Source organism: Xyrauchen texanus, chromosome 5 (assembly GCF_025860055.1).
Source record: "Xyrauchen texanus isolate HMW12.3.18 chromosome 5, RBS_HiC_50CHRs, whole genome shotgun sequence".
Taxonomy (NCBI): Eukaryota; Metazoa; Chordata; class Actinopteri; order Cypriniformes; family Catostomidae; genus Xyrauchen; species Xyrauchen texanus.
The window spans coordinates 15,309,668-15,381,756 of record NC_068280.1 but is presented as its reverse complement, the minus strand read 5'-3'; positions in this window follow the sequence as shown (position 1 = coordinate 15,381,756).

Below are 72,089 nucleotides of genomic sequence, written 5' to 3'. Positions count from 1 at the left end.
ATGACAGCAGCAGCAGGCAGAGCCACCCACCTACCACAACACTACCCAACAGAGAACTGAGGAGAAAGGACAATATACTGTCATCCTCTGTGACTCCAACACCAACCACCTTGACCAGAGACAGCTGTTCTCAGGGAGGACTGTGAGGAAATGGTGGTGTTCCACAACCAGCTCTGCTCTGAAACTGCTGAGAGAGGATGTATTGCCCTCTTACATCATACTGCACAACGGGACAAACAACCTCAGCACCAGAAGGGTGGATGTTGCTAAAGTGTTGACCAACATGGTGAAATCAACTTCCAGGATCTATCTACCTCAGTGCTTACCTCATCATCTCTACCCTTCTCCCTCGCAGAGACATTCCACAAAAAAACATAATTCAAGCAATTAATACAGAGATAACTAGTGCTTGTGCACCGATGTCAAATGTTTGTCACATTGCAAACCTTGCACATCACCCATGAACATCTATATGACTACCTGCACATTCATCGAGATGGTATGAGACTGCAAAATCTGTAAAGGACACGGCTCTCAGGAGCCACCAGAGAACACGTCCTGTCAATGGGTCACACGGCATCCCAGCAGACAGTCAGACAGCTACACTGCTCTTGTGACTGGTAGTGGTAGTTCAGACATTAGTGCCCTCAGCCAGATAAAAAAACATGCTGCATATTATGTGACAATCTATTAATTACCTACAATGGGAGATTAGTCAAGCATATTCTTTATTCATTTATTATTATTTTATAATTTATTTGTTCACTACATTTCAAAACGTCTTGGTTACTATTGCAACCTCTGTTCCCCGAGGGAGGGAACAAGACGTTGTGTTGAAGGAAGTGGCCCAAAGGGTCTTCTCGGATGCCGAATCGTACCTCTGAACCTGAGAAAAGGCCAATGTCAAGTTGGCAGATGGGGGGCAGCGAATGCCAGTCAGGATTTTGCACTGAGGAGCCGAAAGGATGAAGCACGGCCATTAACAGTGCTAGGTCTAGTGCCGTGGCAGCAGGGACACAACATCTCGTTCCCTCCCTCGGGGAACGGAGGTTACAATAGTAACCAAGACATTCCCCTTCTGTCACTCTCTTGATGTTGTGTCGAAGGAAGTGACACAAGGGGTCCATATAAAAACGGCATGCACAGACCATGTTACGTGACTGTCGGGACAGGGGCAAAGCAAGCTATTGCGTGTTAGAGGCACCTGTACCGAATCAAATGAGCCCTCCCCAACGCCCCCTCAAACAAGTTTAGCATACCTACCTTAGGTTTTCCCGCACCCCTGAGGGGGAAAAAAGGTGTTACGCCTAGCATGGGAGCAAGCCCAGCAGCTGTGGCCTTCTCTCTCACTATGTCTCTCACATAGGATGTAAAGCAGCTGGGGCCCAACATAAGTCGGGGAAGGCTGTCTTCCCCCGGAGGGAGCAGGAGAGCCTGTCAGGAGTGACAGGAGCCCTGAGGCTAGGGTGCTGAGAGAAGACTCAAAGCACTTGTCCTGCTCCACGCACCCAGCAGGGGGTGGCTTAGAGACTGAAGAAGAGGCCTAAGGAGGCGTCTTCAGAACTCGTCTGCGCCGGCGTGCCGGGCACTGAAGCAAGACCGGAGGTAAGGTAACTGTCCGGTCTGCAAATATCCTATTCTTTCAGGAGGGGAAGACCCTGCAGATTCCAAACCCTGCCCAGTCCAGGGTGAGGAGATGTGTGGCAAATACACCACAAGGGTTGTGAAGCCGGACGAGACAGGTGGCTATACGGCAAGTCGTGCTCATCCCGAGCCCGGACGGAAGCACACGAGCGTGTTGGGGGGCGGGTGGTTAGTGGGGATATATACCCAGCGAAACTGAGCCCGTCGTCATCCCCATATCGCCTTCATCGCCAGCCGGGTCGTCCTCAATCCCGTGGGAAGAAGGAGCAACGTGGCCATGGTCATGTCCTAGCAATAAGAACATGAGCCATCCACAAACGCTGCCTGAGTGTGATCGCTGCCCAGGAACACGAGGCAGCATCTGTGACCGTCGTTCATGGAGAGATATCGCCCGCATCCAGGAACAACACCGGTGCGGAAAGGCATCCTGAAAATACGCGTCCTGAAAAAGACGTTCAATGCCCCTGTGACTCTTTTAGTGAGTGGAAAAAGCTCTTTTATTGGAAATATATGCTCCTTTACACAGAAAGAAGCACTGTCGAAGCGCCCAGGGGCGTGAAATCTACAGCGTGCAAGGAGAGAACGCCAGCTGGAAATGCGGCGTGCGGATCCAACAGCCACGCTTCTTGCTGATAGAGGTAAGAGAACAGGAGTGATCAGCTGTTTGTAGTACAACCATTCGGCTCAGAAGAAAAATTCTGACTGGCATTCGCTGCCCCGTTTCCCTTTATACACAGTGGAGTGGTGGTGTTGTAGTGGGCTAAAGCACCTAACTGTCAATCAGCACATAACTGTTAATCAGAAGGTTGCTGGTTCGATCCCCACGGCCACCACCATTGTGTCCTTGAGCAAGGCACTTAACTCCAGGTTGCTCCGGGGGGATTGTCCCTGTAATAAGTGCACTGTAAGTCACTTTGGATAAAAGTGTCTGCCAAATGCATAAATGTAAATGTAAATGTGAATGTTATACCCGTATGTCCGGGCCATGCAAATTCTGTCTGCCAACTTGACATTGGCCTTTTCTCAGGTTCAGAGGTACGATTCGGCATCCGAGAAGACCCTTGTGTCACTTCCTTCGACACAACGTCGAGAGAGTGACAGAAGGGGAACAATATTGGGTCGTAAAATCATATATTATTATTTCTGGTAAATAGAAAATTTCTCAAATGCCTTAATTTAAAATAACATGCTACAACATTTAGGGGATGTTCCCTTGATCTTTTGGAGAGAAAAGCACTAACCCTGATTTTTAAAATATTGTATTTTGTTTGGATATAATTATATTACAGGTACCGGACTAGACAACAAAAATACCAATTTGGCAGCAGAACAGTTAACTAAAATATTTTATACAGTAACAAGCAAGGTCCTGAGAAAAAGATTAATGTACAGAAGCAAAAAATAAATTGTTCAAGCCGAATGGTTTAAAAAAGACTGTCAAGCATCAAGAAAGGAATTACGGGGGCCTGGGTAGCTCAGCGAGGACGCTGACTACCACCCATGGAGTTGCGAGTTCAAGAGTGCCGAGTGACTCCAGACAGGTCTCCTAAGCAACCAAAATGGCCCGATTGCTAGGGAGGGTAGAGACACATGTGTGTAACCTCCTTATGGTCTCAATTAATGGTTCTCCCTCTAAATGGGCAAGTTGTGCATGTATCGCAGAGAGTAGCATTAGCCTTCACATGCTGGGAGTCTCTGCAGTGTCATGCACAAGCCATTTGATAAGATGTGCGTATAGACTGTCTCAGAAGCAGAGGCAGCTGAGACTTGTCCTCCGCCACCCGGATTAAGGTGAGTAACTGCGCCACAACGAGGACCTACTAAGTAGTGTGAATTTGGCATTCCAAATTGGAGAGAAAAATGATTTTTTTTTTTAAAAGAAAAAAAAGAATTACGCTCATTATCAAATGAAAACACAGAGACCCTGCAAACCAGCACACATGAACCACATATCAACAGACCCTTAAAATGTACAAGTCACTACTAAGAAAAAAAGAGCTGAACATATTCCCAACTGTAACCCAAAACTCTGGACAGAACATTTTGGAAACCTCCATTCCACAAACCACAGCCAAAAACATTTGACCTGCCAACTTAATCTGGAACACACAATAAAAGTAGAATTAAACCATTTGGACACCCCCATAATCACTAAAAGTGATCTGACTGAAAAGATTAAATCCCTCAAAAATAAAAAAATCTAGTGGCTTGGATGGAATATAAATTAATGAAATGCTGAAACATAGCAGTCCTAAACTGAAAGAAGCTATTCTTAAATACTTTCCTGAGAGTTGGAAGGAAAATCAAAATCACTGTAATGAGATCCTTGTTCGTGGGCAATGGAGGAGTCAGGAGACAACGAAGCAGGTTCAAGTTCAGTACTTTAATTTGCACTTATATTTGTACACACGACGGTAACAGTCTTTATAATGTAAAGAAAATCATCACATAGCACACTCTGGCTGTCTTTTGGTCTCCCTCCGCATCACTATAACAAGAGACAGGTGTTAGGGATTATTGTGAACCAGGTGTTGAGGCTTACTGCTCTCTTTCTCTCCCTCTCTCTCGCAGACCGACACATGACCATGCCCCACATGCCACATGCCCCCACTGTTGACTCAGGCCAGGGCAACATCCAGCGTCACAAATTGGTGTAATCTGAACAGAGTGGAAAAAGCCATCTTTTCTCGGGACATTGGCATTAAAGGGATCTGCCAATAACCCTTTGTTAAGTCCAGCATTGAGTAAAATTGAGCCGCGCCCAACCGATCGAGTAACTCATCAAATCGCGTAATTTCGCAAACACGTTCACTTGCCTATAGTCAACACAGAAAGGGACTAGGTGAATTAATCTGAATTGGGGAATACCTCCGGCCCGAGCTCCACCCTCTCAGTTACTACCATCACCAGGGCTACAGGTACCGCCTCCCTCCATAATTTGAGGAGATTGAGGTGGTAGGTTTGACGTGCCCTTCCCCTCTCTGTTCGCCTAACCTCATAATCGAGATCTCCGACTTGTCGTGTGCAAGGGTCCTTGCCACTTGGCGAGTAATTTGGTGCTCGAATGTGGGCAGTAACACAAGCACTTTATCTCCCTGTACAAATTCGCAAATAGTCGAGTGCCCCTGTCGTACAGTCGGCGTTGACATTCTTGCACTTGGAGCAAATTCTCCTGTTACCTGACCCAAAGTGTGGAGCTTTGCTCTAAGGTTAAGAACGTATTGAATTTGATTTTTAGTATTCGAAGCTCCTTACTCCCAAGCTTCCCATATGATGTCAAGCGCGCTGCCGACCCCCATACAGCAGCTGAAACAGAGAAAACCTGGTGGAGGCTTCTGGGACTTCTTGTACTGCAAATAGCAGGGTTTCGAGCCACTTATCCCAGGGTTTAGCATCTTTGTGTACGAACTTGCAAATCATGTTTTTAAGGTCTTATTAAATCGTACGACCAACCCGTCGGTTTGCGGGTGGTAAAAACTCGTGCGAATCGACTAAATGCCTAATAATTCATATTGTTCGCAAAATGTATGTGACATGAATGTTGTGCCTTGATCAGTGAGGATTTCATTCAGAATTTCCACTCGGGAGATAATTTTGAAGAGTGTCTCCTCAACACTACATGCTGAGATTTTGCACAAAGGCACTGCTTCCAGATATCGCGGTGCATAATCCACCAGAACTAATACAAAGCGATGCCTGCGTGCAGTCTTTTCTAATGGCCTGACGAGATCCATGTGAATTATCTGGAAGGGGTTCTCGATCAACGGCAGCAGGCGCAATGGACCTTTGGGGTGGCCGGGGGATTCACCAACCGACATTCACGGCACGCTGCACACCAATTGTGAACGTCCCTGTGAATGCCTGGCCAGAAGAAATGGGCCAGTATATGGTTCAAAGACTTTGTGACCTAAGTGGCCAGCCATTGGATTATAGTGAGCCGTCTAGAAGAGTGTTTCCCGATGGCTCTTCTGTACTAACAATTGAGTTGTAGTCTCTTTGGTTTGAGTGTCCTGCGTCACTCGATACAACCACTCTTTAATAATAGAAAAGTACGGGTATGTGAGTGCAACACCGGGCTGGAGCTGTTGACCATCAATTAGTATCACTTGATCAAAGGGGTGCTTGAGGGACTCGTCACATGACTGCTCCAGAGAGAAATACCCCTCGGGGAAGCCCCTGAGAAAGGGAACCCCCCAGTCTGCATCATCCTGACACGGAGCTGCCGTTGACGGCCCTGGCACTGCCTCACTAGCCATTGTATAGCACATCACACTCCACTCCACTACTTTACAGAACCCATCTACACACATTACACTCAATAGATTTTTAAAACTGGGCCAATTGGTTCCCAGAATTAGTGGATGGTTGAGGTGGAAATTAACCGCAGCCTCGACTCTCTGCCTTTTTCCCCTGAATTGTATCTCATTGGTAACCACTGGATACTTGTGAATGTCACCATGCACACACCTCACCAGTTTAATTTTACCCATTACCCCGCCTTGCTCCAAGCATTGGTGGATCGAGGTTTGAGAACAACCTGTATTGTCTTGTACTTGAGAGACTCTCTCAGCACTGCTCTTCAAACTAAGTCATCATGGATTTGATCAACTGGTCTCTCAACGCAATTGACACCATCTTCTCGACGAGAAGCTTGGGTTCGGGGGAACCTGTCTGCCCTGACGGAACGTTCGCAGCTGGCTACACGATGGATGCGTGGGAGAGGTGGCGGGTCGTGTGTCTGGCGGCTCTTTCCGTGGAGGACGTTGAAGATATCTACCTATTCGGTACCATGATAACAGGTCTTCTGCTGATTGGATTAGGCATTGCCCTGGTTTATCGAGGAGTTAAGAAGACGGTGACAGCTGTCCAAAGCCTCACAAGGCTGCCCGTCATGATTGAAACAGTGGGCAGAGCTGTCTGCACTCAGACTGGGTCTATGAACCAAAATACGGATAACATCATGGAGAAGCTCACAGCTTTGCAAAGGCAAATGGATCGTTTCAGAGACCAAAATGGACCAGGAGAATAGCCGTGTAAATTAGAATGCGGCTACTCTCCTTAAGACCAAACAATCCCAATCTTATCTGTTTCGGCCACCCTCAACCAGCACTGGCCTTGGCCAAGGCCGCTGTTGGAACAACAACTCCCCCGGAAGAGCACTGCAGTGAGCCACTCTCGTGTTCCTTCCCCGACTCCCCAGACACCTGGTGATTGTTGACTATGTCTGGGACCTGATCAAGGTTGTCTCCATGGCAACTTGCTGTGTATCGCTATGACAACCCTGCGGACTGAGGCACCTAGATTAGATGCTGGCATAGCGACTCTCCAGGCCTACACACACATGAACTCTTACACATATATACAGATATGCAATCATCCGCCCGATACCCTATCCCTCGCCTTCGCCGCTTTGTACCCCCAGTCTGACAGGCGGGTCTGTGACCAGCGCCGAACATGGCTGCAGGTCCGGATGGCTGCTTGCCTGTGCTGGGCCACCTCCACCCCCCAATCCCTCCCCTGTTGCAAGTCTTGTTCATGTTGTAGAGTGTACTGATTATGTGCTAATGTTGCTGAGGTGTTTTTTCCCTGTTCCCACACTGTACTTCTTAAGGAGCATAGTCTGGGGGCTGCCTTTTTTTTCTCCTCTCCTCTCCTCATGTCATGCTGTATTTCTTCTAATTCCCTGTCTTCCTGTCCTGTCTATCCCCTTGTCATATGTATGTTTGTATGGACAGGTCGATGGCCAATTTCACTGGTTTACTATGTGACAATAAAGGACTACTACTACTACTACTACTACTACTATCCACCAAAGCTTGATGTGTATCCCCCCTTAATCTTACCGATATATGATGCGCCCCTGCCCAATCGGGGGCAGCCTGTTGAGCATCGGGGATCCGGACCAGTGTCCCCACCTCTCCTGGTGGTGTCCGGTCCTCACTGCTCCTGGCGGTGTCCGGTATCCTCGCAGCTCCAGCAAACTGGCCCTGGTCTTCCCTCCACACTTGTGGGGGCGGCCAACCTGGGGGGATAGAGTATAGAGACGGGGAGGGGGGGGAGACAGAGAAGGGGAAGGGTCCTCTGGGGCGGGGTCTGGTCGGGCCTCCCCACCTCCAAGGAGCCAAAACCAAAACTAGTGAGGGGAACAAGGGGAAGGGGATGGAACATACATGCTGGAGCTACATAGGGGGTGGAGAGAGAGAGAGAGAGAGAGAGAAGAGACTGCTTCACTGCCTCCTGGGAACGCCAGCATGCAGTCCTCTGCCAGCTGGATGGCTCTGTCCAACGATGCCTGGCAGTGGCACTGGACCCACTCAGACATGCCTTGGGGAAGTTGGTAGACAAACTGCTCCAGTACCACCAGACCACTTCCATGATGTCGCGGGTTCCCCCCTCCAGCAGCCATTTCCGGAAGGCATCACGGAGCTGCTGCGTAAAAGCGAACGGGTGGCCGTCCTTCCCGAAGCTTAACGAGCGGAAGAGGTGCTGACTCTGCTCTGGGTATGACCGACCCATTGCTGGATGGCCTTCTTCAGGTGATTGTAATCCAGGAGGCTGGGTGTTGTTGGGCTGCCAGCTGAGCCTCCCCGGAGAGCAGGGGCATCAGGCGGGCTGCCCACTGATCGGGAGGCCACCACCAAACCTCTGTGGTTTTCTAAAAGAGGTCAAGAATGTCCTCCGGATGGTCGTTTGGCCCCATTTTTGAGGGCCACCAGTGGGATGGGCTCCGTGGAGGTCGCAGCACCAGCCCCCTCCCTGGCGATCAGGCTCCGGAGCACCTGTCGGTCCTCCAGTTGAACCTGGAACAGGACTTGGAAGTGTTGTTCCTGCTCCAGGCATACCTCCATGAGAGCATGTTGTTGTAAATGCTGGATGCTGGTGAGGGTCTTGAAGACTTTGCCCAGCGGTGAAGAATTCATAGCAGCATTCTCCTCCAAAGCCGAGATCTCGGCACCACTGTAATGAGATCTTAGTTCATGGGCAATGGAGGAGTCAGGAGACAATGAAGCAGGTTCAAGGTCAGTACTTTTAATCGTACACATGGTAACTATCATTATAACATAAAGAAAATCAACATGTAGCACACTCTGGCTATCGTGCTTTCTGGAAACTCTCTCTCTGCCCACTGAAGCTCTGGCGTGCCTTCTGGTCTTCCTATGCATCACTATAATGAGAGACAGGTGTTAGGGATAATTGTGAACCAGGTGACAAGGCTTACCGCTCTCTCTCTCCCGCATACCGACACATGACCACTCCCCCATGCCACGATCACCTAAATATTAAACGGGGACAAGTACAACACAAATAATTACAGTGGCATTACAGTAAGCAGCAACCTTGGGAAACTATTATTGCATTATAAGTAAAAGATTAGTGAATTTCATTAAAGAACACAAGACACTAAATAAATAAACAAAACAAGGCAAAATATTTGGCTGATTCATTGACTTTAAATAGGCCTTCGATTCTGTTTGGCATTATAGACTCGTCCTTTAACTCATCCAGAGTGTAATAGGAGGAAAGACATTGAGTATCATAAAAGACATGTACAAAGACTAATGCTGTGTTAAGATAAATGACAAAAGAACCAATTATTTCAATCAGACCAAGGGAGTTTGCAGCCTCAGCCCAACTCTTTATATTTATATAAACGAATTGGCCACAACCCTTCAAAAGTCACCTTACCCCAGACTGATCTTAGATGGCAGAGAAATCAAATGCCGCATTTACACTAACAACCTCCTGCTGCTGTCAACTAATGAAGAGGGACTACATGAAAGCCTCTCGATTTTAGAAATATATAGCTGTTGTTGGGCTTTACCAATAAACATGGAGAAGTCCAAAGTCATGATTTTTCAGGAAAAAAAATATATATATATATTATTAGCAATAAATATATTTTTACAATTGGGGGATCAATCCTTCATCATGCCAACTGCTATAATTATTTGAGTCTTACAATCTCTGCTTCAGGACAATTTGATTTGGCAATGAAAGATCTGACTGACAACGCCCGTAGGACATATTATAGTATAAGCAAATCATTATTTAAATTAAATCCTCCTATTAAAATGTGGCTGAACATCTTAAACAGCATCATCAAACCTATACTTCTATATGGCTGTGAAATCTGGGGCCCCAAATATAAATTAAATTATGAATCCTGGGATAAAAGCCCAGTTGAAATTTTCAACCTAGAATTCTGCAAAAACATCCTGGGAATTGGAAAACTGGGCCGGTTCACTCTCCTTGCTGAAATCCAGAAGAGAGCAGCTAAGTTCTGGTTCCATTTGTCAGACACAGCTCCAGATAACTACCATCAATGTGCCTTTACACACAGGGCAGGACACCCAGAGTGTGTCCCTCTATGCTATTTAGTAGACAAATATAAACTAAATTCATCCATCCAGTTCAGACTGGCAAAACTGAAACAGACAGAAAGAACAACCCAGGAAGAATACATTCATGACTGGCAGCACAAAGTCACATTAACATAAATTATGCTACATCCACAGAATCAAGACTGATTATAAATTGACTCCATATTTGATCAATATTAAAGAATATCAACAAAGAAACATATACAGATAAGATAGACAGAAGTATTGTCTGAGTGAGCACAGTCGGTCTATAAAGATGGGTCAACACAGACAGAACTGGAGACCCAGAGAGGACAGACTGTGTTCACACTGCACTGAAGGAGTTGTGGAGGATGAGCTGTACTTCCTCACTCACTGCAGTAAATATGAGACCATTAAAAACACTTTACACAAATAGCTAATATTCTACCTGAATTCCAGGACATAAATAATTTAGACAAACTCTCATATCTTATGGTAGATAAAGTGGAGTGTGTTCAGCTGACAGCACAGTATGTATCCTACTGTCATCATATGAGGAGAGAGAGAGAGAGGCTGACCCCTCATGATATTACAGCTCTATTTAAACTGCTATTTTAACTTCCTTATTTTCCCTCACTTTCTCATTGCTCTCTGTATTTTACTTTGTCATTTGTGTGTATTTTATCATCATCATTATTTATTGTATACATTAGGGCTGGGATAAACGATTATTTTTTAAACAATTAATCTAGCGATTTATTTTTCCGATGCATCGATTAATCTAACGATTCATTTTTTTCAGTCCGATTCGATTTCGATTCGATTAATCGACTTGTGACAACACCGGTAATACCGGTTTCATCGTGGGTGGGGGTGTATAAAATGTAAAAAAAAAAAATTTTGATTGAAAGTTTGATTGACTGGCGATCTGATCAATCAATCATAATACGCCATTTTTGTCTGACAAAGTAGTCAGGAGAGAGAAGATTAACGTCGGTGGATTTGAATTTGAATAATGGATTGTAAGCTACTGTACTGACATCTTTCCGCGGTTAAATCAACAGTCCTTCTGATGTAGGCTACATTCATGTTATATTTGATGCTATAAATTAACCAAGGAAAAGATGATCGGTTCACGAGCAGCTTTAACTGAGGCAATCTGTCACGACACATTAAAGAGCCACAAATTAGTAGGCCTATTTATGGTTTAATTTTCTTTGAATGACCAAATCTGAAAGTTGAGACTTTATTAAATGTTACCTGCTTGGTCCTGTCTGTCAGCGCGTTGTTAGTGTCCTCTATGTATTTTTCACGACATTCATAGCTATAAGCGCATTATTAATAGCTATATGCGAAAACTTTAGGTGTCGACAACGTATTATAGCCTACTCCAACATCGAGTGCAAAGTGGGGATTTGAAAAAAACTTACGGTGCTCTGTCATCTGCAGCTGCTGGTGCATTGCCGTGGTGCTAGAATGGAAGGCCATCTCCATTTTGCAAAGACGACATATCACGGAATTGTTTACTTTTAAATTAAAGAATTCCCATACTTTAGAGGAACGAGTGCATGCCGCCTTGCACTTCTGATAGTCTGAGGAGCCACTCGTGTTACTACTACTCGCCGGCGCCGCCATCTTTGTTTTGGGTCCAACGAATCCGACGAGTTTTTTACTCAATGCTTTGGTAACATTGTTTACATTCATGACAATAAAGCCAGAGAGAGAGAGAGAGATGTAGAGACCGGTGAGCTACCAGGTAACTTTAACAGACCACAGGTTAGAACTGGTAATTAAATACATGAAATATAAAAATCATATGCAAAATGTAAGCGAATCAGGCAGATACTTACAACCTTGATAGGACATCTGCTAACACATTATTGTTTCCACTAATTTGACAAAACTTGGGAACATTATGATCAGTGTACACAGTAAGTTGAACACTGAATCATTTTGATGTGTATGTCTCATCCAGAGCAAGAATAAGGGCTTGAGCTTCCTTTTCAATTGTAGAATATTGAACATGCGCAAGATACAATATGTCAGACTGATAATCCACTCGAACCACCACCTGGAACATACTACTCCAATCATTCTAACTTGATATTTTTGGATCTGTCCACTTTCTCAAGACATCATCACTGAAAAAATAGCCAGATGCTGCATCTAAGAGTGCTTCATCTGAATCTACTTCTTCAAACAGAGTTGTAAAAATTGGGGTCTTGTTTTTACTAAAGTATTAAATGCTCACGAGATGGAAACATAAAGTACTTGCAATACCTGTCAAATCAATATCACTTTTAGCCATGAAAGGATCAAAAAATAAAACCTCAGATTGGTTATTAGAACTTTTGCATTCAACATGCCTCTTAGCAGACATGACCTGAGTATTTACATAAATAGGAAATGTTTCTAGATATGCCAGTTCAAGATCATCTGGGCCTTCTGACTTGTGAGGAGTTGAGGTTACTTCAGGGACAGCTAGCATTCTACCACCAGCTAAATCATTCCCCAGAATGAAGGACACGCAATCTATGGGAATATGGGAACAATAGGTAACTACAACATCCACAGTGACTAAATCTGATTGGAGATGAATGCTATGGAAAGGCATAGACAAGAATCCTCCATCAAAGCCTTTGACTATTACCTCAGAACCCTGGACTGACTTCTCAGTAAATGGCAAGATATCATGCAGGATAACAGATTGAAAAGCTCCTGTATCTCTCCAGATCTTGATGGGTTGCCCAATTTCAGAATCAGAAGATAATAAAGACAAATTAAACCATCCATCAAAAAAGATGAACCAGCGAACTCACCTTTCTTGGATGGGACATCCACAACCAACGTTGCGGATGCCTCAAATTTGAAGTCAAAATTAATTCATTCAAAAATGTTCCCTTTCCACCCCCTCACAAAATGGGTATACATGAAATACATGAGAAACTCCCGGATGCCTGCCTAACCTTTTCTAATACATAAAGTCCTGGTACACCTCAGAAGATAGATTAAAAGCAAAAACTCAACAACTGTAGGCCATATAAATCAATGGTCACACCGTTGGGAACTGCTTAGAGAAACAAATTTCCACCCAGAATAACCTCGAAAACAAAATAACAAAAGAGTGAACCATTGGAAGGACTGAATATTCAACCCAGATGGAATAGTCACCCTATCCAACCAGTGGGAACTCATGCACAAGTTCAAAATTAATCAAACAACCATACTCACCAGGTAGAGGTAAATCAAAAGGAAATCAAAGACATGTCACACCACTAAACATAGTATCAAACAAAAAATGTTTATTTAATTACAAAGATTAATAATAAAAGATAGTGTTTCGCAGATTACTATCTTTATAATATGTGTGTGGTGGTGGCGCAGTGGACTAAAGCACATAACTGGTAATCAGAAGGTTGCTGGTTCCCACAGCCACCACCATTGTGTCCTTAAGCAAGGCACTTAACTCCAGGTTGCTCTGGGGGGATTGTCCATGTAATAAGTGCACTGTAAGTCGCTTTGGTTAAAAGCGTCTGCCAAATGCGTCACTGGTAGCCTCATTCTATGAATGTCACGCTGCACCTCTTCATAGTACAGTTGTGGTCAGTTTAATGTGTATACATGCTGGATAAAGCCTAGCTACAATCGCATTATCTAGGTCTGTACTTTTTTTTTTTTTAGCATAAACTGGACTGATTTACTATGATTTCAGACTAAAGCGTTTACTTGACTGTGGCAGCGGGGGTGTGGTCAAGTGCCCGTCTGGAGAGAGGGAAGCAGTAAGGTCACTTACACCTGAGCCAAATTATGTCTAACACCTGTCTCTAATTTCAGTGAGCACGGGGAGAGTGGATAAAACACCCACGCCACAGGCAGTGGGGGAGAGAGAACGACACGTCAGTCCAGTGTTGGCGTGTTCCCCGAAATCAGAGAACTTTTGTGTTTACTGAGTTTGTGGTTACTGAGAGTTTATTATTTGTGAAGCTGTGAGCTCTGCTGCATGCCCATTAAAATCCCTACCTGAGAGGAGCAACTCGTCTTCATGTCCTCCTTATCCTTCATAACTCTTTACACTGGTCCTGAAACCCGGGACCCAAGTACACCCCATGGAGTCCTCCCAGTTGGCCGGGATCCTCCAGTCCCTTGCTGGGATGCATTAGACACACCAACAATCCCTGATTGAGCTGTGCCAAGACCAGGACTGTTCTTCGAAATCGGAAGATGATGCTGAGGCCTTCATTTACCTCTTTGAAAGAACGGCGGAGATCTGGGTCTGGCCACGTGAACAATGGGCGGCCAGACTCCTTCCATTACTGTCCGGGGAAGCCCAACTTGCAGCCCAACAGTTGTCAGCGGCTAATTTCCTGGCCTATGCGGACCTAAAGAAGGCTATCCTGCAGCAGGTGGGTCACAGTGCGGAACAGTATCGCCATCTGTTCCTGTCTTTGAAGCTGGGGAAAAATTACCGCCCGTTTGCTTTCTCCCAGCAGCTCCGAGACGCGTGCCGGAAATGGCTGCTGGCAGGGAACCCTGACATCGGGGAGTGATCGACCGGGTGGTACTGGAGCAGCTGATTCATGGACTGCCGAAGGGAACAGCGGAATGGTCCAGTGCCACCACCCGGCATTGCTGGAGGAAGCTGTCCAGCTTGCAGAGGACCATTTGGTGGCATACCCGAGGATGGAAGAGCCCTGTTCTCTCTCTCTCTCTCTCTCTCTTCCCCCTCCCCCTGTGTGTTCCCCCCCTCACTCTGCTCTCTCCCCAGAGCCCATTCCTGCCCCGTGGTGGCGAGGAGCTCCGCCAACGCGTCCAGTTCCCAGCGCAAGGTGGTGGACGTCCCCCGCCTCTACAGCACCCCGCCGCCCTCCCCCTCATGTAGAAGTGTCCGCAGACACAGGTGCGGGCATGGCGTCTGGGCGTGGCATCTGGGATCAATGCCCTGTGATGGAGCTGGGGACTGTGGTCCGGGTCCCCGATACCCCACAGGCTGCCCCCGACCAAGCTGGAGCGTACCGGATACCGGTAAGAGCCAAGGGGGGTACTCACCAAGCATTGGTGGACACAGGTTGCAATCAAACCACGATCCACCAACGCTTCGTTCAATCCGAGGGATTGGGCACAGCTAAAATGGTGAGTGTGAGGTGTGTGCATGGGGACATTCACAAATACCCTGTAGTGACCTTGGTGAATAAATTTAAGGGGACAAAGCATAGAGTGGAGGCTGCAGTTAGTTCCCACCTCACCCATCCGCTGATTTTGGGGACTAATTTGCCGACGAGTCAGGGAACTCGATTATGAGGTAAAACGAACCGATAGAGGGGGTGCACGTCAAATATATCACCTCAACCTCCTGAAATTATGGAGGGAGGCGGTCCCTGTGATGTTGGCTATGGTAGTTCCAGAGAGGGCGGAGTTCGGGCCGGAGGTAAACACAAAACCTATTCATAACACTCCTGTCCCTTGTGGAGACCGCATCTCACCGTTTCAGCTCGCAGGGGTTGCCAAGTTGCAACAAGAATTTGCGGACGTGTTCTCCCCTCTACCGGGTTGTGCGAACCTCATCCAGCACCACATCGAGACCGAACCGGGAGTGGTGGGACGTAGCCATCCCTATCGTTCGAGAGGAATTAGATGCGATGCTTGATATGGGGGTAATAGAGGAATCCCACAGCGATTGGTCCAGCGGTTGTTCTAGTGCCTAAGTGCGATGGGTCTGTGCAGTTCTGTGTGGATTATAGAAAAGTCAACGCAGTGTCTAAATTTGATGCGTACCCGATGCCCCGGGTTGATGAGTTGCTCGATCGGTTAGGTATTGCTCGTTTTTATTCGACATTGGATTTGACAAAGGGTTATTAGCAGATGCCCTTGACACCAATTTCCCGTGAAAAAACAGCCTTCTCCACGCCACCAATTCGGATTGCACCAATTCGTGACGCTTCCGTTCGGCTTGTTTGGAGTCCCGGCTACGTTTCAGCGTCTCATGGACCAAATCCTCAGACCGTATACAGCTTATGCCACTGCTTATTTAGATGACATCATCATTTATAGTAATGATTGGCAGCAGCACATGCAACATCTGAGGGCGGTTCGGAGATCGCTGCGGTAGGCGAGGCTCACAGCAAACCCCAAGAAGTGTGCGATTGGGCGTGTGGCGGTTCGGTATCTGGGGTTCCACTTGGGCCACGTCCAGGTGCATCCCCAGATTGACAAGACTGTAGTGATTGCGACCTGCCCGAGACCAAAGACCAAAAGGGGGTGAGGCAGTTCCTGGGGCTGGCTGGCTATTACAGGAGGTTTGAACCTAATTATTCGGACGTCACTAGCCCGCTGACTGATCTCACTAAAAAGGGGGCTCCAGACCTGGTGCAATGGTCGGAGCAGTGCCAACAGGCGTCCACGCAGGTTAAAGCTGCACTTTGTGGGGGGCTGCTTTTACATGCACCTATTTTCTCTCTCCCTTTCCTATTACAGACGGACGCTTCAGACAAAGGGCTGGGGGCCATACTCTCGCAGGTGGTGGAGAGGGAGGAGCGCCCGGTGCTGTGCATAAGCCGTAAGCTCTCCTTGAGGTAGACCAATTATAGCACCGTGGAAAAGGGGTTTTACGAAGACAATTTATTACTTTAGTCCAACTGGAGTTGAAAACTGAAACTTACAAAAATATATATATATATTATTTTTTTCGGGCCATTAGAGCGGGCGTCCGCGGACATAAGCTTTGTGTTAGTCCTGGTGGATTGCACAGCGGTATCCGGAAGCAGTGCCTCTGAGCAACATCTCAGCACGCGGTGTTGCAGGGGCACTCTTCAAGATAATCTCCGGGTGGGGGTTCGAAGGAAATCCTCACCGACCAAGGCACTACTTTTATGTCACGAACACTTCGCGAACTTCTACGAGTGTTGGGCATTAAATCGATTACGCACTAGCGTGTACCACCCTCAGGCCGGATGGACTGGTGGAGCGATTTAATAAAACACTCAAAAATATGATTAAGTAAATTAGTGCTGCGAAGGCGCTAGGAATTGGGATAAGTGGCTGGACCCCTGTTGTTAGCAGTGCGAGAGGTTCCATAAGCCTCCACAGGGTTTTCCCCATTTGAGCTACTGTGCTGGACGGCCCGCGCGGGTCCTCGGCGTCATCCGTGAAACTTGGGAGGAGGGACCTTCTAGTGCCAAAAATGAAATTCAATACGTTCTTGATCTTGAGCAAAACTCCACACGCTGGGGCAATTAACACAGGAGAATTTGCTCCAGGCTCAAGAGCATAGCGCTGGCTGTATGACAGGGGTGCTCAGCTACGGGAATTTGCACGGGAGATAAAGTGCTTGTATTACTCCCAACATCAAGCTCAAAATTACTCAGCCAAGTGGCAAGGACCGTTTGAGGTCACCACGACAGTAGGGGACCTCGATTATGAAGTCAAGCGTGCCGATAGAGGCGGCGTCAAATATATCACCTCAACCTCCTGAAATTGTGGAGGAAGAAGCGGCCTCTGTGGCGTTAGCAGCGGTAGTTCGAGAGGCGGAGCTTCGGACGGAGGTAAACAAAGCCTGCGATCCTAACACCCGGTTCTGTGTGGAGACCACCTCTCACCACGCCAACTTCGCAGAGGTTTCGAACTACAAAAGGAGTTTCTGGGCGTGTTCTCTCCTCTACCGGGCCGTACAGACCTCATACAACACCACATCGAGACCGAACCGAGCGTGAGTGATGCGTTGCGCCCTTATAAGCTTGCCGAACATAAAAAAAATAGTTAGGGAAGAATTGGGCCGATGCTGGACATGGGAGTAATAGAAGAATCTCACAGCGATTGGTCCAGTCCGGTCGATCCTTGTTCCCAAAAGCGGCGGGTCTGTCCGTTTCTGTGTGGATTATAGAAAAGTCAATCGCGGTGTCTAAATTTGGCGCGTACCCAATGCCCGTGTTGATGAACTGCTTTCGATCGGTTAGGTTCTGCTTCGGTTTTATTCGACCTTGGATCTAACGAAGGGTTATTGGCAGATCCCTTGACACCAATATCCCGTGAAAAAGCGGCCTTCACCACGCCGTTCGGATTACACCAATTAGTGGCGCTTCCTTTCGGTTTGTTGGGGCACCAGCCGCGTTTCAGCGCCTCATGGATAGGATCCTCAGACCGCATACTGCTTACGCCGCTGCGTATCTAGATGATATCATCATTTATAGCAATGATTGGCAGCGGCACTTGCAACATCTGAGGGCCGTCCTGAGATCGCTGAGGCGAGGCGAGGCTCACGGCAAACCGAAAAAATCTTGTGATTGAGCGTGTGGAGATCGCGGTATCTGGGGTTCCACTTGGGTCATGGCCAGGTGCGACCCCAAATTGACAAGACATGGCGATTGCGACTTGCCCTAGACCCAAGACCAAAAAGGGGGTGAGGCAGTTCCTGGGGCTGGCTGGCTATTATAGGCGGTTTGTTCCTAATTATTCGGATGTCACCAGCCCGCTGACTGACCTTACTAAAAGGGAGCTCGGATCCGGTCCAGTGGTGGAGCAGTGCCAACAGGCGTTTACAGACATTAAAGCTGCACTTTGTGGGGGCGCTTTTACATGCACCTGACTTCTCTCTCCCTTTTGTTTTGCAGGCGGGCGCTTCAGACAGAGGGCTGGGGGCGTACTCTACGCAGGTGGTGGAGGAGAGGCGCCCGGTGCTGTACATTAGCGGAAGCTCTCCTTGAGGGAGACTAAGTACAGCACCGTGGAGAAGGAGTGTCTGGCCATCAAGTGGGCAGTTCTCACCCTCCGATACTATCTGCTGGGGCGGGCCTTCACCCTCTGCTCGGATCATGCCCCACTGCAGTGGCTCCACCGCATGAAAGACACTAGCGCCCGGATCACCCGTTGGTATCTGGCCCTCCAGCCTTTTAAGTTCAAGGTGGTCCACAGACCGGGGTGCAGATGGCTGCCGCTGACTTCCTCTCCAGGAATGGGGGAGTGGTAGGCAGGCGGATGACGCCCGGCCTGAGTCGGGCGGTGGGGGTATGTGGCAGCGAGCGTGGTCAAGCGCCCGTCGGGGAGAAAAGCGGTAAGAGCTCACACCTGAGCTAAATGATAACTAACACCTGTGTCTAATTTCAGTAGCGTGAGGAGAGCGGCATAAAAGGGAGGAGCGGCCGGAGCATGGGAGAGAGAACCAAGGAAGACTGTCTGATGTGTGATAAAAACTTAAGAATTAAAACTTACCCTTAAGTTGGCGTTTGTTTCGTCCGTCCTTGAACTATTTCACATATATGATATATATATATATATATATATATATATATATATATATATATATATATGTATGTATTTTGTATATATATATATATTGTATATATTGTATATATATATTTCTTTTTTTTGGGATATATGTATGTATGTAAGTATATATATATATATATATATATATATATATATATATATATATATATATATATATATATATTGACCTACTGAGCAGTCAAAATGAAAACAAGACAAACTAAAATTACACACACTATACTCATCATCAATATATATTTGCAGGATTTTTTATTTTTTTTAGGTTTATAGGTTTTTAGGTGCATTTTAGCCTGAATGTTTTTAAGAGTTAGGTTTGGGAATAATGAATTTTTTCAGCAAAAACATATTTGAAAAACTTTTCTACTGGCAGAAGCCTGTAAATATACAAAACTTGAAAAATATTCAAAAGCATTGTGTTTAATCAGAAAGATAATTTAAGAGGCATATTTTTTGTCAGCACTGAAAAACAACTGTGGCATTATATAAACAAAGGACCTCTTGAGTAACTTTTTTTAAATGGACTCACAAGGGTTAAAGAGTGAGTAAAAGTCAGTTAACACTAGAAATAATGGTTTCTCTTGGGAAAATATAATGTAGCTCACTTTTTATGTTTTTCCTTGCTAACTGTTTTGTGATAAATAGGACTGATGCCATCATTCATTAAGACCCTTGCTCCCCTTCTTTATCATGTTTTGGTTTAATGATGTGCAAGTTCTGAGTCTTGTTATTAATAAGATTTCAGTAACATTTTCACAGAGCGCATAAAGAATGGAAAAAATTATTTGAACCAGCTTTATCAGTCCAGACAGAGTACATGAGGGCTTTTGTGTTAATTATGTTTTAAAATGCACTCTAATGGGGAAGGGAGGAAGGTAGAACATCACTAGAGGGAGCTCTAATCAGTATCTAGTTGTGATTAAAGAGTACATGCATAACCTTTATTAAAGAATATTAGATAATGGGGTCACATGAAGAATCTCACCTTCAAGTATCTTGCTGTACTTTGAAGGTTCATGAAGATGGAATTATTCACAAATTAATTTTAAATATCTCTTTTGGATTTGTCTCTCTTTTTGTGAAATGTATATACACTCAAAGATAAGGAATTGAGTGGAGGATGGTGTTCTGCACATCTCGTATTACACGGTAGATTATTGGTAGGTGTTCCATTTCCTGGCAAGGCTCATATCTGCTCATTCTTATTAACCAACAATGGACAAATCATTCATTCATTCATTTATAACAATTATCTTTGTTTTGTTTTGTTTTGTTTTGCTTAGTTTAGTGGGGCGTTTTCATCTCAAATTTCATTGAGGTGATGTTAAATTCAATAGCAGGGTTAGTAATTTGTCTCAGGAATCATTAGGGATAATTCATCTGCTGAAAGTCTTTCAAATTTTTCATTTTAGGATTGTGATCATTATGCAATATAAATTACATTTAAAATTTTCACTGCATACCTGGGGCCACCTTTGTATATATATATATATATATATATATATATATATATATATATATATAATGTTAGGGCTGTCAATCGATAATTTTTAAAAATCTAATTAATTACATGGTGTCCCGATTAATTAATCGCGATTAATCGCATATACAAATATTTGCTGAGAGAGCCCCTCATATAACAATAATTAAATATATAATGATGAAATAATTATACATAGTTATCTTTAAATTAGGGCTGTCAATCGATATTTTCTTTATCTAATTAATTACATGGTGTCCCAATGAATTAATCGTGATTAATCGCATATACAAATATTTGCTGAGAAAGCCCATCATATAACAATAATTCAATAAATAATGAAGAAATAATTATACATAGTTATCTTTAAATATTAAAAATTATATATATATATATATATATATATATATATATATATATATATATATATATATATATATATATATATAAAATAAAACAATTTCAGATAATTAAAATGCATTACATTCTTGTGGCAGAAGAGTTAATCATTGATAAAACAATAAAAAAAAGCGGCTTTAGAATACAATGTATTGTTTACTACCATATTATTGAACATAAGCCAATAATTGGCATACAGTTCACAGCAATGCACTTCACAAGTACATTTGTCAATCAGTTTGAGATTTATTATGAGGGCTTGTTTAAGGACCTGTCACAGCTGCTTCAGACATGCTTGTGTAGCGTCTCGTGTGCGTTGCGTCATAAACATACATTTTTAGGTCACTGTGTCAAGTTAAATATCTAGTACTTACAACACATCTTGAGATCTCTTATTCTCTTATTTGCGCTCCAAGTGTTTTGAACTCAAGAACATATTGCATGTCTGTGTTGCGCTGTCTGCTGGATGGTTGTTTTGTTCACTGTATAAATTGCGTGTTGCCCATACAGCTGAAGTTTCACTTAATTCCCTCTGGAGTAAACATGTGGTACTACAAGCTTGCATTTCTATGAATGCGTGTACTCACTTTTGTGAGATACTGTATGTATATATATATATATATATATATATATATACACATTTTTTTTTTTTTTTTGCTAGTATTCAAAACCCTCTGTCAGCAGCAGTGCAAAAAAGCAATAATACAAATAATGTTTGTATTGTATTTTATTTGAATTTGGTCATAGATACCTAACTGAAATGAAATTTTACCAGTAATGTGTTGCATTATGAGCATTGAAATTGTGTTTTAAGTATATTTTTTAAATAGTTATTTATTTAATGTCATTCATTGTGTGGCACATCATTCTAATTGCATGTGACCCTGAGGTACATGACAGTGGAGATTTGCATGCACTTGGAAAAATAATGGAAATACTTTTATTAATAGAATATTGTAGAGGTTACTCTACAAGTCAGTAAGGAAATAACATGTTTAACAGTTAAAAGAAAGCACCAACATAAAGCAATGTGAATATTGTTCCAGCTTTTCAGTGAACCCAAAAATGTATTCAGTGAGATTTTATATTCAGGTGTTGAGAGTTATAATTAGCCATAGAGGAAGCCTTTCGGTGCTTCCTCTATAGCGTTTTAGTTCCACATAGGAAAACACCCCTTTTTCCTTCCTCTGTCCTCCGTGGAGAGATGATACTTCACTGTCAGTTTATTTACCTCATCTGCAACATAATGACAGCACAGTTAAACAAATATGGCATATAAACACGATTGAGGGAGAGTGATTAATAATGAATAAGGAGATGATGGACGGAATGGGGTTTTCCGACCACCGTCTGGCCATCGGGTTAAGATCACTTTGGATCCCATAAATATTTATTGCACTTTATAAGTTAAGTGTTGTTTTCTCCACAAATCAATTCGATTTAGTGACAGTCCATCCAAGTCCATCACTGAAGCTATCGCTTTATTGGTTAGAATTTCAAATGTTTTACATTAGTTTCCAAACAAAAACACATTTTCTATTCCCTGTTAGCTTGGCTTAACAGTGCTCAGGACTGAGCTTTCACCCCTCTGTGTCTGTGTGTGTGTGTGTGTGTGTGTGTGTGTGTGTGTGTGTGTGTGTGTGTGTGTGTGTGTGTGTACTGTCTCGCAATTCTGAACACGATTGGATTAGCATATCTAGCACGCCATAAAGTAGACCAGCGCCAGCTCGGGAAACATTGATTTGATGTTGATTCGCTGCTGACTGGCTTGCAGTTGTCGACCCCTTGTCTTCTGTGCTCTTTTTCCCCATACAAACAGCACATTAGTTCCCTCAAGGTCTTATTTCATGTGTTTGTTTTATCATCCTCCTCCTTTTCCCCACTCCTATTTACTTACTTCCGAGTTTGTTTCACTCTCCCCCATGTCCGACACAATACTGTCCTTAATTTGTGTTATGAAATTAATACATGTGGATATGAATTTGCCATATGGGAAGGACAATCCAAAACTATTTATATCGATTACACTGGTGCTGGGGTGCAAAAGATTTTTTGCAATGCTTTGAATAATTCAAGCCCTATACTCTGTCAATTTTAAACTGGTTGAGTCGGAGACGGGCAGATCGATAGAAAGACTTGAGATAAAACAGCAATGCAATGAAGAATATTGCAATGTGAAGACTCAGAACAGGCCATAAAACAATATTACAGATTTCAAACATCTTTGGCCGTGCTATATGCAGGACAAGTGAGAGGGATTGATTTGCTGAATGCTTTGCCTTTGGCATAGTCGGCAGGATACCTACCCATTATTTTATGTTTTCCTAAGTTATCTGATCTTTTTCTTAATATTTTACAATCATTGATCAACACTACTCATTGAACTATAAAACCCAAAGGTGATTAATTTTCATTTGAATTTAATAGATCCATTCATTGGATGTATACTGTGTATTCATTGCATGTATAACTACTGCTACTGTTCAAATGAGAGACCGATTATGAGTGTGTGTTTTTGCCCCTTATTTTGTGTGTGTGGGTGTGGGTGGGTGTGTGCATCCGTGCATGTGTGTGTGTGTTTGTAAGAGAGAAACAGAACTCTCACAGAGTGGTCAATCTGGGACAAACAGGCTGTGAGCAGAGAGATACTTGTCGTGATTGGGACCCCTGCAGTGAGAGAGAAAAGGAAGAGAAAGAGCAACAGACTCCTGAGAGGACAGAAAATAGTGCCACTAATCAACAATCTGTTTTTCTTCCTCTTGTCACAGTGCTCACTATAGCCTCCCCTATCTGTCATATTCCAAATTTCCAGTGAAAGCAAAAGCGTATAGGTACATTTACACTCATCTAAAGGATTATTAGGAACACCATACTAATACTGTGTTTGACCCCCTTTCGCCTTCAGAACTGCCTTAATTCTACGTGGTATTGATTCAACAAGGTGCTGAAAGCATTCTTTAGAAATGTTGGCCCATATTGATAGGATAGCATCTTGCAGTTGATGGAGATTTGTGGGATGCACATCCAGGGCACGAAGCTCCCATTCCACCACATCCCAAAGATGCTCTACTGGGTTGAGATCTGGTGACTATGGGGGCCATTTTAGTACAGTGAACTCATTGTCATGTTCAAGAAACCAATTTGAAATGATTCGAGCTTTGTGACATGGTGCATTATCCTGCTGGAAGTAGCCATCAGAGGATGGGTACATGGTGGCCATAAAGGGATGGACATGGTCAGAAACAATGCTCAGGTAGGCTGTGGCATTTAAACGATGCCCAATTGGCACTAAGGGGCCTAAAGTGTGCCAAGAAAACATCCCCACACCATTACACCACCACCACCAGCCTGCACAGTGGTAACAAGGCATGATCGATCCATGTTCTCATTCTGTTTACGCAAATTCTGACTCTACCATCTGAATGTCTCAACAGAAATCGAGACTCATCAGACCAGGCAACATTTTTCCAGTCTTCAACTGTCCAATTTTGGTGAGCTCTTGCAAATTGTAGCCTCTTTTTCCTATTTGTTGTGGAGATGAGTGGTACCCGGTGGGGTCTTCTGCTGTTGTAGCCCATCCGCCTCAAGGTTGTGCGTGTTGTGGCTTCACAAATGCTTTGCTGCATACCTCGGTTGTAACGAGTAGTTATTTCAGGCAAAGTTTCTCTTCTATCAGCTTGAATCAGTCGGCCCATTCTCCTCTGACCTCGGCATTTTCGCCCACAGGACTGCGGCATACTGGATGTTTTTCCCTTTTCACACCATTCTTTGTAAACCCTAGAAATGGTTGTGCGTGAAAATCCCAGTAACTGAGCAGATTGTGAAATACTCAGACCGGCCCGTCTGGCACCAACAACCATGCCACGCTCAAAATTGCTTAAATTACCTTTCTTTCCCATTCTGACATTCAGTTTGGAGTTCAGGAGATTGTCTTGACCAGGACCACACCCCTAAATGCATTGAAGCAACTGCCATGTGATTGGTTGATTAGATAATTGCATTAATGAGAAATTGAACAGGTGTTCCTAATAATCCTTTAGGTGAGTGTATATTGGACAAGTTATTTAGGAGCATTTCTTTCATATTCTGTGTGAGCCTGTTTCTTTAGTGTAGCTAAAGTAAATTAACCTTACATGTATTGAATATTATTTCCATTCTTTACCATGAAGAATTATTTAAGAGTCTTAACCAACTGATGCATGATATCCATTATAACAACTCAGAGTGTGATGCTACATCCAACCCACCATAGGTGATTACCTTTCACTCTTTCGTATTGTTCTATATAACTGTCCCCTTTATATGACATTTCTTTAGTTTTTTCTTTATTATTATTGATGAAATACCAAGTATCTGAAATAGGAAATATCTACCACTACCTTTTATTCCCATAAATCCATAATCAGTGTTGGTTAAGTTACTTAAAAATAGTAATCCACTACAAATTAATAATTATTTATCTAATATTGTAATAAGATTACTTTACTAATTACTTAATTGAACAAGTACTCACAGTAATAATTACTTAACATTTATGTTACATCCTAAAACACTTTTCCACTCAACAAATTCAAAATAATTATCCCACTCCTTCACAGTGACTCGTTATTAGGCCATAATTAATGTATTCTACATAAATAATATATTAGAAATAAGCAGAACCCTATATACTTAACATTAATTAAATTCATTTAAATTCATTAACTGTAATCTGATTACTAGAATATAAAAATATAATACATTTCAATACTATTTTGACTAAAACGTAATTAGATTACAGTAACTAATTACTTTGTAATTGGATTAATGTAATTTAATGATTACAAACTGCCATTGACTTACAATTTAAACCTAAATAAATGGTGTCCATAACAATGGGCAGATGTGTTTTAATGATTATGCTATGTTTTTGGTAAATTGAAACATTTTAAAAATATATATTTTTTGCTTTCTGTATTTATTTTTTACATTGTGAAATTAATAATTCATGCATTACAGGGTTAATGTGAAAAAAACTGTTAACAGTTTATTATTAATTGAAACAACAATTTAAAAAAATTATGTATAGCTGAAATGGGAGCATCTGACATGGAGTTAGAGAAAGAAAGAAAAATAAATAAAACCTTTAAATTTTAAAACAAATTATAGATAGATTTTGGTCATAATTATTCTTTATGAATAATACACACATCATACTGCTGTGAGCGTCACTTCACTCAGGAGGGGAGTAAAGGTGCAGTGGCCCAGGAAAATACTTTTAGCCACAACCTTAAATGTAATAGAAAAAGAGAGGGAAAGAGGAGTAGCTGTCAGTGGGTGGCATCAGAGGCAAGGCTAATGATTTGGGGGTGAGAGTGACAGGCCCAGTTTTGGGGGAGAAAAGGGGAGAAGATTGAAAGGAGTGGAAAGATGACACACCGCCCCAATGGCGCACACACACAGGATGGCTCTGACAGGCTCTGGAGGTCTTCCGACTCCTCCGGGCTGTACGGGCCTGACATCCACTGCTGAGAGGGACTTTGGAGTTTTTACCCCCTATCTTTCTCTCTCTCTTTTTCCCTGTTTTTCTAGACAGTAGTTCAGACACACATAGAATATGAGTATATGGAAGACAGAGAAGGAGAGCATGTCTTGACAGCACTTGACTGCTAAGGTAAGTGTGTGCAGATTGATGACTGGCATTTGGGTGAGTGCAGACAACTGCCGTGCAGGTATACCAGCCAGGAGGAGTGGAACTGGCAAGAGTGGCATATAAGAAGCAGTTCAGAGCCATTGTGTCACTAATAGGAAATCAACAAAGGCCGTGGAAAAGTCTACCAGCAACTGGCTCTAAGTGACCAGCATAATTCAGCACAGGGACATGTAATTTTAATCATTATTCCCCAGGCAAGAGCAGGAAGTGTCCACTCAAATAAGCTGTGATGGGTACTTGCAATTGTCAGTAGGTTTTTTTTTTTCAGATTCTGTCAGGTATATAATTGCAAAGTTTAGTTTTCACTTAATAATTTGGTGGATTTCTTCAATATATTAATGCAACATATTTAAAATATAAATATTTTTTTATTTATATATATTTTTACTAATCCTTTTATGTATACTGAAATACAAATTTGAAACAGTTTTACTTTAAACAACATTTTTCATTTTTATCTTTGTGTAAACCAGCAATAACTGAATACAGCTTATTTAACATAGATTTATTTAATTGTTCTGAATCTGTTTAAAACAGTAAATTCCATCAGCTAATCTTACAAGAGCCTTGCCTTTACTTTTTTCACACTTTATTTTATTGCCACAAGAATTGATCTGCGGATGGATCTGATATGCTGGATGTAAATTATTCACATGGTGCATGACTTTCAGTGGAGAATGCACCATGGAGAACTCTGTCTTTCCCTGGCTCGGCTGAGCAGCACCAGTGAACCCCTGTCTACCCTCCAGCCTCTACCCCCCACCTCTCTCCCTCTGACATCCACCCAAGGAGAGCAGCCATGATGTGGTCAAACAGCATAACATATGACCCTAAGGGAAGGCCAGAGGCCTTCTGTTTCTGTTTCTGTTTCACACTCTCGTACTTACACCTAGTGTAAACACGCACGGTTAAGCAGATGTTAAATAACAGCAGGTACGATAAACACAGCAGGCACGCATACATGTTCGTCAGCCAGCCCACAAACAGACATAAATATTTATCATACCAGCATACAAATGTATATTCTCTGAAACCGATATTGCCTATGGTTATATCAATAGCAACACATTAATAAATCAAATTGCCCAAATCAAATATTTTCCCCCACATGTCGAGGTGCACAGCAAAAGTTATGTGGTGTTGTGAGATTGTTCTGGAGAGGCTTATGAAAACAATCATGAATTATTCCATAAAAGCAGCATAAATATCTGCTTGTATCTGTAATAAGCTCTGCAACTATACAAGTAGCACAATACAAAGACCTCCAGGATAATTTAACATCAACTCTAACTCTGGACCAAGAGGGATTGAAACCCAGGACCCTTTAATCTATAAAACAGTTGACATGCCCATTGAGTGGCAAAGAGACTTCTTGAGGTTAGAGTCAGCACACTGTCACTGTCTCCAAACAGGTGGCACTGTCTCCAAACTAAGACATAAAATGAAGTAACAGTCAGTATCTGGTGTGGCCACCAGCTGCATTAAGTACTGCAGTGCATATCCTCTTCATGCACTGCATTAGATTATCCAGTTCTTGTTGTGAGATGTTAGCCCACTCATCCACTAGCAATGTCCCGGACATTTCTGGAGGGAATGGCACTAGCCCTCACCCTCCGATACAATGGGATTGAGTTTCAGGCTCATCGCTGGCCATGGCAGAACACTGACATTCCTGTCTTGCAGGAAAACATGCACAGAACGAGCAGTATGGCTGGTGGCATTGTCATGCTGGAGGGTCAGGTCAGGATGAGTCTTCAGGAAGGGTGAGGGAGGGAACCACATGTGGGAGAAGGATGTCTTCCCTGTAACACACAGCAATAGATAGTCAGGACTGTTTACATTACACTTGACATGAAATCTTGCTGCTGCACTGTCTTCCTTGTTCTGCCTTTTTGTTTGTTTGTTTGCTTGTTTGTGCCTCTTGTGCTATGCCAATGTGGTTGGCCGGCTCATTGTGTTCTTTTGTATTTAGATAGGTGAAACCTTTGTTGTTAATTATTGTCCTAGCTATATTGTTTTTTTTTAAGGTGTGACATATCAAGATCTGTCCAGGGACAGCAGATGTAACATAGCCTATTGGCTAATTCTGGCACACTGTACATTTAATTATGTATCATTAGTGTGCAGTCTCAAAAAAATTTGAGATTGCCTGCAATGGCAACAAGCTCAGTCCAATGATGCTGTGACACACCATCCCAGACCATGACGGACCCTCCACCTCCAAATTGATCCCGCTGCAGAGTACAGGCCTCGGTGTAATGCACATTTATTTGACAATAAACGCAAGTCCGACCATCACCTCTGGTGAGACAAAACCGCAACTCGTCAGTGAAGAGCACTTTTTGCCACTCCTATCTGGTCCAGCGAAGATGTGTTTGTGCCCATAAGTTGTTGCCGGTGGTGTCTGGTAAGGACCCCTTACAACAGGCCTTACAAGCCCTCAGTCCAGCCTCTCTCAGCCTATTGTAGACAGTCTGAGCACTGACAGAGGGATTATGCATTCCTGGTGTAACTTGGGCAGTGGCTGTTTGCATGTCTCCTCAGATCATGGTCGTCATGAAGCATACCTCATTTCGTTTCGATTCGACAAACCATTGCAGAGATATAGCCTTGTTTCCAGTTTTACATCAACCTCATTAAACTTTTAAACATAGGCAAAAATCTAAATGCGTATGTAGTTAATCTGTGCGGCTCAGCCTGGAGATTATTTTGAGACATTGCTTGGCAGAATTGGGTAATGTTTGAAGGAATAGTAGGGAAAAAACCATAAACATCATAATCCAAGATGGCGGCTACATAATTGGAGGAGTTTTAATGTGTAGGGGTCCATTTTTAATTATCAGGAGGTGAGTAATCAGATGCAATATTTTTAGATTGAATAGAATCTGCTAATCCGCTAGGGACCAAGGTGGATTTGGAGCATGTCTGGGAGAAGTTGGAGGACTTGGAGAACCATTGCCGGTGGAATAATGTCCGTGATGTTGGAATTCCTGAGACCGAAGAGGGTCAGGATATGGTGAAATTCCTGGACAGGCTCTTTCTGAGTTTGCTCGACATAACGGGCCATAAACTGAAAATCAAGCGAGCGCACATGGTTCTGGTTTGGCAATCTGCTGAGGGAGACAGGCCCCGATCAATTATGGCCAAATTTCTGAGATCATCCGATAAAGATATTGTGTTACGCGAGGCAAGGAATAAAGGAAGGCTTTCTTTGAAGAATCATAGCATTTTCATTTTTCCCAGACTTTGTGAATTCGACAAGAGAGAAACACGATTCATTCAAGGAATGCAAGAAACTCTTATATTAACGGAAGTTTGCTTTTGCACCGATGTACCTGGCCAAATTGAAAATAGATGCTAAGGATGGCCGTAAAACATTCACATGTCCCCAGAAAGCAATGTCCTTCATAAAGTCAATGGAGTGAGTAAGTTATTTTGGGGTACTCACGTTGCAGCTGAGTGGACCGATACACTGAACATTCACTTGACTGTCTGAGGAAATTGAGTGCCTTTTTTGTTTCTTTTTGTGCTGGTTCCGCCTAGCAGCTGGAGTTTGTTTTGTGAATTAACACACCTTCGGGACAGTTTTGTGGGTGAATCTGCACGTTCTTTGTGCTTATGCCTAGTATTCGCTAGAGCTTGTCTTGGAGATTATCTTTTGTTGTGTAATTCTGTCTCACAAAATTTGTATAGAATCACCGGACTTGACCAATCCGATGGCAAAGTTGTCAAGGGGGCTCTCGTAGGTGTATATGGACTGTTTGAGTTTAGAGGGATGGCACTAGTTGTCACACACATGGTCAATGCACAGGTTTTTCTTTTTTCTGTTTGTTTGGTGTTTGATTGTTGAACTAATGTTGGAATGTGCTCTTTATAATTTTGTTTTTGACACACAATCTATTTTTTCTATTATGTCTAAATGTCAAATGTTAATATGAGTGGATTGTCTCTCTCCACATGGAATGTGAATGTGTTGGATCAACCCATAAAAAGAAGGAAGGTTATTTCTATTCTTAAGTGTAAGAAATATGATATAATGTTTCTTCAAGAAATCATTTTTCCCTGCAGGAAGCTGTATATTTTTCTTTAGTGCTCAAGTGAGAGCAGGGGATTCATTACACTAATAAGTAAGTATCTACAGTTCAAATGTCTCAAACAGATTACAGATGAATTAGGAAGAGTCATTATAGTTTTAGCAGAAATTCAGGGGCAAAGTTTTATTTTGGCTAATATTTACCATCAATGTTAGGTGTTAACATTGATGGTCAGGGATTTTTTTATAGATCTTAAAGGGATGCTGCATGCCACTGGCATCCCACTAGGGATGGGCGATACCACTTAATGTCTTTTCGATCTGATACCAAGTACTTTTTGGCCAGAATTGCTGATATTGATACCAATACCGATACCTCTAATAAATTACATTTTTATGAATTCTTTGGATAAAAATTGTAATTTAAATTTATATATTTTATATATTTATAGGCCTAAGCAGAAAATTATTAGGCTGCTTTGTTTACCTTTTAAAAATGTGTAAGTATAAGCAACATATAAAACCACAAAACTAATCATAGATATTATTATATGGCTACTATTACTAAAACCATGTTACAATATCACTACAGTAATGCTGTAGCAAAACCATTGTTAATTGTATCAAAACCTTGGTTACTAAGGTTTTGATACAGGTACTAATCCAAAAAAAACATGGTTACTGCAGACATGGTTACTATGGTTAATACAATATTACTACAGTAAATCCATGGGTAGTTTTCATGAGTGTATCAGTTATTAACAAGGATTAAAGATTTATCAAGGATTTAACATTATCAATGTTTTAACACCTGAATATAAATAAGCCTGTAAAAATGGTCACAGAAGCCCATTATAATACATTTCATGTCTAGGTTTGTCATTATTTGGTGTGAATAACTCCATATGCTGTTTTTCTGTCTTTACCTCAGGAAAGCACTCTTCTCTCTTTGTTCTCTCTTGTGAGCGCTGTCTGCTTGTGTATTTTAGCATTTCTGCACTTCAAGATGAGCGGAAGAAAAAAAATTGTTCCGGCCTTGCAACAATTCACTAATATAATTCTTTTTTTCCACTTCAAAGCTTATGAGATGCATTAATATTCATGTTATCTTAATAATATGATCACTCGTTAAAAAAACTTCAGAATCAATATTTTTATGTGAGGATCTATATTCTTGATACCACCGATTGTAAAAAGTTTAGTCTCAGATCATGCCCTGGTGAGTGTTGCCACATATGAAGAAAAGGAAATCATATACCGTAATTTCTGGACTATTGAGCGCACCTGAATATAAGCCGCACCCACTGAATTTTTAAAAAATATTATTTTGAACATAAATAAGCCGCACATGTCTATAAGCCGCAGGTGCCTACCGGTACATTGAAACAAATGAACTTTACACAGGCTTTAACGAAACACGGCTTGTAACAAAAATAAATAGGCTTTAACGAAACACGGTGTGGCAGCGGGGGCGTGGTCAAGCGCCCGTCCGGGAGAGAAAAGCGGTAAGGGCGCTTACACCTGAGCTAAATTATGTCTAACACCTGTGTCTAATTTCAGTAAGCATGGGGAGAGCGGCATAAAAAGGCAGCAGCCACAGAGCCTCGAGAGAGAGAGAGAGAGAGAGAGAGAGAGAGAGAGAGAGAGAGAGAGAGAGAGAGAGAGAGTGACACACGTCAGTCTAGTGTTGGCGCATAGAATTCCTCACGCTGCTGTTTCCAACGTCTTATCATCGACTCACTAAGACCAAGCTCCCGTGCAGCAGCTCTATTTCCTTTTCCAACAGCCAGATCAATCGCCTTCAACTTGAAAGCTGCATCATATGCATTTCTCCGTGTCTTTGCCATGACGAGGGTGACAAAATGACTACCGTAATCAGAATGATGGGAAGTTTGAGCGCGCTCGATTTAATCTAAACGGTAAACAAAAAAGTTGTTTGACCTTAACACGTTCGGTAATTTCATTGGTCTAATGAAAGCTTCACGGCGCTAAAAAACTGAGCACGTCACAGAATGTTTTTTTTTTTTTTATAAAATTTGAAAGCGGGAAAAATCCATATATTAGCCGCGTCATTGTTTAAGCCGCGAGGTTCAAAGCGTGGGAAAAAAGTTGCGGCTTATAGTCCGGAAATTACGGTAGTTGGTGCTTTAATGTATCCCTTTTGCAAAATCCTGAATTCCAATAAATGTTGAAGGCTGAAATCAATGCTTATATTGAGACCAACTGGTCCTCAGTATCCTCTGTGGGCGTGGCTTGGGAGCAGGGTTGCAGCGGTATGAGATTTTTCACGGTATGATAACCGTCTCAGAAAATATCACGGTTTCACGGTATCACAGTATACGGTATTACACAATTACTATCAGTGAAAACAGAAGGGTTATTTTATTTATTTATTTATTGAGCAAACAATTTATTATAATTGAAACTTGAAACCATTTATTTTATTGAAGTATGTGTAAAAAAAAAAAAAAAATCTCCCTTTTGAAAATAAAATAAATAGAAAAAAATAAGCTAACAGAATTATAAACATGATAAAAAATATCATGTAACTATAACATGTTATAGTACTAAAGCATGTTAGTTTACATGTTAAATTAACTACTAAATTAAAAATAACATCAGCTGTGTGAGCTTTTTAAGTAATGTCCTATGATTATTAACAGTTATACTGTTAACACATATACTGCTCCTGTCTGTACCTTTATCTCAGTGGTTCTCAACTGGTTTTGCTTCAGGACAGATTTTACATTGGAAATCAAGTGTCGACCTACCATAGATCAAACATAACCTGTATTTAATGTATCCTGGGTTGCATTTCCTTTTATGTTGCATAGTTTTTTTCATGGATTTCCAGTACAAGGACATGCATCAAGTGACATTATTTTTGTTGTTGATGTCAACAACAAAATCTACAGTTGTCTCTCCCCCTTTTAAAAATGTAAGAGCATATTTACTTATATGAGCCCATTATCCCATTCGTTACCTAATATTACACAGATGGAAAGGCTCCTCATTACCATGGTCAGTGTGCTAGTCTTAATAGTAATAATAAATGAATGCATTTATGAAAAATAAATACTAGCTGAAACGCATCTTGAAACTTTAACTAAAACTGCCACTGTTGATATAAAATGAGGTCTAATAGATTCTACCTATAGATTATTTCAAATGAAACTGAAACATTTTGTCAAAATATATCAGCTTCTTTTACTCATTGTGACAGTGCTGCCGTAGGCAGAGATTGAACCCGGGTTTGTAGTGCTTTAGTGTGTGATGTTCTACCACTGAGCTAATTCCCCAACAGTCAAACCCAAGAGCAGAAAAGAAAAGAGTCTGGATACTTGTGTTTCTTCCCAAAAAGTATTATCTTTAATTGTAGAGAATAGCAAAGTACAAATTAACAGGGAAAGCAGAGCTTTCACAAAACAGATAAACAAAGAGAAACATAGATCAATAAGCACCACTTGAGAGAGACTTCACTGAGGGCTGGTCACATGAGAAGCAGGGTACAAAGGCTCAAGACTGAACAGCTTGGTGAAAAACAAGCAGGATTATATAGGGCTAAGAACAGGTGAAGGGAATGAGGGTTAATGAGTGGATGGTTAAACAGGGTTAGGGGTGTTAGTGCCATCTGCAGGAAAGGAGAGGAACATGGCATGGGAGGTGCAGGACGAGCGCCACCTGCTGGTCTGGAGGAGATCCTTACACTCATGTAAAATCCTGAAACAAATTTGTAAAGGTGATGTGTGTAATTATTAATATTTTTAACTATTTTGGTAAAGGGGCCCACATCGGACTTTAAGTAATGCATTACTGTTTTTTGTATCTTTTAAGCCCAGAAATAGTTGTGTACTCAATTTTCTGAAGTGTACCTGTGATTAATGGGACTATTCTGCAATTGCCTAAAGTATTGTATTGCTCTACAAAGATAGATACTTTTCTATCAGGCATTAAAAAACTGAATAAAGGCGGAGATTATAAATGTATTTTGCCATCTCTACTTCCCTGTTAATTTATTATTCAGTTTTAATAATAAAAAAATAAATTTATAGAATTTTAATGTATTTCACAAAGCGGGCGAGTATAATTTGTACAAATAAAAAACATATTTACATATTCATCTCTGGCTTGCTTTTGCTTGCATGTCAGTGATTACCCCTCCATGTGTCAATGATGCTGAGATCTACTTTTATATTTAATTTAATCACTGAGAAGGTTTACCTGCAAAATTAGTAGCACCAAACATCACAAGCAGCCTCAAGAATGGACAGAGTAGCCCTATAACACTTTTGCTTGAGCAGAATATTGCACTATAGATCGCTAAGTTTGATCAAAGGAGAAAGCCAGACGTGCATGGTTGCCAGATTGCACAAAATAAGTGGAACATTAGGCGGAATATTTCCAATTTGTGCAAGTATAAATCTCAAACTGGGGGTGTTTCATCTCTTATCTGGTAACCCTGAGTATGTTAAACGTTTGTGGAGACGCATTAGGTCCCAATGCAAGTTAAATGAAATATATAAATGTGGTGTGGTGTAGTGGTCTAAACCACATAACTGGTAAACTGGTTCGATCCCCACATCCACCACCATCATGTCCTTGAGCAAGGCACTTATCTCCAGGTTGCTCCGGGGGGGATTGTCCCTGTAATAAGGGCTCTGTAAGTCACTTTGGATAAAAGCGTCTGCCAAATGCGTAAATGTAAATGATAAATGAGCCGCGGGCCATATATTGCCCATGTCTGTTTTAGCTGTTTGCGAGATGATCATTAAATCTGCGTCGGCAGTCCTAAATAGTCTATCACTTGGGCAGCCGTCAAAATATCTTCAATGGGAGAACCTGGCATTGTTCTTTCCCTGCTGTCTTCGACCCAGTCCAACTAGACCAGTTGAGAAACACTGCTTTAACTCACACAAAAACTCATGTCAGACCCCCTCGCCTCGCTTCTCTCAGACATTTTTTCTGCTGCGCGCACATGTGCGTGCCGCAAGTTGACGAGTCTGACAGGCAGACAAGAAATAAAGGTCCGTCCGGTTGCATTTTTTTCTCAATACTGTCAATTTTCAAACCGTGGTATACCGTGAAACCGGTATACCGCTGCAACCCTACTTGGGAGGCACTTAAGGTGGTTCTTAGGGGGCGGATCATACAGTATGCCTCATTCACCAAAAAATCCAAAGCAAGAGAACTCGTGGAGTTGGAAGAGAATATTAAAAGTGGTGAGGCAGAGCTAAAGCGCCGAATGTCATCTGATGGCCTCAGAGAATTGACCCGATTTAAATAAAGATAAAATACTATTTTATCACGGAAGGTGGAGTTTATGCTATTCAGGGCAAGACGGTCATACTTTGAGTCAGGGGACAAGGCAGGAAAACTCCTGGCTAGATATATAAAGAGAGAGTCTGTAACAAACTTTAGGCCAGGAGGGTAAGGAGAACACAGGAAATTGGTTTCTTCGTTTCACAGGTACAGCCTTTAATTAAAGATCTCCAGTACTTTACAGCTTCACAACAACACAATAGTTTTCCAGCTCAACAACAGATCTCTGACTCTCTCATATCATGCCAACACTAGACTGGCACATGTTTCCCTTCTCCCTAACTGGAGGTTCTGTGGCCAACTTTATGCCGATCTCCCCATGCTCACTGAAATTAGAGACAGGTGTTAGACATAATCTTACCGCTTTCTCTCCCGGTCGGGCGATTGACCACGCCCCCGCTGCCACAGAGTCTTTTCTATCATTCCCTCAATATTTACCTCAGCAATTGATATTAATAATGATTTTAAAAAGAAATCTTGATCTCTATAGTTTCACATCTTCATCTACTAATGAGGATATTAGAAACTTTGTGGAACCATTAGAACTTCCTAAACTGATGGCTGAGCAAAAAAATTACCTTGATTCTGAGATTACCTTGGAGGAGCTTGGCGAGGTAATTAAGGGGCAAGATGGCTTTGCCACTGAGTTTTTTAGATCTTGTGCTACAAAACTGGCTTAACTTTGCTAGAAGTTTATACAGAATCATTCAAGAATGGAAAGCTTCCGTCAACCATAAAGCAAGCCAGGATCAGTCTGATTCTTAAAAAGGACAAAGATCCAAGTGAGTGTAAGTTACCATCCAATTTTCCTGATCCAGCAAGATGTTAAAATATTGTCAAAAATGTTGGCTAATCGATTAAGTTATGACATCTCTTATACATAATTCAGGTGGGATTTATTTGGGGCCATAGCTCTTCTGATAACATTTCATCATTTTGGGCTTTTCATCAATATCATGTGATAAGTGACGAATGATAGCTGCAATCTCACTTGATGCCGAAAAAGCGTTTGATATAGTAGAATGGGATTATCTTTATAAAGATTTTGGAAATGTACGGGTTTGGGAATACTTTTATTAGTTGGATTAAGTTACTTTATAGACACCCGGTAGCAGCGGTACAAATGAATGGATTAGTTTACTCTGGATAGGGGCACCCGGCATTATTGTTCTGTTTTGCCTTGGAACCATTAGCAGCTGTGATAAGAAAGGAGGAGGATTTCCAGGGGTGGTGGCGGGTGGTGTGGCGCATAAACTTTTGATTACATAGATTATATTTTATTATTCTGCCTGGTAATGGCAGCTTCCAGTGGCCCAAGCAGGGCTTTAAGTATTTGAGTATTCTATTCCAAGCAAATGTGTGTGATTTAGTTAGGTTTAGTTAATTTTTACCCTTTAATGAAAATGATTTCGACAGATGTGGGCAGGTGGGCTTCATTACATGTCTATGATTGGGATGTTAAATGTTATTAAAATGAATTGTGTTCCAAAATTCAACTACCTGCTACAGTCTCTCCCTATAGATGTACCCCTCTCTTATTTCAAGCATTTGATAGCATAGTGAAGTTCTACATTTGGAATGGTAAATGTCCCAGATTACATTTCAGTAAATTGCATAGGCCTATTGACAAAGGTGGGCTAAGCCTCCCCAAGATTTAGTTTTATTATTATGCATTCGGTCTCAGACATTTGGCGCATTAGTCGCTCCCAACTGAGAAAGCCCATCCCTGGTTTTGTATTGAACAGGAAGTTCACCCTATTTAAAATAGTGGTGTGCTGATATGACATATCAAACACATCAGAAAGAAAGAACAAACCAGTGATGATGTATTTTGCCATTACTAATAGTTTTTCCAGCTACCCCATGCTGGTTTCAAACTAACAAACTTTCAATATCCAAAGCACACAGGTATGATATATTGACCACTGTGCCACATGATTTAAGAGTACTAAAGAGATAAACCAAGATGAGAGTCAGCATGTTTTGTATTAAAAAAGAATTCAAAAGGGTGGAGTGCTGTTATCAAACACAACAGAAACAGGTCATAAGGCATTTTGCAATTACTCAATGTTTTTACAGTTGTTCCAAGCTAGTCTTGAACCAGAAATATTTCAGTTACCACAACACACAAGCATGGTACATCATACCACTGTACTACATTTCCACAAAATGGCTGATATCAAACACAGTAGAAAGAAAGAACAGACTGGTCATGATGTATTTAACTTATTAGCAAGCTAGCTGATTAGCATGCTAAACTAATGTTGCCTATAGATAACATGTTGATTACATAGCATGCTAACTAACAAATTTATAAGGCTAACCAATTACCATGCTAAGCTATCATAGCATGTGCCATGATAACTTTGCTAAATAGACCATATTCTTTTGAACTACATGTGATTTTGTCTCCAAACTTCAAAATATATCACTCTCATATACTGCCCTACAAAGGCAAAACGCCGTAACATCATGTTTGGTCAAAAATGAGTTAATGTCATTTTTGGGGTATTCAAGACCTCCTTTATCATGTGAATACATATCGTGAGTCAATTTGATTGTTTTAACGAGAAATTAAAGGGCTATGACAACCGTAACATCCAAAACCATACGAGAAACCACAGCAGAACGCCGTAACAGTTGTTACGGCGCTTAACCTTTGTTCCGGCACGCTGAAGTTGAGTTAAGGTGTTCTGACTTTGTTTCGCCTGGCATCAAGAGAGATGTTACGGTGCCGCTGTGATGTTACTGTACTCTGGCTTTGTCATACTGTCAAAGATTGCCGCTCTTTTATTGTCACCAAACCGCGTAACATACACACCACACATCTTTGAAATAAAGTGTAGACTGCCTGTTTGTATTATTCTGTGATAGCGTAATGGCCCATTACTCTCATGGAAAATTGTTGGTGGAGATGGCCTTGAAACGCAGACATCAAGAGCAAGGTAAGAACATACCAAAAAGATTATGAATTTGATTAAAACATTATACATTTTCGATTGTATTCTGCTTAATTCAGCTAGCTTGTGAGAACAACATACCACCACTTAAGTTAGCTGGCCAGACAAACTGCTCCAAGTATGCAATCAGAAACAAAGCAAGGTGAAGGGTTGTCATAAATGTTGTTATTTTCGTTCAGGGCGATGGTTCAGATCTGTCAATGTCAGTGACAGCCCGGAGCTAGCTAAATTTAATCTGTGTCACGTAAATTAGCGCTAATGTTGACGCTGACACTCGCCTCACATCAGATGCCGAAAACCAAATATTAAATACAGAGGCATCCTACCTTTCCATGCAATCCGATATAATCCATAGAAGATATAATCCATAGCAATGCACGTCATCTGCTGTATCCACAACAATCCATACATGTTTGAGCCATATTTCCTTCTTGCAGGTGTTCACGTCAGATTTTACAGCTAGTTATCGCTAATGTCCGTACAAAGTAGGCTAACCTAAATAGTAAAAGTAATTCCAACTTCTTTTTTGGTATACTCTGTCTATATTATCTCAGAATTAAAAAGTAGTAATCCAAGTCGAGTTCATTGACTGAGCATCTTGAGCAGTTTGGTGGCACTTAACCCTTTAACTGTCACCCTCCCCCTTTTTTCGCATCTATAAAAATCACTATCCAAACTTAAATGGTTGTATTTCAAGAATGCTTTGTCAAATATACCTATGGACAAGTTGTGTTCCAAATTTTAGGTTGATATCTCAAAAAATTAGCTTTCAGTAAGATTTTATTTGGGCGCAGTAAAAAACTTTTTTACTAGATGCACAGCCGATTCCTTACTGACCATATAAGGGCGCCTCCATTTTCATATATGTTTTGAGTGATCTGAACCATGTATTTCCATCATTTTCATTCAATTTATGAAGTAGACATCCTATTCAGAAGTAGTATGGGTGGTTTGGCAGTATTTGATTTGAATTCAACCTCTAATAAACTTTATAGCTCGCAGACGCATCACAAATCGAGAATTTTTTTTAATAAAATTGAATTGGTGTTATTTTTTGAACTCTTGACATACAATAAAAACGCTTTCTACCAATCTTTCATGATTTTTCATGTTTAAAGGCCTAAACACGCCTAATGAATATTAAATATTGTTGTTGCAAATTGATAAATTACTGCTGCTCTGTAATTTATTTAAAAAAAAAAAAAAACATCCACCAAATATGAAAACTAGAGATTGTAAGCTTTCACATGATATATCATTTTTCAATATTACTTTAGATTTTTACTTAGATATTATTGTTCTAAATATGATATGGTGACAATTAAAGGGTTACATTTGATTGACCAGCTTGGTCACAAGGTGCTGCTCTTTTCACAGATAGGTTGTTTGTAAACATGGGCATTTTTTTTCTCCAGTATGGAGGGTATGTTTTTGTTTTTGGGATTTGTTAGGTTCCTATATGCAAAATATAAAATGTGTTGTGTTGGGCAAAACTATCAACTAAGAAATTTAAATATAAATAAACGTAACTTCTGCCATCCGTGCATTAGATGGCATATAGTCCATGAGCCACAGGGGGTCATCACTACCACTTGAATTGGCTATTTGGAGACTGTACGCCCCTCTGGATCATGGCAATTGTTGTTATTAATAGAAGGACTAGTATACCAGTATTAATCATCTCCTTTTTTTCATATAATTTCAGAACCTTGTAGGGACAAGCCTATTCAATATGGTCCAGAAGCACCAAACACAACAAAAAAGATAATTCTGGACAATGGTATGCCTATTCATTCAAATTAATGTCATAATGTCTTATATTCATATTTTTGAGATTTCCATGTCTCTAATTATAATTTCTCTAATTATAATTTTCATTTCAGACTCTTTTAAGGATTACTGTGTTCGAGAAGACGATATGAAAACATGGGCAATCCTGGATAGCTGTCTGGACATCAGTTTCCCGCAATTTGGTTCAGAGGACTTGTTTAACAGCACCCCTGATACCTCTTTAAATGCGCATTTGGATTTCTCCAGTAGTCCAGACACAGCCACTCTGCCTGCCTCCAACACCACTGGAGCCCTCTCCCCAGCCACTCTGCCTGCCACTCTGCCTGCCTCCAACACCACCGGAGCCCTCCTCCCAGCCACTCTGCCTGCCTCCAACACCACCGGAGCCCTCTCCCCAGCCACTCTGCCTGCCTGTCTGCCTGCCTCCAACACCACCGGAGCCCTCCTCCCAGCCACTCTGCCTGCCTCCAACACCACCGGAGCCCTCCTCCCAGCCACTCTGCCTGCCTCCAACACCACCGGAGCCCTCCTCCCAGCCACTCTGCCTGCCTCCAACACCACCGGAGCCCTCCTCCCAGCCACTCTGCCTGCCTCCAACACCACCGGAGCCCTCCTCCCAGCCACTCTGCCTGCCTCCAACACCACCGGAGCCCTCCTCCCAGCCACTCTGCCTGCCTCCAACACCAATGGAGCCCTGTCTACCTCTGCCCCTCCGATGAGGGAACCATGTGGCCAGAAATGCAGGAGAAAATGTTCAGAGAAATTTAGTGAGGAATGGCGAAAGAAGATGTGGGTCATGTACTGGAACATGGACTACACTGAAAAACGTGCATTTATGTTCTGTAACATAACCCAGCTACCAACGGCAAGATTGTTTGTCCCCAAAGGAACGAGTCGGCGCAGCAGGTCTTTTGTTTACAGGCTTAAAAATGACGATCAGGTTCCACAGCAGGTCTGCAAGAATTTCTTTTTGGCCACTTTGGGGTACCACCCAACAAATGACAGCCTGGTCCTGTCGGTGATAAGAAGGGAAATGGGAAATGAGGGGATCCCAAAGGATCAAAGAGGGAGATACACACCGGGCAACAAACTGGACCTGCAGCCATTGTTGGATCACATTGAGTCTTTTCACCCTTCCATCAGTCATTATCGGAGGGAACATGCTCCCCATCGCCGCTACCTCCCTAGTGACATTAGCATCAAACTGATGTATGCAGACTGGCTGGAAAAGGGCAACAGGTGCTCCTACGAAACATATCGCAAAGCAGTGCGGCAAAAAAACATCAGCTTCACAAAGCTTGGAGAGGAGGAATGTGAGGAGTGCTTGCTGCATGAACAGCATGAACATGCCTGTGATGACGATGTCATGGACTGCTTGGAATGTGAGCCTGGCACAAACATAAAAATTCTGCTTTGCAGGGCAGACTCGCATATCAGGCTGATGCAGAGAAGGACTGGCAGGGAGACACATCAGTGAGGAGTGTGGACCTCCAGAAGGTTATTATGTTGCCACGCATGCCTGGAGTTAAAACTGCCATCTTCACCCGGCGTATAGTGGCATACCATGAGACCTTTGCCTCAGTGGGGAAGAAAGGGAATAAAAAACACACCATCTCTGTGGTCTGGCATGAGGGCATGGCGGGCAGAAGTGCTCAAGAAATAGCATCAGCTTATGTGATGGCATTGGAGAAAGAGCGAGATGTCAGACACAGCATCTACTGGGTGGACAATTGTGCATCCCAGAACAAGAACTGGTGTCTGTTGAGTACGTTAGTCTGCACCATCAATTCTGCCACCTCGGAAAGGGAGGATATCACAATGAAGTACTTTGAGAAGGGACACACCTTCATGAGTGCCGACAGTTTTCACCATGGTGTAGAGCTGGAGATGAAGAGGAGGCCTGACGGTGCTGTCTATGACTATGAGGACTTTTTTAGTGTAGTGGCCACTTCCAACTCCGGAAAAGTGGAGGCTTTACACATGAAAAATGCCAATGTACTGAATTGGGGGGATGGCCATTCCACCACGAAGGTCAAGACGGCCCACAAGTTGAGTGAAATGGCTGAAATTCAGCTGCGACGTGGGTCGAGGAGTTTATTTTACAAGCTCACCCACACAGATGAAAGCTTCATTGAATTGGACTTTCTCCAGAAGAAGTTCAGCATTAATGTACCCTCTCTCCTCAGGTCACATGACCGGGGGATTGAAGAGGGCAAGAAGATTGAAATTATTAAAAAACTGTGTCCACTTATGCCTTCCAGCAGAACGGCCTTCTGGGTCTCACTGCCTGTGAACATGGAGGATGAGGAATGAGCAGTCTCTAATATCTAATGTATTGGTCTAATGTTTAATTAACCTTTGTATTCAATTATAATTAAATTATCTTTATTGTGAAAATATGTATTGTATTTATTCATACTGTACTGCAAAGTAACTTATCTGTCATACTGTTTAACTGTGTTAGTGTTGCCGCACTATCCTGATCATTATAGCACTAAATAGGAACAACCAAAGGTCTTCTATATAATTTAAAACAAATACCATGATGACTAGACCTCGGTTAGGTGTTCTTATAATGGATGTAAGTATGGTGAACAGCAAGTAAATATTGATTATATGTCAGTTACGGCCTTTTGCCTTTGCATGACTCCTGATTTTTGGCACATGATACAAAGGCAGAGTACATTAACTGCCAAACAAGGGTCAAAGGTCAATTTTGAGCTCAAGATTTTTTGCATACAAACATTTCTTCTGTATAGCAACTAGTTGTAAAATTTTGGGAGTCCTACCTATAATACTTTTGTCTGGACAAAACAGAAACTTTAAAGTCATTTTTCTCAGCTTCACACTCTAGTGAGTTAAGGTCTTTTGCTTTTGCAGGGCAGTATACACTCACCTAAAGGATTATTAGGAACACCTGTTCAATTTCTCATTAATGCAATTATCTAATCAACCAATCACATGGCAGTTGCTTCAATGCATTTAGGGGTGTGGTCCTGGTCAAGACAATCTCCTGAACTCCAAACTGAATGTCAGAATGGGAAAGAAAGGTGATTTAAGCAATTTTGAGCGTGGCATGGTTGTTGGTCTGAGTATTTCACAATCTGCTCAGTTACTGGGATTTTCACGCACAACCATTTCTAGGGTTTACAAAGAATGGTGTGAAAAGGGAAAAACATCCAGTATGCGGCAGTCCTGTGGGCGAAAATGCCTTGTTGATGCTAGAGGTCAGAGGAGAATGGGCCGACTGATTCAAGCTGATAGAAGAGCAACTTTGCCTGAAATAACCACTTGTTACAACCGAGGTATGCAGCAAAGCATTTGTGAAGCCACAACACGCACAACCTTGAGGCGGATGGGCTACAACAGCAGAAGACCCCACCGGGTACCACTCATCTCCACTACAAATAGGAAAAAGAGGCTACAATTTGCAAGAGCTCACCAAAATTGGACAGTCGAAGACTGGAAAAATGTTGCCTGGTCTGATGAGTCTCGATTTCTGTTGAGACATTCAGATGGTAGAGTCAGAATTTGACATAAACAGAATGAGAACATGGATCCATCATGCCTTGTTACCACTGTGCAGGCTGGTGGTGGTGGTGTAATGGTGTGGGGGATGTTTTCTTGGCACACTTTAGGCCCCTTAGTGCCAATTGGGCATCGTTTAAATGCCACAGCCTACCTGAGCATTGTTTCTGACCATGTCCATCCCTTTATGGCCACCATGTACCCATCCTCTGATGGCTACTTCCAGCAGGATAATGCACCATGTCACAAAGCTCGAATCATTTCAAATTGGTTTCTTGAACATGACAATGAGGTCACTGTACTAAAATGGCCCCCACAGTCACCAGATCTCAACCCAATAGAGCATCTTTGGGATGTGGTGGAACGGGAGCTTCGTGCCCTGGATGTGCATCCCACAAATCTCCATCAACTGCAAGATGCTATCCTATCAATATGGGCCAACATTTCTAAAGAATGCTTTCAGCACCTTGTTGAATCAATGCCACGTAGAATTAAGGCAGTTCTGAAGGCGAAAGGGGGTCAAACACAGTATTAGTATGGTGTTCCTAATAATCCTTTAGGTGAGTGTATATCAGAAGAACAACACTAAGACAAAGACGAAAAAGAAGTATATCTTCAAACAGATATGATCTGTGATAAGCCCTGCAACAATTCAGTAAACAATACAAAGATTTCCAATACAATATATCATCCACTACCAAACTGGGCCACCTGGAAATTGAACCTATGACCTTTCATACTATAAATCAGTGCTTTAACACACTGAACCCATCTAACACACTTTAACACACTGAGCCTCTTAGGGGGCTGACATGCTTCAATTCTTGAACCATAGGTGGAACTGTCATGAAACTCTGCACTTGCCCTCAGACCATGGTCTTCATGAGGCATACCAAGTTTCGTTTTGACAGGACACAGCGTTAAATCCATTGTCACAGCCAACTCATTAATTATATGTTTGCTTAATTTTTCAACAAAATCAAATATCTAACTTCTGCATAGGGGCCTGGGTAGCTCAGCGAGAATTGATGCTGAATACCACCCCTGCTGGACCAGGAACTACTGCAGGAAGACCCAGACCATGAGGAGATGGAGGATGAGATGTAACCTGATCCCCAGCCAAGACCATCAACTGGGTAGATATTAATGTGTATGTGTTTTTTGTTTCTATTTCTCATTTGACTGATACTCACAGTAACACTAACACAGTTACTCTTATTATTTTGGGAATGGCTTGACATTCTCACGCAGGTCCCAAGTCAACTAGAAAGCATAAATGCTTCTCTGACTCTGTTTCTTATCCCTTGTACTCTGACATTGATTCAAATGCACCAAAACCTCTCTCATTTAAGCCTAGCGTCCATTCGTTATTGACTTATGTAGCGTGCGTCAGGCTGTGCGGTCAACCTCCAATATGATGTTGCTATTTTTTCTAGTTTTTTTTTTTTTTTCAGTCTTTTACTCATGCTGTAGTTGCTGAGATATGCAGCTGTCCAAACCTTCAGGGTTGGGAGCTCATCCTAAACTGTCCATCATATTCCAGCTTCCAAGGAGCTTGGATTGAGGTGACCCCCAATTAATTTGACAAATTTCTTGGGTTGCTCATTTACATGGGGTTTTCAATTCTCCCTGATTCCCATCGTCATTGGGGAACCAAGTCACTTCAGGGCTCGTGGGCGAGGGGATTTGTCACTGTGGCTGGGCGGAGGGCGGGGCCGGGTCGTGATTCTACACACTCGGTCACTTATCGGGCTAATCAAGCCTCCATGAGGGATAAAGGCCAACTGCGGAGGATTGTGCGGAAAAGAGAGAGAGATCATTTAAGGACATGTCCGTCCTGTGTGTTTGTGTCTTTTTAAGTTTATCATTAAATCTATTATTTATGTTGTCAAGCCGGTTCTCGCCTCCTCCTTTCCATCGAACTGCTTTACAGTCACGTGACCACTACAAGGTTCTTTTGGCAGCTCTACATGTTGTAGACCCTACCACAGAGGATTATCAGGATCGCCTTAGAAAGTTGCGTTATCTAATGGACCACTTAAAATGCAAGCAGCTCTTTCAGTCTAATCAAAATCTTGCAACAGATGAATGTATGGTCAAGTCTAAAGCTAAATGATTTAAACAATACATGAAGGGCAAGCCTACTCGGTGGGGTTTTAAATGATGTGTAATTGCAACATCAGACTCAGTGTATACTCTTGACTTTAATGTTTACACAGGTAGTCATAATGGGCATGTCACTGACTTGGCCACCAAAGTAGTTGAATCGTTAGTGCAGCCATTCAAAGACCAGGGCCACAATGTTTGGTTTGACAACTTTTACACATCCCCAGCTCTTATGGTTAAGTTGTTAGAAATTGGAACTAATGCCTGTGGGACATGCAGGGTGAATCGAAACCTGTTTCCTGCAGAATTTAAAGACATCAAAAGATGGGAACGAAGACAGCTCGTGGGGATATGGGGGAATGTATGATTGAGGGGAATATACTTGCAATTCAGTGTAAGGACACGCGTGCAGTTACATGCCTCTCCAATTTCCACAATGTCAATGCTCAACCGAAATTACACAGAGGTGTTGATTTGTCAGACCAAATTATAAAATATTACGGATGATCGTAGACCAGGGAACTTAACGCAGATAGATATTCCAGAGAAAACCTGGCTCGTCAATTGGGAGGTATCAATATTCAGGCAAGTTTCCCTTTGCATACACTAAAGCCTGTATTCCCTCCTTTGCATCACTCCACGCAGCCCATGTCCCTAAATTTGAAGAATCCTTTAAGAGATGTTGGCTATGCTATTGGAAATGTAGGACTGAATATAAAAGTAAAGTAGCTTGTTGCATGCTGGAATGTAATGACAAAAGACTTTGCTTGATTCGGCGATAGGAACTTTTTTCAGCCTTGGCATATATTCTGTTCCTGCATTCTTTATTAAAAATGTATTTACTGTAGATAGTTCGAAAGTTTTGTTTTGTTTGTTTTGCTGTGTAATTTGTGTGTAATTATAATCTTCAAATGAAATAAAGTGTGTTTTGTTGAACACATAAAATTAATATTTCAGTGTTTGTGTCCTTCAATTTCAGTGTCACGTACCCCGCTCCTCTGCTTCTCCCCGCTTCGTCGGGCACACACGCACACTCACTCCGTGAGCTTACACGCTCGCTTCCCTCCTTCGAGCTCACACACTCACTCCGCGAGCTTACACGCTCGCTTCCCTCCATCGAGCTCTCACGCTCACTCCGCGAGCTTACACGCTCGCTTCCCTCCGTCGAGCTCACGCGCTCACTCCTCGAGCTTACACGCTCACGCCCCTCGATCGAGCTCACTCGCTCACTCCCACACACCCCCTCTGGCTCTATGCTCGCACCCAATCACGGGATCATTAGTTTCACCTGTACTCGTCCCAATCACCTGTTATTCGTTTCACCTGCACCGCTCGTTTGTTCCCCTATATATATCACAACCCTTTCGTCTCACTCTGGTTGGTTATTGTTTAGTTTACCCCCCCTCGCTTTGCCAGCACTTGTGATCCTCTAGTCCCCCTGTCTTTTCCTCTCGCTAGTCCCGTCTAGTTCATGCTTGTTTCCCGGCTTCGACCTTACGCTCCCGTTTACCACTCTTCTCTGGATTTGCCCTTTTTGTACTGTTGACTGCTTTATCGAATAAAGCAGTTTACTCTGACATTGTGACTGTCTCGTCTTGTGTGTGTGTGCGTGACAGAATAACCAAACCATACAGAAGACAGTCACAATGTATTCCCCGGTGGATTTTCGCAGCTCACTAGAGCGGATGTTCACGGCACGTTCTGCACGAGGACCTACGGTTGGGAGACATGATCGAGCGCTCACGGCCCAGGGACAGCAGGTACGTGCGATTTTTGATTTATGTCATCCTGTTCTACCTGTGTCTGTCCCTGAGCCCGTTTATGCTCCCAACCCATCCCCGAGCACCGTAAGCCTTCAACCCCCCTGAGAGGTTTGATGGCTCTTCGGACGCTTGCCGAGGGTTGTTTAAGCAGGGCAGCGGTTATAGAACGGTAAACCCTGCCCTTAACTTTATGGACCCAGCGGCCCAACTCTTGGTTTTGCGTCAGGGGAGTCAACCCTTGGAGGCTTATGTGGTTGATTTTTGTGCCCTGGCCAACCAGGTGAATTTTGATGAGGTGGCTCTAAAAGACATTTTTCAATTTGGACTGAATGAGCCAGCCTCATCATTCATGCCTGGTGGTCACTGCTCTCTCAACCTGGCTCAGTTTATTGACCTCGCCCTACTGTACGCTGGTTCCTCGTTTACTGTGGGGGAGGCAGAAATTAAACCAGCGTTCCATACCACGGCCCCCGTCTTGAAGCCTACCATGGCCCTAGTCCCGAAGCCTGTCACGGCCCTAGTCCCGAAGCCTGTCTCGGCCCTAGCCCCGAAGCCTTACACGGCCCTAGCCCCGAAGCCTGACACGGCCCTAGCCCCGAAGCCTGACACGGCCCTAGCCCCGAAGCCTGACACGGCCCTAGCCCCGAAGCCTTACACGGCCCTAGCCCCGAGGCCTGACACGGCCCCAGTCCCGAAGCCTGTCACGGCCCCAGTCTCGAAGCCTGGCATGGCCAGCGAGTCAACGCCCATGCCTGCCACGGCCAGAGAGTCAGCGCCCATGCCCGCCACGGCCAACGAGCCAGCGCCCATGCCCGCCACGGCCAACGAGTCAGCGCCCATGCCCGCCACGGCCAACGAGCCAGTGCCCATGCCCGCCACGGCCAACGAGCCAGCGCCCATGTCGCCACGGCCAACGAGCCAGTGCCCATGCCCGCCACGGCCAACAAGCCAGCGCCCTTGCCTGCCACAGCCAACGAGCCAGCGCCTGTAGCCTCGACCGTCCCCATGGCCACGTCCCCTGTTGGCCGAGGACGCAAGAGAAGGAAGAGGGCCCCTTCTCCCCAGTCTCGTCTTGTGCTCAAGACCGCAGAGGTTCCCTCAGAGTCTTCCACAGCTCTACCGACCTCTGCTCCGCCCTCAGAGTCTTCCACGGCTCTGCCGGGTTCTGCTCCACCCCCAGAGTCTTCCACGGCTCTGCCAGCCTCTGCTCGCCCCTCAGAGCCCTCGCGGCCTCCGCCTCTCGAATCTCCCAAGGCTCCTCCTCCCAAGCCTCCCAGGGCTCCTCTCAAGCCTCCCAGGGCTCTTCCTCTCAAGCCTCCTAAGGCTCCTCCTCTCAAGCCTCCCAGAGCTCCTCCTCCCAAGCCTCCCAGGGCTCCTCCTCTCGAGCCTCTCAGGGCTTCTCCTCTCGAGTCTTTCAGGGCTCCCCCTCCCAAGCCTCTCAGGGCTTCCCCTCTCGAGTCTTTCAGGGCTCCTCCTCCCCTCAAGCCTCTCAGGGCTCTGTCCCTCGAGTCTTTCATGGCTCCACCCCTTAAGCCTCTCACGGCTTCGCCTCTCGAGTCTCTCAGGGCTCCTCCTCCCCTCGAGCCTCTCAGGGCTCCGTCCCTCGAGTCTTTCATGGCTCCACCCCTCAAGCCTCTCACGGCTTCGCCTCTCAAGTCTCTCAGGGCTCCTCCCCCTCTCAAGCCTCTCAGGGCTTCCCCTCTCGAGTCTCTCAGGGCTCCTCCTCCCCTCAAGCCTCTCAGGGCTTCTCCTTTCGAGTCTTTCAGGGCTCCACCCCCTTCCAAGCCTCTCAGGGCTTCGTCTCTCGGGTCTTCCAGGGCTCCTCCTCCTCCCGAGCCTCTCGGGGCTCCGTCTCTTGAGTCTTTCATGGCTCCCCCCCTCGAGCCTCTCGAGCCTTCCAGGGCACCACCTCTAGAGCCTCTCGAGTCTTCCACGACCTTTTTCCCCGAGCCTCTCACGGCTCTACACCCAGAGACTCCAGAGCTTCCTAGGGCTCCGCCTCTCGAGCCTCCTACGGCTCCGCCTACCGAGCCTCCCACGGCTCCACCTCCTGAGCCCCTCACGGCTCTGCTCCCAAAGACTCCAGAGCTTTCTATGGCTCCGCCTCTCGGGCCTAGTATGGCTCTACCCCCCGAGACTACAGAGCCTGCCAGGTCGTCGCCTCGGGGACCTCCCACGGCGCCACCTCCATTGGCTCCACCTCCTGAGCCTTCCAGGCCTTCCCCCCTAAAGCCTCCTTCGGCTCCACCTCCAGAGCCTTTCAGGCCTTCGCCCCTAAAGCCTCCTTTGGCTCCACCTCCAGAGCCTTCCAGAACCCCACCTCCAGAGCAGCCACTTGTGATCCTCTAGTCCCCCTGTCTTTTCCTCTCGCTAGTCCCGTCTAGTTCATGCTTGTTTCCCGGCTTCGACCTTACGCTCCCGTTTACCACTCTTCTCTGGATTTGCCCTTTTTGTACTGTTGACTGCTTTATCGAATAAAGCAGTTTACTCTGACATTGTGACTGTCTCGTCTTTTGTGTGTGTGCGCGACATTCAGATGCAATCTCAAGTTATTATTACAGGTGCTCAAAAGGAGTATTTGAGTTGTAGTCATGTGAAATGTATCTTAACATTCAAAATATTCATTTTATCCCGTTTTCTCACTAAACACAAGAATGGTCATAACTTTTAAACAATAGATTATATTTCTAATTGCTATTCAACATTGCCCACAAAATAATGTATATTTCATACACTTTAATTTTCCCTCAAGCTTGTAATTAAAATGGTTGAAATTGCAGTTGTCTGATAAAGTAAGGTGGCCGGAGAATATTTTTGTAAAAATTGCTGTGTGAAATCTTACTGTTAAAGGATGATTAGCCTTAAATAATCATACATATATTTAGATCTTTTGAAAGCCCTAGTTCTTCTCTTTAATATGGGTTATACAGTTCAGGTGTGTGATGTTATATGAATATGAATATAATATGAATTTGGATATGAAAATCATATTCTGGCACAGAATGGAATTTTTGGAATTTTGGGCTCAGGCAGGAAAGGGATAAACTGTCCTTATTCTATGAAGCGTACTTAGGGGTTTCAACCTAACTTGTTAGGTCAGTGGTGTTGTGCTATTCTATTAGCTTGGCTGTGTTATGCTAATAGCTTAGCTCTACTCTGTTGACAATATGGTATCGGCAGGTTGCGCATGTGCGGTTAGTTGCCCCGAAGAGTCTCTTTAGGACTTCCTGTGAACTTTCGTCAACAAACACCAGTGATTTGTGATCTTTGTCAACACTAATGAAATGAATGCTTACATGCTTACTAATGAATGCTTACACGCATATGAATGTAAGCATTCCACAGTGCACAAATAAACAATAGTCAGTTAAAGTGCCCAAATTTGGTAGTATGAATGTACACGGTGTAGGTTAAGTACCAACTTACCTTTATACTATAATATGTAGGGAAACCGTATGTGTGAGCTAGGAAATAAATTAAACTGTCCTAGTTCTACATTACCATTTAAGGAAATTTATAATGGAATCAGTCGCATTTGACAACCATTATAATTTAGATAAATGACAATTACCTAGATTATTTGTCTAAATAAAATTCTCCACCATTAAAATCGTTGTATCAGCTCACAATTTCTACTGTAGGGAATTATCTTTAATAAGAGAATTATGATTGCAAGATCTCATGGCTTATTGAAAATAATATTACACATATTTAGGTACAGCTTTGAAGCGAAATCTTTTAAAAACAGGAATGCAAATATTTATCAAAATATGCCACAGTCAAATTATCCTTGAAAACATACAAACTTTATTAGTATTCTAAACATAATCTAATCTAACACGTACAACATGAAACAGGTTGGTGATTGTGACAGAATGTGAAGTAATGATCAATACAGAGAGTCTGTTGACAGTGCCTTAAGAACCATTAATCCTTCTTTGAGCCTAAATCGATTTGCAATCGGATTACCCAAAGTATGTAACTAATACACCAGCACTTTGAGCAAAAATCTTGGAGATGTACTGGCATGTCTTTGTGTTTACTTGTGTTGCATTCTTTGTGTTGCTTGGTTCTTTGGCTCTTTGTTGAAAATTCATTCTGTCGATGATTTTAACTAATTTACAGAAATTCAGCAGAAGAGAAGAGGAAGTTCAAGAGAAGATGGAGTTCTTCCTTGAGTAGGAAAGTTTTGAACTGAAGTTGGCCGTAGCCCAAAGGTGTTCTGAACCAATCAGAAGTGACTTTCCAGAGTCACATGGTCGTCTGGGCTGTCCTTTTAAAAAGTTGATTTATGATCCTTTGTGGAGAATTCTTACAAATTCTTGCTCAAATATAGTGCATGTTTAATCATAAACATTTATATCTTGAAAACGGTACAAGAGACATGACATTGGTTGTCATCAACATTCTCTATGTAAACAAGCAAGCATTTACATATTAAATATGACATTCTTTCATGAATATTATATGTGTAAGTAACAAAACATGAAAATCACTGGTTACAAATCATACTGGTTAATTCATTAGTTTTAAAACATGGATAATACATTGCACGTTATGAGAAACCTGATTGTCAGGGTATACTATCCAGTTGAACCTTGACCATAGCTCGGTGGGGATCTCTCTGATCTGTGGAATGTGATGTTGTATTCATTTGATGGCTTTGTTCGTGGATAATCCTACAAACAGTTTGCCTTGCATACACCCACAAATAGTGCAAATACTCCCACCCACGCCCACTATCACTTTATCATTGTGCAGAGTGCTGTGCTGGTCAGGAAATAGAGCCTTGAATCTCCACTGGCTTACCACATCAGATTCTATAATTACAGCTATCACAGTTGTGTTCAGGAGCTCATCCAGGGTTAGGTGCCAATTCCATTACAGCCCATTCAAGTCAATGGACAATTTGCATTCAGGTTAAATGAAATCTGCGAAGATTCATTTTGATTCTGAATTGTATTTAGAGTATCGTGGCACAGTACAGGCTTCATAATATTGTGTTATAACTGTATGAACTAGGCGCATCATATTTTATATGTTGCAGAATGAAATATGAACGTAAGCATGAAAATATATTTATCTGGGTCAAAATATGAGAGAAAAAAATATTTGTAAATTATAAATATTGAGGCAAAGAAAATCTACAATTAGTTAATGTTCTACATAATATCAATATACTGTGTGTGCGTGCGAGTGCTTGTGCATGTGCGTGTGTGAGCTGCTGTCTTTGTAACACAGATTCCATTCTTAGTGCCACAGGCATACTACTGTTTCACCCTAAGCCATATACTGCTGCTAATGCATACCTTAAATTAACAGTCAGCTTCCTCGACATCAGCTGGTGCACCAGAAACCTCTCTGTATAGTCTAACAAACAGGGATATGGGTACAATACAGTGCAAATAAACCACTTAATCCCCTCTCCCCTCTCGATCTCAAGTTTTTCTGAGAAAATACATTAGCTAAGATCTGTATTTGTAGTTTGTTCATATCATACTTAATTATTTGATATTAGTAATAAATATCCAAAGTCTTATTTTACAAAGCCATTTTTTCCTCTTCTTTTCCTTATCGCTTAAAGATCTGCTTATATGATGTTGCATGTTATTTATTGGTAACACTTTATTTTACTGTGTGTGTGCTACATATATTACATGTTACTATTATTAATTACTATAACAATAACAACGACAATGTGTAAGTGCAAGCATCTCCACAAATGTATTATGCAGTAATTACATGTGCTTCTTTAGTACTACACAGTAATTGCTCTTTATTACTACTCAGTAATTTAAATTTACATTAGCATAAACACTAAAATTACGTTTGACCTTTGCTTTAAGTGAAAATCTGTACCTGAGAGAGAGGTTTACATAGGCCATCTAATTTCACATAAATTAACATTCTTTGCAGGTCAGAAACTGTGTACCTGGGACAAATTAGTGAGGAAAATTCCTCTCTGATTAGGACAAATTGAAAAAACATCTATTTAGACAGTGAAAGGAGCTTACAACTTAGACTAGATCACCGCCTTCAGTCTCAGATTAATGAATACATATACCTAAATTTACAACTGCCAATTTGTTCAACTCTGCATTGCTCTTCTTTCCTTCCAAACACACTTCCCCATTTTCCTTTCTCCACTGTGGATTACTCTGCAACTCTTTCTCTCTCCACCTCTTTTTTTAAGTCTCAATGCCACTCACCTGCTATGTTGTAGTAATTGTCACCTTCTGAGTGTGTTTGCAGGTGTGTAAGAGGCTGCCTGTATTCTATCTATCATTTGTATAATTTAGCACCTTTGCAGATGAGGTCTCTCAATCAGCAGAGGTTTACTTTTAGAGGCAGGACTGCAGCACATTAGGTCAGGAAAACAGCTTCCTTGATAAAGAACAATGGTAGCCATATGTTGGGGTACAGAGGAGCAGAGACCTAGTTCATACAGTTATAACACACACACTCACAGACTCTGACTCATTTACATCTTGTTTGACCCGACACATACTGTATTAATCATTCTGTAGTGACTTCCTTGTTAATGAAATCTATTCTCCGTTTTGTTATTGCACATTTTTTTTATGCATATGTAGTAGGATGGGTTAAACAAACCTGCTTCATTAGGCTGTGTCACGTGAATTCTCTGAGTTTATCAGTGCCCTTTCTTGTGGGTATATAAGAGGTTGGTTTGGGCTACCTGGATATGTGTCATTGTTGGTAACGCCCATTGTGTGATGTAATTTGTTGCTACCGAAGGTATGTGTGGTAGCTATTTGTAATCTCTGCTCCGAGCTCCATGCTCTGTGTAGATGCGAACTGAGCTAATCTCAGTTTACCTGTTGCCGTTACGATAGCATTGAATGCGTCCGGGAACCCCGGGAAGAAATTATTTAAAATATCAGCTTTAAAATGTTGATTAACAGTTGATTGAGCATAAGTATATAGGGATAAACTCACTTTAGAATTAAAGTAATGGAGGTAGAGGATAACTGGCATCCCTTCTTTGGAAACTGAAGTAGTATTTATAACATCTAACTTTTATAGATCGATCTGCCTTGATTAGGTGAAATTAAGTGGTCAGGTCATAATTAAACAAATTTATTCAAATATGGGACACTTTTATGCAATTCCTGGAAAGTGATACGCCTGAAATGAATGAGTGAAATTGACAAATAAAATGACAGTGCCTATAAAAAAAAATATTTTTCCTATTACTATTATATATTTTTATTTTACTTATTCTGAATGTTCAATGTTTAGGTTGAGGTTGGGGAGTGTTTATAAATGCCATTGTATAGTATGTATGACTATGTTCTATTTGCACTGCACTGCTCTAACAATATAAAATGTTTGTGTTTCTTTGAAGCCTATAAGCATATATACTGCCGGCAGTTTATTAAGTACACCGAGCTAAAACTAATACAGTCTAACAGTCCTGCAATAAATCCTACCTTCATGAAAGTTATTTTGTTCAGTTTTGTTGTTTAGAGTCTTTGATTCAACTCTATGGTTATTTTGGAGGATACAGAGAGCTATTTCTGACAAGTACATCAATTATTGCTTTTTGGATCATTTGTAGATAACTGGCTTGCTAGGTCACCAAAGTCAGTCTTCCATGGTTTCAGAAACATGTAAAGAAAAATATGTAAAGTAATTAGCTATCTGCATTTATACTTTCTTTTTACTATGATCGTCCACATTTATGCTGCTGATCTTATCACCCAGCACTGCCTAACAAACGATGTGTGTAATGACTGAATTAACCAAGGAACAACCTTGCTAGATACAAGCTGGCCATGTTATCTAGTTGAGATAGCTAACATTCATTGAAATTAGGTTTACTAATATGGTACTGTATTGTACTAAGTGTTGCTAACTTTAACAACAAATCTAATCACTGAAGATAAACTTTGTATGTTAACGAACGGCAATTACTGCAATTAATTTAAACGCAGGGCAACTGGCTTCTGGTTATGGTATCTAGAGAAGTGTTGCTCACGTTAGCTAACTGCAATTAGAATCTTACTAGATATTATCTAATGATAAACATTAGCTAGAGCTGGCTACATAAAATACCACTACTGACTAGATTAATGAGAGGTCAGCTAATGTGTTAAAATGTCACAAATTGTTTGGAACAATTGGTTGCCCCACGACACGCATCACTTCTGCATTCTCCAATTACAACAGAAGTCGTTTCAGTTACATCCGTAACCTCGGTTCCCTGAGAAGAAGGGAACGAGACGTTACATGCTAATGGGAGTTGTCCTTCCACACGACCAAGTTGAAACCTATCTACAATAAAGCCAATATTCTAATATTGGTTATGGTGTTTGAGCCTCACATGTTTAGGCGTGAAGCTGTCTGCTATAAAAGCAGGTGCACAAACACCATTCCTCAGAATTTGCTTACTGAATGACAAGGAGCACATCGCTCGCACATCAGGAGAACTCTGAGACTCAGTGTCTCATTACCCTCGTCTCAGGGTACTGAGGTTATGTACATAAAGCTAGAGCATATGGGCAACAGTATCCCATCACCCCGCACTACACGCAAAACCTTCGAGAGAGGAAACATGATTCCACAGTCCTGCGGGACGGCGACCAAAATGAGTATGCCACAAGTGAGTGACCCTCATGCTGGACGCACTCAGAATGAATAAATGAACTATAGTAATTTTGTATGAATTAACCCCTTCATGAACCCAGTCGGGAAGGGAGTTTATTTCTAATGAAATTGCTTGTGACTTTATAGTAAATTACAACGGCCTGATTGCAGGCGGTTGTGTAAAATGATGGGGAGACCACACTTAATGTGAGGGGCATAAGTATATGTTTGGAACTTTAGCCGGCCATGGTGGATGTCTCGTCTTGCTCCTCTAAGGGACTTAATGATTAAATCATGCTTGCCTAAACTGGGGCCAGCTTCAGGTGCATGATACGCAGATATAGTTGCCACATAAACTTTGAGTCAATGCCATGTGAAAGACACCAATAAGTGAACACATTCCATTTTAGCACATAAAAGCGTCTCGTGGAAGGCGCTCTGGCCTGTGGTGTTGCATTAAAATGCATCAATTCTTGTGCGATTAGTGTGCTCCTTTCAGGGGCCACACATGCAGGTTCCACAGCTTGGTCTAGGGATTCCAGATTGTGCCTTGTGCCTGAGAGAGGAGATCCCTCCTCAGTGTTATTTATCATGGTGAGCTGTATAACCTCTCTATCATTTCCAGAAACCATGGCTGATTGGGCCATTTTGGCGCAACCAATAGAATCGTTCCTTGTCCTCCCGGACTTTGCATATGACAAAGTGAATAAGGCATACCGGGGGAAACATATATTTGCATTACATTCTCTGGGGATTCTGCTCAACAGAATATTTCCCAAATCCTCAGAACAGTTTGAGGATGAATTCTCCATGCACATGGTATCACCCCTTGACGTGACAATAGGTCCGCACCGTAATTCAGATGGCCTGGGACATATGTTACTCTCAGGGAAAGGAGGACGCTCGCTCCACAGGAGGAGGTGGTGCATCAGTCTCATCAATGGCAGTGAATTAATTCCGCATTGGCAGTTTAAATAAGCCACCACTGTCATGTTGTTTGAGTGAATCAGAACATGATACTTTGCTATTTCTGACTGAAAAGACTTCAAGGCTAGGAATACAGCCGATAGCTCTAGGCCAGGGGTGCCCACACTTTTTTGTGTGATGATCTACTTTTAAATGACCAACTCAGTAAGATCTACCAACTAAAAAAACACAGTTTCATTTAAAATAAGAAAATGCTTGTTGGGACTACTGCATGTATCCCTACATGGAATTCATCTTCTAATTAATAAAAAAATATATAATAATGTTCAATGTTGATATCATTCAGTTTTAAAACTACACCCAAAACACCTACAGCACAATAGATTACAATAGCCAGGGCGTTTACCTTATTCTGATGACGAGTAAATATTGACCAGGCAAGGTTTTGTTTATTCAGTTGCCATGACAACTAGGTTTGCGCATACAGACTTCTGAGAACAGAGGGAGAAATTGCGATGCTACTGCCCGGATTAGGAAAAACTAAATCAAACAGTTTTGTCTAATCCGGGCAGTAGCATCGCAATTTCGCGCTCTGTTCTCAGAAGTCCTTGGAAGGTGCGTATGCGCAAACCTAGTTGTCATGGCAACTGAATAATCAAAACCTCGCCTGGTCAATATTTACTCGTCAAGTGCAAGTCAGACAGAAACTAAAAGAAGGAAAGACATTATATTTATTTTTATTCAAATTTAACTGAAGTACATTTCATTTTTGTGCGATCTACCAGCATTGCCTTTTCGATCAACTGGTAGATTGCGATCAACGTATTGGGCACCCCTGCTCTAGGCTGTTGATGTACCATGCCCTGAGGGAAGAGGTTGTGCACAATGTGTGGGCTTTGAAGATGAAAAGAGCTCTGTATTCTTTTTTGCATTTATTCCATTCATACAAATGTGAGACACAGAAACAACATTATTGTGAACAGCAATATTCCTTTTCCAACAACCATCAGTGGGGAGATGGGGAACAGTGTAGTGTGTCTCCAATCATGCCTTTTTCGTAGCAGACCTGGAAGGAACAGCGAGCTCTGCATTTCGCTTCAAAGGGCTGTGCCCGTCAGGAGCACTTTTGCTGCACTGGGGGGGTTTGTTCTACCAGCGCAAGGTGGACCCTGATACGGCTGCTTCCATTTGGGCCACAGATTGTGTGGCCTCACCAATGGCTCGGCGGAAGTGCTGCGGCAGAAGTCAAAGGACTTTGAAACAGAGTGGGAGCGTTTTTGCATAAAATGTCACGACGTAACGCTTGGCAAACTTATCCACAGAGCCACCGAAGAGGCCGGCTGGACACACTTGAGCATCCAACAGAGCAGCTTTTTCCTTGTCAAGTATGTCTGTGAGGGTCAGCCAGATGTGACGATCCAGAACTACCAGGCTGCCCATTGATTGCCAATAGACTGTGCAATGACTTTTGTGGGGCACAGCACTAATTCTGTAGCAGTGTGGAGCTCTTTGAATGTCTCTGGATTGTATTGAGGAAATTGGCTTGAAAGACCTGGAGCACCGCCATCGTGTGGAGCACTGAACCAGCTTGGCCCACCGCTGAGTATGCTCTTCCAGCCAGTGCGGATGTCAATTGACAGGGCTTGGAAGGATTGATGGGGAACGATTTCCACACCCTGCTACTCACTGGGCAGAGGTGTGCCGCTACCGTCTCCTCCACAGGGGGTAGTTAGCATAACCGTTTTCTTCCCCATGATCCACATTAGAAAGTATGTAATCATTGCGCGGGTGAGCTGAATGGGGCAAGAGCCAGGATTTTGATAGTTTGTTATGAACGTAAGGGAAGAATGGGTAGATCTATAAGACGCGGTCACTTGATGGCGTCCGGACTGCAGGAACTATTCATCAAGGTGAGTTTGTATTCATAAGCGACTTATATATATATATATATATATATATATATATATATATATATATATATATATATATAAATGTGAGTCCGACCATCACCCCTGGTGAGACAAAACCATGACTCTTCAGTTAAGAACACTTTTGCCAGTCCTGTCCGGTCCAGCAAAGGTGGGTTTGATATCTGTTAAGGACCTGCCCTACAACAGTTCTACAAGCCCTTAGTTCTGTCTCTCTCAGCCTATTGTGGACAGTCTGAGCACTGATGGAGGGATTGTTCATTCCTGGTGGAACTCGGGCTTTTGTTGTTGCCACCCTGTACCTGTCCAGCAGGCATGATATTCAGATGTACCTATCCTGTGCTGGAGTTGTTACACGTGGTCTGCCACTGCAAGGATGATCAGTTGTCCTTCCTGTCTCCCTGTACTGTCTTAGGCATCTTAAAGTACAGACATTGCAATATATTGCACTGGCCACATCTACAGTCCTCATTTCTCCATGCACCATGCCTCAGGCACGTTCACGCAGATGAGCAGGGACTCTGGGCATCTTTATTTTGGTGTTTTTCAGAGTCAGTAGAAAGGTCTCTTTAGTGTCTTAAGTTTGTATAATTGTGATCTTAATTGCCTACCGTCTGTAACCTGTTAGTGTCTTAACGGCCGTTCCACAGGTGCATGTTCATTAATTGTTTATGGTTTATTGAACAAGCATGGAAAACATTGTTTAAACCCTTTACAATAAAGATCTGTAAAGTTTTTTTTTTTTTTTTTTACAAAATTATCTTTAAAATACAGTGTCCTGAATAAGGTGTGTGTGTGTGTGTGTGTGTGTGTGTGTGTGTGTGTGTGTGTGTGTGTGTGTGTGTGTGTGTGTGTGTGTGTGTTTGTATAAATATATTTATATTTCACACAACATAAAATATACACATGCTTTTTGAGGACACACAATACCTGCTGGAGCGCTGGGCCGGAATCAGGACGCTGAAGTGGCCCGTTCACCAGCGAAGCATCAAGTGGTGAGGCAGAGTGATATACGCCAGAGCACTGCTGGGGAGCAGAGAGTCTTCTTGTTGCTGTGAAGATTCCACCCACTTACTTGTGTAATCAACAGCAAAGCAGTAGAGGGCTTCTAGACGAGAGATGAATCGTTGTCTTGAAGGAAGAAAATTCTGAGGAATGGTGTTTGTGCACCTGCTATTATAACAGACAGCTTTGCGCCTGAAAGGGCGGGGCTCAAACACCATAGCCAATATTTGAATACTGCCATTATTGTAGAGAAGTCCCAACTAAGTCAGATTGAAGGACAACTCCCATATGTGGTAGCACGCAATGTCAAGTGTACTGAGTCATTAAGGGAACTATAATGGCAGTGTCGCAACACTTTTTTCAAACTCTTTTTTTTTGTGTACGTTTCTTTTTTACTTTTGCAAAAAAAAAAAAGAAAACACCTGTTTTTTGTTTTCTCTTGTCTTTAAACTTTCGTTAATATTTTTGACCTTTTATTATCTTGGGCTTTCTTTTTAGGATCATAAAACTCTCTAATGAGAAAACACTATCATTTGATTACACCTTATATCTATTATATTACACGTTATGAAAATAAATTTCTCTTTAATTACAGATTATAAAAGAAAAATTTAAAAAAAAATTTTTTTTTATTATTTGTCACCTGATGACATTCTTAAATGTTCTAATTGTATTAGGCAATTAAATGTGAATCAAACAATTATTTATGAATAACAAAATAATTATCACAAAGCTATAGCGAGTCTTCTTCCCAGCATTACCCTTAAGAATCACTATACTGGATTTGTATTAAAAAATACCTTTTTAAAATCACTTTAGTGGAGCTTGCAACCTAACTTCCCATTTGTTTTGCTGTCGCTCAGCCATTGTGAATAAATATTAATTAAATACATTTTAGATTAGCTTTCCTATGCAATTAGCACATATTTGCATGTATGTTCATCAATGTTAGCTATTTCTATGCAACGACCTATCTATTATGTCTATCAATACCACATTTAATCTGCTACTATGAAACCAATAACTTGTGGTGCAATATTATTATATGTTTATCACAGTCTGTCCCTGAGTCCTTATGACAGGATGCTGGTTGCTGGGAGAGACCACGATGTCTTTGACGTGGCTGTTGAGTACAAGAATAGAGTTGTATGATGGTGTGTGTTAAGCAGAGGAAGCACCGTTACATGGTTACAGGGTTGCCATGTTTTGATCAAATCTACAATTGTTGCAGTGATGATAGATGTAGTTAGTTGCACATATGGAATTGCATTTACACAGTGTACTCTTATTGATCTTGTTATTTATTTGGATGTTCTTTCATGGTTTTGTACATGAAAAATCTCAAGAAACTGTGAGATAAGTAATTATCCATGTGAAAATTAAGCAATCAGATGTTAAATAGCTATGTAAAATGTATTTACAGTAAAGGGTGCTGATTTCACTTCCACAAAAAAAAATACAAAAATAGAAAAGCCAAACCAGCTAAGTCTTTTTGGTACTATATTTCACCTAAGTCTTATTTCACAAATACAGACTCTTGATATGCTATCTAAAAGAAGGCAACCCCAACACCCCCCCAGCCCCCCACCCCAAGCCTTGAGAGGCCTAACATATTTATATATTTGAAATCTTTGCAAAGTACTGACAAAATTAAGCAAGTATTATTCTTATCAATCTCAACCTCCTGACAGATTCCAATAAACCAGTGACCTTTCAATTTGCTGTTGATGTATAGCCCATGATGTGAGTTATAACCTCTGATCTGGGTCAGCGATAGGCAGCAGTGTCTGATATTCAATCATCAAGCCTGAATACTCTTATCATCAATCTGTGCAAATGATCTCTGGAATTATTGCTGTCTGCCAAACAGGGTTTTCTTCAACTTGCTAATGAAGTAAATAAATGTAGAGCTTGTTTCAACACCTTGGTTTTATGCTATTTTTTTGGATGAGATGTTTAGAGCTGACATTCCAGTACAGTGGGGGTGGAGTAAGGAAACATATTTAGGTTTATTCTCCCAGCGCCGCTCAATCAGTTTGACCCTCAGTGCTTACGAATAGAACAAGCTTTTGATGTGTCTCATTTTAGTTGAGACGGATGCCCACTCTGCCACAGGCTGTGAGACTCCATATGTGCCTCACAGCAGGAGATGAACTTTGATTTCAAAGAGGTGATGATAGCAGAAAGGTAGATGATGTGGCATGCTTTTTCACAACCTGCTTTGGCTACCTTTCCTTTTGTTTTTCTTACCGTTTTTCTTTCTTACTAACTTGGTTATAGGGCTGAAATGATTAGTCTACATTATCAACAACATCAAAAATAAAAAAATTCGACAAAAATTGTCATTGTGAAATAGTCATTTGATTTCATTTAACGAAACATGAGATCATATTAAACTCTAATGATGACGCTCGAGAGCAACACCGCAGTTGAGGAGGAGAGGAAGAATTACACCATCCAGATTTACTCTAAACTTTCCAAACAGCTTCAGGTGATGTAGATCACAAAGTATGAGGGAATTATAATACAAAATAAGTAAATACAGAAGCACTCTTGTTGTGGAATAAGCAGAGCTGCTGCTCCACTGAAGCAAAACTTGCATGTCGAGAATCTTTAAAGGAAACACCCCAGGGTTACATCTTAAATGCAGTTATATTTAATGTGTTATAGCTTTATTAAAGTTTAAAAATAAGGAAGCAGGTCATGTAAATAACTACAAACTCTGAAACTTTTTTCTGCATTTCTCTGTGCAGTCAGTGCCTCTTCTATGAGTTGTGTGAATGAATATTGAAACTGCACCCAGCTGAGGCACACTCTGGCTCTCCCTCGATTGTGCACGCTTAATGCAGCTAGATTATAACATAATGGCTCGTGACTTGAATCAATATATGTCACTGTGCATTTCTTATCATGAAGAAAATTGGCAATATGCAGCTTTATTAAGAAGAGATTTTTTTGTGAGTTAAAGATGGATTGAAGTGAACAGAAAGGTGAGAGAGGTAGTCTTCGCCCCATTATACACTGCAACAAAATACGTTTTTCATTTGTTTTTGTTTTGGCTTGTCGGGCACAAGCTGAATAATCGATTTAAGAGCTAATGATTAATCGTTACAATAATCACTGAATAGTCAAATGATAATTATAATAATCGTTAGATTAATCGATTATCAAAATAATCATTAGTTGCAGCCCTACATGGTTATGCTATCTCCTGTAATGAAGTGTGGAAATAGGAGAAGGTAGACAGGGGTGTGGATCCAAGTGCGGCTTTATTTGAGTTAACATAAAAGAAACAAAACACGGGAACAAAGCAAAATCCACGATGGGAAAAAAGGCAAACCAAATACTGAAGAATACGGAGGGGGTAACCTCGGACGGACAGACGGATAACAGGGTAACCACGAGCGGGTGGACAGACTGGCAGGGAACACGAACAGAGAGAGTCAGGCTCAGACATACGTGGAGACATGTAACGTCAACGATCGACAGGGGAAGGAGAAAACAGCGGGGTTTAAATGGACAGACACGGTGATAACAAAATAACGAACAGGTGTGGACAATAAAGCTGTGACGGGGCCGGAAAAGATGGGAAGAAGGGAAGTGTAGTTTTTCACAGAGACAGTGAAACACGGGCGGACAACAAGGAAGACATGACAGGAAGCGTGAGCGGTGAGACAGAAAACACGGAGCGGACAAGGGAGCGTGACGTGGACGTGACTAGTGACGGGTGAAACAGAAAACACGGTACGGACGACACGGGATCATAACATCTCCTCTCTAAATTCTGCAACTGGTGTGTTCATACATACAGGTTACTGGCTACCTAGATATTGAAACCAATATCACCCTTAAAGACCCCCATGAAATCCCTTTAGGAGCATTTTTCTGTCCTGTGTTTACATATGTCTTATTGAAAAAGGAAGTTTGAGTGGGAAATATCAGAGGGCTTGTCCTTGTTTTAAAAAGGCCAATAGCCTTTAGTTTGTCAGACTAAAATTGACAAACATTTGGCACATTTTTTAACACACTCAAATTTAAAAAAAATATTTTTCAAAGTATACTCATTCTAAAAGTGGGACTCTCAAGTTGCAAGAATAGTAACAGATGGTGAAATACTTGGCTTGTACAAAACATACAATTTCTACTATTGTGTACACCAGAAGAAAGGGAAAAAGCTGTGCAGGAGTGTTCTGAAGTTTTATAATAAGTTTAACCCTAACTCAAACCACAAACCTAACCATAACCATAAAGTGTAATGCCATACCATACCCAAACCCTAAACCAAACCATGATTTTAAGGGGAAAACCACTCTTGTGTGCTATAGAAAAAAGAAAACATGGTGGTTTGGAATGAGATGAAGAATGTGTATTACAGGTTAATCACATACAGTACTGTAGCGCTTACTCTCTGGCCAATAACTTATATTGAGGTTATAATGTCAATCTGTGGACCAGTGTCTCAGAAGAATAGATTTGCTGCTGAGAAAGATGCCACAACAACGTTGAACAGACTCAAAGAACATTTGTTTGAACACACAAACTGTATTTAAAATATAACACACAGTTAAGCTGCATCACTTCCTATGAAACAATGAAACAGAAAAAACTAATTCACAAATTAAATCTTGTTATCACTCTTTTGTTTTAGTAGGTCTCATGAACCTTTTCCCTTGGTTTTCAACAAGATAAGTTCTCTTTGTTTGTTCACTTTAACTCAGTGTTCGCCAGTCCAAACCCTCCTCAGAATCACTGGAAGGCCAGGACAGATTCAGAATATAAGCACCAGAACATCATCACATCAGATAGAGGACATCAATCGAACTTGGAAAAGGACAAAACAACAACAACAAAAAACCTGACCTTGAACAGGTCACACAAATATAATGAAAATCTTCATTATAAAAACATACAATAAAGTTTTTAACTCATGAAACTAAATTAATCGTACATCATACATTTTACACAGAACTTGAATATCTTGAATATATGTACATGCTTTTTTTAAATAAAAGAATATTTTCTTTCTATATGTAATGTATGTGATTATTTTTCCAACATAACACACTCATTAATATACAACTGACGAATTCTCGTCACATAATTGATCACATAGTTAGCTGTTATTTACAAAGTACAGCATTACACTTTATATATATATATATATATATAAATCACTCTCACAATTTAGTTTCTCTTGCTTTTCCTCTTATGTATTTGTGCATTTGTGTGTGTGTGTGTGTGTGTGTGTGTGTGTGTGTGTGTGTGTGTGTGTGTGATATTTTGTATATCTCTTTTTTATCTCTGCATCCTTCTGTTTTTTTTTTATATATAGTGAGGCAATGTTTTTGGAAACTGATGTTAAATAACCAGCTTTTATAAAGTCCAGTGATGGTTATTAATGATAAATTACTTCTCAAGTCATGACTTTTTAGGCAGTACAAATCAGCATTTGTTTAAATTAATCTGTAACAAGGTTCCAGTAATAAGGAAGGGAGCGGAAGCAAGGTGGCGGTATAAGTAAATCAGTTTTTAATGTTTTTTAGTTTGTCTACAGTTTGTGCATGTCAGTTCCACAACACAATATACATCAGCAGCACAAATCAATCAGCCTCACAATTTAAAACAATCTCAGCTTCACAGTTTGGTAAGCTTCAGCTACAGGCCTCTGGGTTTCTTTGTTCTCAACTCCCTCATTGATGTTCTCAGCGTCCCCATCTCCGTCATCACTGTAATGAGACACAGGTGTTATTAATCACCAGGTGATGGCCCTTACTGCTTCCTCTCTCCCAGGTGGCAGACACATGACAACATCCAGCTCCAAAGAATAATGAACTAATGGTTTGCAAAGATATCGTTATGTTATGACTTTACTTGTTGAGGCACATGACTATTAACTCATCATTAATTGTTGTAATTAACACATGAATTTGCAGTAATAATGCAGTAATTAAGCATGTATTAATGCATATTAGTGCACCCGTATTGGGTGGAAGTTCAAATACATGGCTTTGGCTCATTGTGGTAATTAACACATTAATTAACACTATTAGTTCATATAATAAGTTGTTAGGGAATTTATCCACAAAGAAATTTAATTAATAGCAATTCATATATGACATAATATATTAATCAGACAGACTCTTTATAAGTTGTTGATGTGGCAATCATTAATGAAATGCTTAATTTATCATGAGTCATACATGAACTCAATGTATTGAAAATATTGTATAATTTCGTCATGTTGTACAAATTATTCATGTCGTACAAGTTATTATGAAGTCTTTCTGTTGAAAGACTGTGTTGGCTGTGCTGATACAGAATACATTCATGTATGGACATAGAATACATTCAGACATGGACATAGATCAATACATAAATTAAGACACAAGATGTGCATTATGTGTGTGGTTTTGGCTAGAATAATTGAAGTCATCCAAATGTATAGCTTTTTCAGATACAATCTTGTCTTACACTCTTTTTCATCTTCTCCTTTTTGTTCCATAGGAATAGTCTATTCCAGGAGGATCTGTGGAAAGCATGTGCAATCTGTCAACCACAGTCGGTGTTATCATGAAACAGCAACCTGAGTAACATGATCACCATGCACAGAAAGGGATACAGAGTGTATAGTAGAAAGAAAAAACTTTGAACATCTATCCGGTTCCCATGAGCTGGATCTGTATGTATGTTCACTCTTGGCTTTTGTTCAATCGTGTCAGAGTGATCTCTCCTGTCATGTAACACTGCCATGGCCCAGAGACCTGCCATCACTGCCTCTGCTTTCTCTGCTTTCTCTTTCTCTTTCTCTTTCTCTCTCTCTCTTTCTCTCTCTCAGAACAGTCTCACAGAGAAACAGGAGTGCTCTGACAGCTTCTTACAATTATTGTCTTCTTATCATAATCCCCACACCACTACCACAGCTTATGTCAGATACAGCAACCACTTGGATGCCAGTCTCTTTTTGTTTCTGATTGTTTTATTTTCCACCAAAGCACTTCATTTTAAAATTTACATGTAAATAAAGTTAAAAAAAAAAAGGCAATTAACCGAGAAAGGGAGCAAAAGACATGTTCAAAACAAGGAGAAACAGGTGTCTTTAACGTCTTTAAACTTAACACATCATCTTAACACATCGGTCATGACAACTGAATGTACAAGCAAGTTTCCTGTGTTATTGGCTCCTAAAAATAAATGTCACATGAATAAATGTCCTAAAAATAAATGTCACATAGGCCTCAAAAGCCATGTAGAACTCGGAAAAAAAGTGCTAGGTCAGGTTAAACAATTAACTCAGCACTGGGTAAAAGATAGATAATAAACCAACTTAGATTTAGATTTTGCACGAATTCCATTAAATATAAAAGTGCTGGTTAGTGTAAATAGTGTGGCGGTCACATATGGAGGTTATGATCATTATTTTTGTTCATATGTGGTGAATGCGAGTTAGACACTCTAAACAGGCAATCTAAAATTATGCATGCATAATTTCTTTTAGACATAGTGAAGAATAAGCAGTCTCTTTACATCTGATCCAGTAGAGGTACCTTGCCTTACTGGACTCAGTATTATGCAGAGTAGAAGTGCTTTACACTAAATTAACGGGGAACAGGGAGCTCATAATGAACTGACACACATCCTCACCTGGTTTGATAATGCCTTTGAAGAAGATTTGATTTGTTTTAAATCAGCCAAATCAGTATAATTTCATATAGGGCATACCTATTGATTGTTTCCTCAAGTGGCAAATCTAAGTCAATTCAAAAATCATCAACTGTGCAAGGTATTTTAGATGTTTTATTTCAGCATTGTTTATGTTGACATAAAATGTGATCAGAATTCATAGCTTTTGTTCAAAATTATACAACTTATCTTATAAGAGCCTCATCTTAACATATTTATTTTAGACAAGAGTCAAAAAGAAATACAAATCACCAAACTATCCTTTATTGATATCCTTTTTCCTTTAGTGATCCAAGCTGCTCCTTTTGGGGAACTTTTAAATTGTAGGTACTGTTGTTTTTAGGGGTGTAAAATTCAAGCCAAAAAAAGCCATAATCTTTATATTTCTTCTCCCCAATTTGGCATGCCCAATTCCCAATGCGCTCTAGGTCCTTGTGGTGGCATAGTGACTTACCTCAATCCAGGTTGCAGAGGACAATCTCAGTTGCCTCTAAGTCAATCTGCACATCTTTTCACATGGCTTTTTGAGCATGTCCCCATGGAAACAAAGCACGTGTGGAGGTTTCACACTATTCTCTGTGCTGTCCATGCACAACTAATCATGTGCCCCACCGAGAGCGAGAACCACATTATAGAGACCATGAGGAGGTTAACCCAACGTGACTCTACCCACCCTAACAACCGGGCCAATTGGTTGCTTAGGAAGCCTGACTGGAGTCACTCAGCACACCCTGGATTCGAACTTGTGACTCCAGGTCTGGTTGTCAGCATCTTTACTTGCTGAGCTACCCAGGCCCCCCTTTATATTGTTCCTAAAATATACAGTTTTAATTGCTATTTTAATAATAGCTCATTTGTATCAGAGGTAGGAGCAAGTCACACATGTTCAAGTCAAAAGCAAGTCTCAAGTCTTATCCATCAAGTCTCAACTGAGTCAAGTCTCAAGTACAGTGCAGACAAATCAAGTCAAGTCAAGTCAGTGACTCACCTCAAGCAAGTGAAGTCGAGTCCTGATGAGTTTCAAGTCGAGTCAAGCCACAGTACTAAAATAAATAGGTAATTTTTTATATGAATTGTATAACAGTAATGTTTTTTTAACTATATATATATATATATATATATATATATATATATATATATATATATATATTAGTAAATTGCATTAATGAACATGCACTCTATTTTTATCATGGGCACTTACAAATACTGTGCATACTCTTCTAGATACCTTATTATCCTAATTGTTTTGATTTTTAGAATTAACCGGTTAAAATGTATAACACTGCGTTTATGCTGTGTAAAAATGCGGTCAGATTTTCACATTGATCTGGCAGACGGGCTGAATGAAAATGCTAATTCACTCTCTGACAGTAGGTGGTGCTTATGCAGCAGAAATATAGCTGTTACCCTGGTAACGCCTGTACACAAAGCAGCCCTGGGCTTATAAACAATACTTTATTAGGCATTATACCAGGGGCCAGTTGCTCTTTGTTAAAATTATTTTTTATAATAATTATATTTTGAAGAACAGACGAAAGAAAAGCTGCCGATACACGTCTGATGAGTGCAGTGAAAGCGCTTCTCCAAAACACGCACATTCATTCAGAGTTCTGGGCCTCGTTTACCAATAGCTATTGATCTTAGCTGTTAAGAGCGTTTTCTATGAGCGTTTTTATGAATGTTTGTTATTTTTTATGTGCTCAAAGGGTGTGAAATAGCACCCGCCTCTAGCAAAATGCAACAAGGCTCAATCCAGATCATGAGCTCCTCGTACAAATTTATTTCAAGCGCCAGTCATTTTGCTCCACTACCCACAACAGGTGGATGACATTTAAGACATCTCAGAGTGACACATGACAAGAAGTGCTGTTAGTCAAAAAGATGCACTTGAAGAAACACCCTTTATTATATTTTTAAGAACAGAAAAAAGAAAAGCCATCAGTGCTTGTGTCTGATTCACTGTTTGTTCAGAGACCTGCAACGGGAACCAGTCTCGTGAAACAAGCGCATGTAAAGAGTTATCACACAGAGCAGTTTACTCTTGCACACTCTGCAGGTTCAGTAATATATATGTAATGTTTATTGTGTGTGTTCATGTCTTTTGTTTTGAAAAGTCTAGTTTTATATCTAGTCAAGTCAAGTCTTTTGTTCATAGTTGGAATTATGGTTTTTGGATTTCTCTCTTGTAAATAAACTGCACCTGAGTTCTACAATTCGTCATCATCTCTATATACAGGTATCTTTGTATTAAAGAAACAAAGAGGAAAATGATTAAATCATAAAGTAATACAAGACACTTTCACCTTGAACTTAAAATGTATTTTTATTAAAAAAAATGTAGGCAGCTTTAACTGTATTAACAAATGCAATACAAACACATTTGATAAGAACACACATTTGGCATCATTATTTGGGAACACAAGGGAATTTATTAGGCTTATTTATTATGATGATTATTATAATTATCTTTACATTTATAATTGTCTTTATTTCTTCATATAGGCTATTAGTAATTTTTCATCTGGTGTCCTTGACAGATACTTGCGTGATGGCAAATGGGGTCGTTAGAGATGGTAAATGTTTGGTTTTGGGAGGTGGTTATATATAAGATTCTTTAATCACTTTGTTATTTTTAATTGTTTTGTTTTTTTTCTCGTTTAAAGTGCAATTTGAATTTAGAAATGTCTTTTGTTTAAGTTTTTCGTGTTTCAATAAATTAATTACATTTTTAAAGCAAAACCATTCAAGCAATATTCAAGCAGATTTTAAATGTGATTATCATTCAAATATTTTTTGCATATCACCCAGCCCAAAATCTAAGTAAAATTATTCATGAACAATTGTAAAATCAAGTCATTTTATGGAGACCCCCAAAAACATGTGTACTCAATTCCATATTGCAATGTGTTACCTATTAATGTTTGCATATTTGTTTATTTTTGAGTAGTCTATGTGCAATATACAATTTTTATTTTATTGAAGAATTTTGCTTTTTAAAATAGTACATTATTCATTTGTGGTACGGCTCTTTCGAAAAAAATGCATAAACCAATTTTTTTTAAATTGGCTCCTTAGTGAAAAAAGGTTCCCGACCCCTGCATTATATGGAGGTCAGATGAAACGAAAATACCATCGAAACTGTTCTGAAGACAGTCAGTTCCCTTCAGAGATGCATTTATGTAATAATGCAATAATAAATGTATTGCATTCAAGGGCTTTAGTTAAAGTCTTCAGAAGTCATAATCACTATGCAAGCACTTGGGTTTCTTCGTGAGTCATTCTGTATATTTTACACTACTTGTCACATTTTAAATAAAGTGATGTGACTGCAAATCTGCCTGTTATGTTTTTATATTGCCAAAAATTTTTATGGAATATTGTTGACTGTTGAGAAAGTTTAGAAAAAGCACACACACATTTAGAGGGTAATTGTCAGGTCATTTTAAACTTGTCACGCTACAAAACATGAGATTATTCTGTCAAACATTTTAACAGTAATTTTAAATATAAATTTTTCTGGATAATGAAATTATATCGAAATGATTTACTTACCTTTCCTTGTGGTTTTTTAAATGTCTGATGAAATTCGAGGTTGTGGTGGTTGTATCG